The sequence below is a fragment of the Peromyscus leucopus genome, chromosome 16_21 (assembly GCF_004664715.2).
Source record: "Peromyscus leucopus breed LL Stock chromosome 16_21, UCI_PerLeu_2.1, whole genome shotgun sequence".
Taxonomy (NCBI): domain Eukaryota; kingdom Metazoa; phylum Chordata; class Mammalia; order Rodentia; family Cricetidae; genus Peromyscus; species Peromyscus leucopus.
The window spans coordinates 78,495,401-78,567,025 of record NC_051084.1 but is presented as its reverse complement, the minus strand read 5'-3'; the positions used below and the strand labels follow the sequence as shown (position 1 = coordinate 78,567,025).

Genomic DNA, 71,625 nt, shown 5'->3' with positions numbered 1-71,625 from the left:
ACACTGGAGCATTGTTTGGGGGTTCAGAGGCTGGAGAGGAGAGTGGATTAACAAAACCCCTTCTGGACCAGATGCCTTTTTAGGTTCCTTCCCACCCTCTTGGACTCGTCGTCTGCGAAAGCCATTTTCCAAATTCAGAGGAGAAAGAATCACCTTTACCCTCACCGTGTTTCCTTCCAGCAACCAAACAGGACACTGCAGAGAGGAGCCTGTCCCCAGAGCCAGCTTCTGCCCTTTCCACAAGCTGAGGGAAGCTGACTCCAGCACCTTGCATGAACATCTCAGCTGGGAAGTGTCCTGAGCCTCCATCCTCCGCAGCAGGACCACTGGCAGTCTCTTTTGCCCTTATGATCTTGCATTTGGGAGTGGTAACCCAATACCTTACAAAAGCTTAGCAATCGAATGCAATATAAACTATGAGCCAGCACATGTTCCCTGCCCGTGACACTTTGCAGAGAAAGCTGGCCCGAGTGCTTTAAGCACCTCACAACGTCCACATTGTATTGTGGAATTATTTTTAATGAAGCTGTTATTATGCTACAAGAATGCAATAAAACATCTGAAACCTGAAATTTCCTATTTTTATCGCCTCCTGAAAAAAAATTCCAAAAAATAAAAAGATTTGTTCCCAAATGTATACAGGAATAATTGAATAGAGAGTTTCCATGCCAACTTTCCATTTGCCATGAAATCTAGAGAGTGTTGCTTCATAAACCAAAAAATATGAGGAAAGGGTGAAATATCATGGAACATTAATATAATCAAGTATAATGTACCTTAGAAGGAACCACTGATTTACCATCTCCCAGTGCAGATCAGCACAGGGACCTCTTTTATATGACCAAGTGTGCACAAGTAGCCATGTTTTACCTGAGTCTCAAATAGTTCTAGATAGAAAATCTGTCTGTGTGAAATTCTGCACATGAACACTGAATGTGAAGGGCTGATTCTATACTGGTCAATCCAGAAGCACAATGCTATTCTGAGTGGTTCAGAGAGACAATCGACCAGCACCCTCAGATTTCTCTTCCCAACACTAATCTTAGCTGCCCCTTGCTGTAAACTGGCGAAACTGTTATGTAAAGACACACAACCACAAATGTTGAGCAAATGTGCTTAGGCACACACATGACTGTGCACAGTCTGTATGCCATGGTATGTGCTTAGGCACACACATAACAGTGCACAGTCTGTATGCCATGGTATGTACTTAGGCACACACATGACTGTGCACAGTCTGTATGCCATGGTATGTGCTTAGGCACACACATAACAGTACACAGTCTGTATGTGCTCTAAGAGCCTCTGTGAGATGACTGACCTTACAATAAGGTCATGCCTGTGCTATGATTTTAGGTTTCATTTTCACACTCACACATTTCTTCAAACCATCCTCAAACTCAGAGGCAGCTGCAATCCAAATCCACTTCTTCGTTCTGCAGATGTCTTTTCTAGAACATTTGTTTCAGCCAAAAGATCCAAGGAAAGCTTTCCCATGAGCAACCTCCAACATGAAGTACAGCATGCCTGCCTGCCATCTGGGTCTACAAGCAGAAGGTGTTTTCTGCATGAACTTACACCGTCCATAGACTAGACTTACAACCTTTCCAAGGATGCTCCCAGTCTCCTCTTTCCAAGTGGATGACATTGCAGATGGGCTAGCAACAAAAGGTGAAAGGTTTGGAGTCTTAGTGTGTGCTTAGGAGTTGGAATCACTCAAGAGTACCACTGCCCTTGGAAAATCAACCCAATATTTGGTTTTTGCTATGTGACAACTGAGTTCTTTTTCCAACACAGTCCAAGAAACTCCATCTACCAGAAGCAGCCTAGGTTTCAGCGAGTTATTGCAGATTGATTGTTGAAAAGCCCAACACTTACAGGTTGATCTAGAACTGGGTCATTTTCCACCCCTTGGTAACAAGTTCTAGCCACAGAAGTCTATGCTAGCATTCTAAATATAGCCACATTGTTGGGGGGGGGGCTGAACAAAAGACATCAGTGAGATGCTCTAATGCCTTGACTGTGTACATTCATAAAAATGAGAAATGGGTATAGGTTTCAGTCCTGGTGTTGACTTTCCTTTCCTTTTTATCATCTTTGGTCACCATCAGAACAATTCATGGTACGCTGACAGAAAGAATCAAGGCTGTGCAGCCTGAGATCTACTTGCTGTGACCACTGAGGAAATTTTCTGTTGATAGTTTTGAGACACTTAAGCTACATGCGAAAGGAGAGATACTTTTTTTTTTTTTTTTTTTTTTTTTTTGGTTTTTCGAGACAGGGTTTCTCTGTGTAGCTTTGCGCCTTTCCTGGGACTTACTTGGTAGTCCAGGCTGGCCTCGAACTCACAGAGATCGGCCTGGCTCGGCCTCCTGAGTGCCGGGATTAAAGGCGTGCGCCACCACCGCCCGGCGAAAGGAGAGATTCTTAAGGAAACCTGTCCTTGATCTTTGGTGTGTAGAATATGGTGAAATGGGTACCCATGAAGGAAGTAAATAATACTCTCATCTTTACCACACAACCCAGCAGAAGCTGAGGCCATCCTGATGCCACCTCACCAGCACAGAATTGACCTTCAAGTTCTGAGAGGTACGATGAAACTATCAGGATTGATAACTTGGCCAATAACTTGCAACCAACTCAGGATTCTTAACTTGGGATACAACTATCCTCTTACGGACCGCCCAGCAATGACAGCCCATCAGCGCTGCCTGTGTGTTCAGGGTGGGTGCAAAGTGTGAGTGATCTGGCCCTCTGTCCTGGGAGCTTGTGACTTCACCGTGGTGCACACTCTCTGGGCAAGAAGAGCACCTGGGGTGCACGTGTGCATGTACTCACGTGCCAGAGTGCACGTGTGCTGGCTGGCTGGCCACAGGGCAAGCCCGGCAAGCTCTTCCACTTGTCTCCGCCTTGGTGTTCCCGTAAAGCAAGCTCTTGTTCATGATGTTGTTAGGAGGACTTAATACATCACCATTTACTACAGAAAATATTTAGAAAGAAGGCATGCTTCAGCCCCTGGCCTGTACAACTGCCGCTCCCGGGAGAGAAAGCTCCCTATGGACTCAAAATATAATTCAAAAGGCTGTGTCTGAAACAGCTGGATGAGTTCACTGTTCGTGCGCATCCCCACCTCCCAAGATGCTTTCGACTCTGCCCCGCTGTCCGAGCTCTGCACAACACTGTCTGCACCCTTCCCCAAAGGCTTGGAGTTAAGAGAAAGAATGTATACTTAATTGACTAATGCTGTGCCTATCAGCCCAGGGCGGTGTGAAATTTTAGTTGTAGAAAGAACATCCAAGTCCTTTTTGCATCATAGCAGTTCACCCTGCTCCTTAAAGGGATTACTACAAGCCTCAGATATACCAGTTAGATATGTGGATTTCACTCAAAAGGACAATTCCTGTGGCCAATGTGTTTCATAGTTTCCAACGTCCTTTATTTTATATCACAATTCAAATACAATGAGAATCATTTTGTTTCTTTTTTGTCATTTATATTTTTGTTCATAATAATGGAAAAATACCTCATAGTTTCCAGATGGGCACTCTGTAGCAGTTAAAACAACAGTTTAGCCTCCTCACACTAATCAGTCTCTACCGTCTCTCCCTGAAGCTGTATCTTTTCCCTCAGGTTTGAGAAGCAGCTTTGGTGAGTGACCCTGGTGACCGTGCATGTTTCGCCCTTCTCGCCACTAGGGGGAGCGAAGGCTGATATCAATGACCCCGGCTGAGATAAGGGAGAGAGGTAAGGTGGAGGAGGATGAAGAGACAGCCCACGGGAATGACAGAGGCAGGAGAGCTTTGCTGGACCCTGGGGCTCTTTAAGGAGTTCAACCTGATGATGATGCAGTTGTCTGGTAAAGAAATCACAGCCTGGAGGACGCCTGCCCTAGGGAGGTGTGAGCTCCCTTTTCCTGAGATGAGCAAGGGGTATCTTCTGCTCTTCCCTCTCCTCTAAGAGCAGAATGCACTGAGGTCAAGGTGTGTATGGTGTGTATGGCGTGTCTGTAAGTGGTGTGTCTGTGTGTGGTGTGTCTAGTGTGGCATGTCTTTGTATGGTGTGGTGTGGGGGGCGTGGGGTGTGGGGCATCTGTGAAGTCTGTATGTCTGTATGTAGCTAGGTAGGGCACTACCCAAGGGTCTCATGCTATACTCCCTGCTACAGATTTCAGAGAAACAGTCACCTTCAACGCGTAACCCAATCATACCCACGCATGCCTTGTTTTCCTATTTAATAAAATTGCCTCTTGTAACATGCATTCCCTCATAAGTGTGGGGACAAGACGTGTGTGTGTGTGTGTGTGTGTGTGTGTGTGTGTGTGTGCATGTGTGTGCGTGCGTGTGTGTGTGTGTGTGTGTGTGTGTGCATATGTGTGCGCGTCCGTGTCCATAAGCCCCAGCGGCAGACCCGGGGAGAGGGCAGCACTGGATGTCCATGCTCATACTCCATCAGCTCAGAGTTCTTCACCCAGAAGTTGCATCCCTGTCCTATTCTTTAGATATTATGGCAAAAGCCACTGGTGACAGGGACTCAGACACCAACAGGAGTGAGTCCACTGAGGGCAGCAAGGTTCTTGTCACTTGGGCTTAGAGGCAGTGTTGTCCCAGCCCAGGAGGATGCCTCCCACCAGGAGGAAAGAAAGGAGGGAAGCCCAAAGGAAATAACAGAGGCATCTTACAGCACTCCAGGACATAGAACTCTGACATTGGTTACGTCCATTGTTAGGAGAGGGGCCATGGTCACTCCCCAGAACACCCATGTGAACTCGTACCTCAGACTCTTGTTTTCCAGAGTAACAGAGCTCATAGTGATGGTTCCAGGACAAAGGGGGGAAACAGATTGCAACATGGGTCGTGGGGCCACAAACAAATGCCAGGCCTGCAGCAGGTGAAGCCCTGGTCGCCCCAGTGGGCAGGACATGTGTCACCGTCACAGCTTTCCCTGGTGAGAAACTCAAAGGGGATGTGAGGGGGGAGATGCCCCAGAGATGTGACATCTCAAGCTTTCAGAGACCCAGAAAAGGCACCAATTATGAGGACAATGGAATTTGATGGCTCTGGGCTGAGTTATTGATATTTAGAGAGAGACAACGTGAGGCCCTGGGCTATGAGTCATCATCGAAAGCTAAGTGTGGAAGTTAGAGTCTCATCCTGAGGCACCTAAGAGACTCCTCGTCTCCAGGGGCAGGAAGGTAGAGATGCTGCGGGTAAGGTTCAGGACACGACTTTATAAGAACAGTGGCTTTCCCAACAAAGTTCTGTTCTTGACTCCAGCCAACCTTCTCCAACAATGTCAAGGGTCCCGGGGGAATGAGAGGGGCTTTGCACCTTGCAGGTGGACATTCATCATAATGAATGCTCTCACACTTTAAGCCTTGCTTGGGGGCTTCTGGGTCTGCAGCAGTGGCTCTGCCCACAGCTTAAACACCACGTTTGAGTGTCGACATTGCAGGGCAACACGAACCACCCACTGATCAACACTACCTCCCGCTCCTAACACAGAACTAGTTCACGTAAGAATAATACATGTCAGGGGGCTGTTTGGTGAAGAGAGGTAAGAAAGGGATGGTCATTCCTTTGGTATTGCAGGAGAAGGCCAACATGTGCCATCTAAACCAAGATTGCTTGTACGGTAGGACTGGATGGAACATAAAATTGGAGAAGGGTGGGCATGTTTACATGGGGCAGCCTGATGTGAGAGATGACTTGCCATTCTGTGGGGGCTCGGGGGAGGGGGGGATGCCTTTATTGTGGAGGTAGAATGACTCAGAATTCCAGAGAGAATTACAGCTCACTCTAAGGTGAAATGCCAGAACTGTTGTGATAGATGATAGAAGAGGAGATAAGATAAATCTTGTTGCCTGAGACAGTGTTCTGACCCAGAAACTCACTAATTAAAAGAGAGGTCAGGTCCTCAGCAAGGGAGTACCATAATGATGCTGGAATTCCTTTTCACAAGACCTGTGGTCATTTATCTAGGCAACTATAGACTGGAAATGCAGAATTTGCTAACATTTTTAGAAATGCTGAATGTGTGATCTGATTTGCCATTCATATCCAGAGAACTCCAGACTGGTAGAGTTCCCTTATGGAGTGGAGTTTATATAACCAGAGAACCAGTGGGTCCCTGGCCCTCATCTAGGTTACAGATGTCATCTGGTCCCACGGTCTCACCCAGAACTCATTGTCCTGTCTCCAAAACATACAATTGGAATAGATGCTGTGATGGTTAGTTTAACTGCCAATTCAACATCTAGGAGGTAATCCTCCAGGCACATCTGTGAAGAATTATCTAAAGTACCTGAGTATGTGTATGAGGGATTGTTACACACTTGGGGAGGGTCGGAGATCAGTACCATCTTTAAACCCCTAAAGGATATGAGGCTGGTGAGCCCCACCATTTCTCACTGAATGCACCGCTTTGGACTTGACGAAAGTCAGGCAGATATTAAAGGATGACATTGGACTACGTGAAACTCAGCCACACGGCAACTCTAGTCGGGGATGTGGTACCAGGCAAGATACCTTTACCAGCGCATATAAGGAGTCAAAATGGATCACATTTACATAGAACAAAGATGTCCCCTGCCTGTGAGGACCGGAGTTCACAATCCCGTTGGTCACAGTACAATAAAAATGGACAGCGCATCACTGGTCCACCCTATCAGTGATGTCATATTAGTCAAAGAGGAGCAAAAAAAGGGAAGGACACTGGAGGCCGCAGGAAGAATGTGCACCTCTGAGCATGTGCAATACACAGTAAGACCCAGAGACACACCACAGCAGAGAGGACTGCATGTGGGTATTCTGTGGTATTTCTCTTCCAATCATATTAATTATACAAACTAAAGAATCTCACTGTAACATTCCCACATGTTCATATACCTGTGCATCGTGCTCACACAAAAACTACCCAGAGGACTCTCGCCTGCATCTTAGAAAACTAATCAAATTCTGCATCTTAGGAAATCCTTTTTCTAGTCTCATCTTTTCTTAGAAAGTGAAGACTTTTGAGAATCAGTGACCCAGAGAAGATAGGTCATTCTTTTTCCAAAGTAAAGGGCAAATTATCATTTTCTATATCCCTACTAAGAAGAAAGAACAGGCTTGGGAGACAGCCCAGCAGGGAAAGATCTCGCAGCAAATGTGAGGACTGAAATTCATAAGCCCAGCACCCATGTGGATGTGGGGTGGGTGCTGTGGCCCACAAGTGACTCTATCACTAAAGGAACAGAAACTGGGGATTCCTGGATCGAGGTGGCTAGCTGGAATACCCTAAGCAAGTACTGGATCCAAGTGAGAGACCCTGCCTCAGAGTATAAGGTGGAGAGCCATCGAGGGAGATACCCAGTTTTGACCTCTGGCTCCCACATCACGCATGCACACATGGGCACACACACTCAAATATACACGTGCCTACACACATGCATACCAACACATATACATGAAAAAAAAAGGCCAATGACAGCCTCCCCAGATGCTGAAGATAGTATATTCTACACTGGAGACACATGTGCTAACCCACTAAGTGTATGACACCAAGGGCTGTCAGCTTGAGTAGCCATTAGATGAGGAAATAACCGTGACCCAGGTCTAGGGTGTATAGTAGATTTTATGTGTCAGGCCATTATGTCTTGCAGACTCTATGATGTCTGAAGTCTCTATTATGAGAAAGGATGCTTTGGGGAATTGGCAACACGCCTCAGTATTTATTTATCACTATAAACCCCTAGAATTATAGAGAAAAAGAATGATCACTTCCAGGAGAATTATGTTCTGTTTTGGAGAGCACCGCTTGGGGAGGTACTAATCTATGCAAGAGGTAGAGGGCTGGACTGTGGTGCCTCAGCTATCATGTATCCAGGCCTGCCCATTGTCTCAACCAAAATCCACAGGAAGATGGGAGTGGTCCATTTCCAATCATGATTAAGAGGCCTGAAAGTCACAGCAAGCAACAAAGTCAAGTGGCCCAGACTGATATGTTGTCCATCCTTGAACCAGTTTTTTTTTTAATTTAACTTTTATTTTATGTGCATTGGGGTGAAGGTGTCAGATACCCCCCTGGAACTGGGGTTACAGACAGTTGTGAGCTGCCATGTGGATGCTGGGAATTGAAGCCAGGTCCTTTGGAAGAGCAGTCAGTGCTCTTAACCACTGAGCCATCTCTCAAGCCTTGCTTGAGCTGCTTTTATGGCCTCATGCATGGGGAACCTTACAGCAATTTGACAGAAGAGAAAGAAGTTTTGCTCAGTGTGAGATAAAAGATAAAACTAACCACTATTGACTTCAGATCCACTAGGGTATGACCCTAAAAGAGCATTAAAGAAGAATTCTCTCAGTGGGCAGAGCTTAAATGGCTTACCTTTTTATCCATTTCAGCTCTTTGATGGGAAAGTGGAATACAGTAAGAAGGTGAATGGATTCATGGTCATTAGTGAACAGGTCAGTGGATTGTCCAGGCATCTAGGAAGAGAAAGATTGAAAGATCACCCACGGATGTTTGGGGCAGTGGGGAAGGATGTGGATTGAATGTAGGCATGTGTACAAAGTGTCAAGATTCCATATTACATGTAGATAACCATAGAAGACCTTCACTATGGAAAGGAACTGGCTCAGCTAATCAACATCAGCTATTCCCTGTGGTTGGCTGCTCCAATTTGGGTACAGGTGGGCATGACCAGAGTAGCTGTGGTAGCAGGGATGGAGACAAGACTACATGTGTTTAAAGCATGGGTTCCTGGTTTCTAGTGTTGACACAACTTCTGCTGTGTGTGACCAGGATGTGAGCAACAAAGACTGAGCCTGAGCCTTCAACACTGCCGTTCTCAAGGAGACCAGTCTGCTAGTGCCCAGAGGACTGAGCTTACCCCACCTATAACCATATCTTGTGAGACAGTGGCCATATACATAGCTTCGCATTTCTTTCAGGTGCTTTATCATTCCTAAAACCCAAAGGCCAGCATAATAACTGGCCCATGGACATTGAATTCCCCCACCACACAAAGTAGTGTACAACTCCTAAAGTAAGTATGGCAGTGAGCACAAGATCATGGGACTCACCAGGTTTGTCGCATTTCCAGAAACTGACAGCCTGTTAGAAAGAACTTTGATGGGTAAAACTCAGATTCCAGCAGGGAGGTAAATCCTCTATCAGGAGGCATTTTCAGGGCTGCAGTTTACACTCAAAATCAAGATCTACTAGGGTACAGAAACATGCCAAAGGAAGTGCTCCGGTAATTAGTGTGCACTGAACTCTGAAATAACTTGAAATTCTCATTGTGATAACACTGGACCATATGGATTCAGATACCCTGATAAATGAAGGAATATTTTTAGGAAGGAGTCTCTGTAAGAGACAGAAAATTTCAAGCTGTGCCATCTGCACGAGCACTTTGATCTTCTCATGCTAGGCACCCGCTGGGCTACAGAAGGAATTAGCATCCTGGTAGGGTTGTTGACTTTGAATGTTGAGAGAAGGTATATTGGGGCGAAGAGGAATATGTTTGGTACCCAGGTAATCCACGAGGATGTCTGTTATTTACACTGCCAAAACCGAACCAGCATAGATGAGTGCAGCAGCCATAGCATAAGAAGGGCAATGTGATCATGAGCTTATGCTTCTCAGAAATGATGACCTCAACAACTAAGGCCCTTGGGCCAGCAGAAGTGCCAGGTGACGGTGCAAGGGCTCTAGGACGACAGCGACTGTCAGCTGAAGTTTAAGATGACTTTACAGTCTGCGGCTCAACCCATCATGCTTCCTCTTAAACTGGGAAAGAGATCAAACAAAGCCCTCTGGAAGCTGCACCCAAATTTTCGTCTATAAAAACAATAGATAATAAAATCTTGCAATGTGGCACATTTCTGTAGTCCTATCACTTAAGAGACACAGGCGAGAGGGTCAGACACTACACAGGGAGTGTGAAACCCTGTCTGGGCTCGGGGGGGGGGGGGCGGATGGCGGCGAGGAAATGGATGGACTACAGGGCATGCTGTGGTGAGCTACAGATGAAGAGAGTTTGAGTTTATGGTCCCACCCTGGAGAGAAGCCCTAACTGAACAACTAACCCATGGGTAAATGAGGTAATGAAAGTGATGCTGTTTGTTTCCCATAACATCAGAAACTAAGGAGAAATGGCTAATAGTAGAAGTGATCATAAAGACAGAAGTCATATCCCAGAAACTAGAGATGAGAGGTCTAGACAAGTCTCCTCGGCCCAGGCATGGTGGCACACTCAGTTAATCCCAGCACTTGGAAGCCAGCCTTGTCTAGATAGTAAGTTCCTGGACAGCCAGTGAGTTCCTGGATAGTCAGGACAACATGGAGAGGCCCTGTTCCAAATAAAGGAAGGAAGGGAGGGAGGGAAGGAGGGAGGGAGGGAGGGAGGGAGGGAGGGAGGGAGGGAGGGGAGAGAAAGAGAGACAGAAGGAAGGAAGGAAGGAAGGAAGGAAGGTCTTCTGGGATTTACTTCAGTATAATCTGATTAGAAGGAGAAAGAGGAGTGGATGTGACTACAAACAAAAACAGATTATTTTAATCATTATAATTGTAAAGTTGGGTAATGGATACAGAGGAACTCATCCATATTTTCTCTATTTTAGACATACTTGAAATTTTACAAAACAGGGAGTGGGTATCCGTAAGTCCTGCCTAAGCACCGAATGGAAAGCAGCGCTACCCTTCTCGTCATCCCAGGGGTGCTGTCCGCGGCTCCCTCGGCAGCCCCGAACAGAACTGGAAGGCAGGCTTAGCCTTATGAAGATGTTCTCGTGAGATGCAGAAATAAACAAGGTAATTAGCACGAGGACAGCATCTTTGTGCTATCTTCGTGTTGAATTTGCTTTTTATCCCTCCTCTGAGGACGCAGATGGAGCCTTTGGGAGGTACAGCTGATTGCGATCAAAGAAGTACAATGAAAACCTCACAGGACTGCAGTGAGATCACAGGTTGTGTGCATAAGCTCTGCCTGCACGTGCTAACCAACCAGGGAGCAGAAACGCAGTCTCCAGTTTCTCCATCTATCAGGACTCACGGTGTGAAGGCACCACCGTTTCGGGATTCTTTGTGAAATAAGCACTCCTATACCATTGAGCACAGAAGGGAGATGTCACCAGTGGACCAAAGCCAGCCTAGCTCTTGAAAGACTTCCGTCCCGCATTGCTCATGAGAAACAAAATGGGTTTGTATTCTTGTTGCATACTCTAAAACCACAGGTGGGATGGACGAGCAAGAAAGACCTTTCAGAAGTATGTGTGACAGGCAGCAGGTTGCTAAGGGTAACAACCCATTGTTCAGCTCTTTCTCCAGCTCACTCTGTTTCAGGTAGCAAATGAAGTTATGCTTGGCAAATAGGCAGTACATGCGGTGTTCTAGGTAAATCATAAATCAATAAGTAAGTATTTGATAACTGAACTTTTCTACATTACTTCCCCACCTGTAAGGAATCTGAAGTCAATTATGTATTCACTGGGTTGGTTTTTGCTAGAGGACCCACAAGGTGCACATGATAATAGCTGATTCATGCAAGATGACTGGGAGGACCTTATGCAGAAGCTCCGTTGTGTGTGGCTGGTTCTGCCTAGGTCACATGTCATACTCTAAATCAACCATTTTCACCAGAAGAGACTGTCCTGGTGGCTTGGACCTTGGCTCCTTCCTTAGGCTGAGGATCCAGTCACCCTCAAGTGTGGGAGCCCACAGAGGTTTCCTAGTGAGATCTGAGCTTGCTTTACCAGCAGGACTGCACAAGAGGATGATTAGACCACAGGCCTGAGTACCAGGTGTTTGGAACGGTCTACACTTGGTTGTATCTAGCAAGGGGGAGGTCTTTTGCCTCCCCCCTTGGCATTGCTATAAAAAGCCCTTTTGAATAAGGTTCTGGGCCAGTGAACAAGGATCCGGGCTCTCCCGAGGCTAACTTGTGTTTCTGTCTTTTTCTCTCCCCTCTATCCTTCTATCTAAATCTCTTCTCCCTCACTCCTCAAGAGTACCTTGGGGAAAAAGGTGGGGGTGGGTCCCCTACACTCATGCACATGGACTAATCACACATCAGTGGCAAAATTTATTTTTATATTAGAATCGACAGTAGGTGAGAGCTTTAAGGAAACAAGAGGGGTTTCTAGTTTCCTTTCTGTTGCTGTGAAAAATACCATGACCAAAAACGTCTTGGGGAAGAAAAGTTTTTCTTTCGCCCTATAAGCCACCGCCCATCATCCAGGAAAGCCAAGGCAGGAACTCAAGGCAGGAGCCTGAAGGGGAAACTGAAGCAGAAGCCCCGGAGGAGCGTTTCTCGCTGGTTTCCTCTCTCCCTGGTGGGCTTGGCTGCCTGTCTTCTGCAACCCAATCCCTTGTCTTGGGATGGTGCCACCCACGGTGAGCTGGGCACTCCCAACAGCCATTAATCAAGGAAATGCCTCACAGATAGGCCTGCAGTCCAATCCACAGAAGGCTATTCTTTGACCGAAGCCTCCTCTTCCCAAGTGTGCCGAGGTGACAGCCAAGATTAGCCACCACAGAGAGATTTTCAGGAGAGGGGTCACCACTCATAAAGGAATTCTGGGACTCTGTGGGAATACTTCTGACTGACGAATGATTAAAGAACAAGTAGTAGAATGTAGAAGTCAGGAGCCATGGATGCCAAGTCCTGCTGTGTGCAGGAGCGTCTGCACAGGGAAGACAGCTGCCCATTGTCCTGTATAACCATGAACCTAGCCCAACATCAGGACAGTGTACCCCACAGTAGTGTGACACTGAATGGAGGATACTGGTGTCGAGTGACACTCCATCGCCATCCTGATCCATGCCATATACACACAAAGAAAGAAAACAATGCCTTTAGATCTTAAATAATATGCAAGTCTATATTCATTTATGAGATAAGCATAGTGTCCATCCCACCAAACTAGCATTTCTGGCCTAAATACCACAATGGCCTTACAGCTGGCCTGGTGGTATGATGCATGAGCTTCTTTCAAACATCTGCTTGGTCAGAATCTAGGACCCCATTTCACCAGACCAGCCTGAGAGCTCAGGGGTGGTGATACAGGCCTTTAACCCCAGCACTCGGAGGCAGAGGCAGAGGCAGAAGGAGCTCTGTGAGTTCAGGCTAGCCTGGTCTATGTATCTATCTCCAAGGACAGCTAGGACTACACATAGAGACCCTGTGTCTTAGTCAGGGTGACTATTTCTGTGATGATATACCATGACCAGAACAACCTGGGGAGGAAAGGATTTATTTGACTTACAAATCCACATCACTGTTCATCATCAAAGGAAGTCAGGACAGGAACTCAAACAGGGCAGGAACCTGGAGGCAGGAGCTGATGCAGAGGCTGGTGCTGCTTACTGGCTTGCTCCTCACAGCTTGCTCAGCCTGCTTTCTTCTTATAGAACCCAGGACCACCAGTACAGGGGTGGCACCACCCACAATGGGCTGGGCCCTCACCCATCAATCACTAATTAAGAAAATGCCCTACAGGCTTGCCTGCTGCCCAGTTTTCAAAATTGAGGTTCCCTCCTCTTGGATGACGTTAGCTTGTGTCAACTTGGCATAAAACTAGCCATTACACACCATCTCAAAAATAATAAAAATAAAAATAAAAAATACAAACCTGAATCTGCTGCCATTAAACTCTGCACCCGAGAAGGGTTTGGATTCCTACATCTGAAGACTCTGGCTAGTTCTGTCCCTGCCTCATCTCTCACCTTTTCTGCTCTCAGTGTGAGCAGCAGCCACATGGGTCTCCAGCCTTCTCCTTTCTCAGGTAGTCATGCACCCGTGACCTGAAGCACTCTTTCACCTTTTTATATGCTCCGTTAGTGCCTCTTCATACAGGGCTTCTTACAGAATGTGGGAGACAAGTAAAGAGACATGAAAAATATGTTAACAAAATTCATGTCTGTTTAATTACCACTTTAAAACTAATGCATAAAGAATGTAATGAGCAAGCAATATTGGTGTTAATAGCAAGAATTTTCCACAAAGATGTGAGTACATATATTAAGGTAAGCAATAAATACCAACCAGGATAAATAAGGAGAAATGCATGCCTGGGTATATCATAGCAACCTCAAGAACCCCAATAACAGAAAATAGACTTAACAAAAAGAACCAGATTAAAAAAAAAAACTTAATTTTGAGCTTTTGATTTACAACTTATGAATAAAATTATGTATATTTACAGTGTATATATAAATATATATATATATATATAGTGTTGCTTTAATAGATGTACAGACTGTGGGATCATTACAGCAATAAAATGATTAAATACCCATTGGCTTACAATTATATGAGCATGTGTGGTTGACAAGAACGTTCAACCTATTTTTTTTAACTCGATTTGTAGACCAGGCTGGCCTCGAATTCTGCCTGCCTCTGCCTCCCGAGTGCTGGTGCCACCACTGCCCAACCAATCTAGGTTTTTTTAGAAAACAATTTCATGTATACAGTGCAGTGTCAGCTATAGACTTCAGACATTAGATACTGAAATTTCAACTCATTTCCTCCAACATCCCAGCCTTGGAAACCACGGTCACACTCTACCTCTATAAGGCATCTCTCTTTTTCTTTTTTCTTCAAAGTTCACAGAATCCTAAGTCACCTGGGAGGAGGGACTCTCAATTGAAGACTCACCTTGATCAGAGTGGCCTGTGGACATGTCTGTGAGAGGCTGTCTGGATTAATGATTGATATGAATAGCCCAGTCCACTATGGGTAGCACCATACCTAGGAAGGAGGGCGTGGGCTCTATCAGAAAGCTAGCTGGGCAGCAGGCAGAGAGTGGGCCAACAAACTGCATTCCTTCGTGGTTTCTGCCTCAAGTTCCTGCCCTGCTTGAGTTCCTGCCTTGACATCCCTCAACAACGGACTGTGACCAGGAAGGCTAAGCTGGTAAAAACCCTTCCCTTCCTAAGGTGCTTTCCGAGTATTAATCACAGCAACAGAATAAAATAGGCTAACATACATCATATCGGGCAGTGTTTGTCCTTCTGTGCCTTGATCACCTCACTTAGAATTGTATCCTCCAAGGTTGTCTATATTGTCATAGATGAGATTATTTTCCAAGGCCGAGTAACATTCCGCTGTGTATGAATTATACTGTATACATACACACATTTCCTTCGTCCGCTAATCTGTGGGTGAACAAAGGTTGATTTCTCTATCTTAGCTATTATCAGAGTACAGCTATCTCCTCAACACACAAACTTCATTTCTTTAGGGTCTACACCCAGGAGTGCTGTGGCTGGTTCACAGAGCAGCTCCATTTTTAATGACTTGAAATACCTTACCATTCTCCATAATTGCTGTGCCAATTTGTATTCCCCCGATAACTGTACAGCAGTTCCCTTATTATTACATTCTCACCAACGGTTACCTTTAACATTTTTTAATAACAGGTGTGAGGCAATATCTCATAGTGGTTTTCATTCTAACTTCCATAATGATTAAAGATGTTTAAAATGTTTATATATGTGAGCCATTTATATTCTCCCCCTTCCTGGGTCTCCCCTTTCTCTTCTGCCTCTTTTATTGAGTGAACCCAGGGATTCACAATTGCAAACCCTCTACCACTTAGTTACATCCCTGGACCTCTGTGTTATCTTTTGGAAAACATCTCGTTTTTTAAGTTGTATTATTTTCTCACTGCTGTAATATTTAAATTTTACCTATATTGTAAATATTAATCCCATATAGGCTTTGCCCATTTTTTCTCTTTTGTCTGCATGTTATCTTCACTCTCTTCGTAGTGCGGGAGAATTTTAGTGTGATGCAATCTCATTTGTCTGTTTGTTCTGAGTTTGTTTGTGGGTTCATATCCCCCCAAAATAATGATTGCCTAGGGACTAGAGAGATAGCTCGGTGGTTAAGAGGACTGGCTGCTCTTCCAGAGGACCTGAGTTCAATCCCCAGTGCACACATGACAGCTTGTGTGTAGCTCCCTATTCCAGGGGATCTGGCGCCCTCACAGACATACATGCACTAAAATAAAAAGATTGCCCAGACCAATGTCAAAAACCATTTTTCATAAATTAGCTTTCAATAGGATTTCAGCTCAAACATTTTGACTTTATCCATTGTAATACTTGAAATTTTTACACAGTATGAGGAAAAACTCCAATTTTGTTCTTCTACATGTGTATATCAAATTTTTTCAGTAAACTTAATTGAAGAGAATATTTCTCCACTGACTCTGCTCAGTTACTTATTTAAAATTAGTTGACTCTAGTCCAAGTATTTAATTCCAACACTTGGGAGGCTGAGGCAGGCAGATCTCTATGAATTTGAGGCCATCCTGATCTACATAGTGAATTCCAAGCCATCCAGGGTTACACAGTAAGACTCTATTTCAAAAAGAAAGAAAAAGAAAATTTAATAATGACTGCTTTGGGGCCTGGATAATTGGCACAGTGGTTAAGAGCACTTGTTCTTGTAAAGGACCCAGGTTCAAATCCCAGCAGGCACATGGAAGCTCCCTGCTTCCTCAGGTACCAGGCTTTCACATGTATACAGACATACATGCAGGCAAAACACTCATACACACAACATAATAAAGTAAATTTTAAAAAATTATTGCTTTGAATCTATGGATCCTTTTGGGTAGTATAGACAATCCAATTCCAACCCAATTCATATGTCATTTGTTTGTGACTTACTTTCTGTCTTCAGGTTTTAGGTTACCTATCAAGCCTTTATCTGGACCAGGGATGTAGCACACTTATGTGATAGAGCCTCAAACACACAAGGCCTTAGACCGACCCCCAGCCCTGGGAAAGAAACTCTCTTGTCTTTTTTGGTTAAATTTATTTCTACAATTATTTTAATATATTACTGTGAATGGAATTTTTTTTCTTGATTTCTCTTTCTGATAATTCATTGTTGTTGTAGAGTTTACAATGATTTGAGTATGTTTGTTTACTACAACTTTAGAGAACTTAATCATTAGTTCTAACAGGTTTGGGAAAGACAGCCTGGATGTAAAGTGTTGTTGCAGGCAGTGGCTCTTAGAGTTTCAGATTTCTCAGTAGCAACAATGGAGTCCGGGTGGCAGAATCAAATATTTCAATGATAACTGCAATAACTATCAACCTAAAAATACCTTTCAAGAACAAAAGCAAAATAAGAATATTTCTAGGCAAAGCCTGACAGTTTACCACTGGCAGATCCTCTGTGGAGTCTAAAGACAGCAAAAGGTGACTCAGAATATGAAATTTGGTTAAAGCTGTGGTGGCACACACCTTTTATCTCAGCACTCAGGAAGCTTTCTGTGAGACCAGCCTGGTCTACATAGTGAGTTCCAGATACTCAGGGCTATGTAGAACTCAACCTTCTCACAAAAAAAAAAAAAAAAAAAAAAAAAAAAAAAAAAAAAGAAAGAAAGAAAGAAAAAGAAAAAGAAAAAAAAGAAACTGGAAATGTAAGAAAACACCACGCAATTAAAAGAACTGAAAGCAGTTATCTTTCTATGGCTAAGTCCTCCACTCCCTCCACTTTACTGCCAAACCAAGTCACAGATTGACTTGGGACTTTGGTAATCTAAGAACATGCAACCAAACTTCTAAAATTAATCTTTATCACTTTAACTGGTTTATCTTTCCCTGTTCATATTTACTTGCTAAATTAGTAAATTAAAGCTTTAATGTGAAAGGCAAGATTTCAAAACATTAAATATGGAAGTTGTTCATGACCTTGAGGTTAGGAAATTTTCTTTAAAATAAGACACAAAGACCGTGATGGACAAGTGTTGTCAACTGTCACTTGGGCATACCTGTGAGGGGTTGTCTAGACTAAGGTTAGCCTCTGAGACCCATCTTAACCGTGACTGGGGACAATTCCCAGGAGAGGGGAGCTTGTGCTGTGTAGGCAGAGCAGTTGGGCTGAGAACTAGCATGCATGTACTCATCGTTCTGTCTGAAGGCAGTAGTGTGACCAGCTCCCATCCCTCTTACCAGCTAGTCCCTCTTCTATTCTCATCCCTCCCTTCTTTCTCCCTCCTTTCCCCTCTTCCTTCATTTATAGTCCAGTGAGTGTTAAGACTGTTTCCATGAGCGTGGATGAGGTTATTTCCAACAGCATAGGTAATTCACCAGTGGCTATACCAGTGAAGAACATTTCTCTCTTTCCGCCCATCAGGAGCTAGCCTAAAGATCCTCAGAGAGAAGTGAGGCCTTGTGAGCCCCTCCCCCAGCAACTGTTAACTGCCTCATCCTCAGGGAAGGGTGAGGCCTCATGAGTCCCTTCTTCCCTCCACGATAGAAGGTAATAGACCCCATCTTGTGCAGGTCTAGTACAGATAATCAGCTACTGTGAGTTCATGTGGGCAACGGCCATGCCATACCAGGTAGAGAGCACTCCAGAAGTTGTTCTCTGACTTAGACACACACACACACACACACACACACACACACACACACACACACACACACACGTATATGCACACACATAATTTTTACTAACAGAAAAAACTTAAAAATCTAAAAATAATACAAATGTTCTTCAATGGTAAAATTATAATACCAATATATTCAAACAATGTTATCTTATACCCCGAACATAATACAGCTATATAAATCAACACAACAAAATCTCAGGATTCTCTATTCAGAAAAAAAAACTAGTCCTATAATACAAACAATAATAGTACGTTTTGTTAACCAAACTAAAAATGTGTAGTTTGTAGGATGACACACAAATGTGGGGAAACATCTATGAAAGCATGGAGACGGTTTTGTCACACTAAATTTAAAAACGTGTTTGTAACTGTAGATGCAGGCAAAGTGGCACATAAGGACTGCTAAGATGTTAACATCGTATTTTTGACATGACTTTGTTATGATTTAGACCTCGAAATGTTCATGTGTTGAAAGATTGGTACCCTGCTATTGGGAGATGGTGGAAACTTCAGGAAGACGGGGTCAACTAGGAGGAAACACAGTGGGGTGTGCATGTAAGGGGATATTGGAGCCCTGGCTCCTTCTTGTCTCTTAATCAATTTTTAATAAACTGTTACCTATTCTTGTAGTTGCTTGGAAGGGCTCAAGAGTTGTAGTGGTAGAGGAGCCCAAAGATGCTTAGCAGGAGGGCTGCCAAGAAGACAGAGTCAAAGGTGAACAGCGGGAGCCAAGGACAGATTCCCTGGGAGGTTGCCTGAAGCTCTGAGTCAGACATCTCTAGGAGTCCTACTGAGAGCAGCCGCTGAGTAAACACACAAGAATAGACAGCAGCAGCAAGATAGGGACGGATCAGGAGACACAGAGCTTTGGGCAGTGAAGGGGCCAGACACCTGTCTCTACAACACAGCCCTAGCTTTTCAGAGTAGGAGCAGATTCCCAGGAAGCCACAGAGTGCAACCTCAAGACCCCCACATGGAAGAGTCAGGTTCACCTAGAGCCTTGTGATACCACTCCAATCTGTGCAAAAGAAAAGTATGAGTGAGTTGTTTAGTGAAAGGTCAGGACATATATAGCAAGAAAAGAGAGCAGTCAGTCTACAAAATCCCTGAAGCCTTCAGGAATGGGCAATTGTACCTGGTAAGTAAAAATCCCAGTGTTGGGGCTGCAGAGATAGCTCAGCAGTTAAAAGAGAGCAGACTGGTCTTGCCAAGGACCTGGGTGAGTTCCCAGCATCCACATGATGGCTCCTAGCCATCTGTAACTCCAGTTCGACACAATCCAATGCCTCTTCTGACCTCCAAGAGCTTCTGAACAAATATGGTGCACATACACACACTCAGACACACATATATGCACATATGTATTTTTTGGTGTGCAGCTTTGGTGTGCAGCAATAGTCTGACATTTACGAGGTCCTTGGTTCAGTCTCCAGCACTACAGGAAAGAGCTCAGGACCCCTAAGAACCCCAGTACCTTAAATGAGTTCTTGTTAGGGGAAAGAATGAGCAAATACAGAAGATGCACGAAAAGAATTTATTCTCTACGAGATCACCTCCCTTTTCCAGCTGGTCTTGCATATTTATATCAAGCATGTTCATCATCTACACACTGTTTCACAACCTTTCTTTGCATGCAAAATACACCTTGCATAAGCATTAGAGGTGCCAAAACTTACAGTTTAACATAGTGCATTAAACAAACCCCTCACTTTAGGCTGTTTGGGGTTGATGATATTTATGGTCTTTTAGTGTTTATAAAAACCTAGTAAACCAAAATGGAAACACTTGTATTTCTCAACTTACTTTACTCGGGCAAATTTCTAAAAGATAGGTTACTTAGTTAAAAGAGATGCATTTTTAAGACTTGCTGGGGTCCTTTGCCAGTTGCCCAGCACAAGCTTTACTTTCCAGCCAGATGCCTACAAATGTGTTTACTTGCTCTGACTTTCAACCACGTCTTTGTCACGTTTCACACTGTTTTCTGTTGATTTACATGTCTTAGCACTAGGGAAACAAACTACATTTGTGAGTATTCTGAATTTTCAATATGAAAGAAGTAAAATGAATAAGCCTTGCTGAGTGGCAAGATGTGAGGTGGAAGAAAGCAGAGCATGGGATTTGCGCACTGGGGTGAGCTGGTCTCTGGTAATTGGCATCTGAAAGAGACAGTAATGGGCTGGATGTGATGGTTCATGCCTGTAATTCCAGCACGATGAGGTAATTGCAGACTGAAGTAGGATTACCCTCAGTTCCTGGTCAGCCTGGGCTACAGTTTAAGACCTTGTTTTAAAAATCAAAGAGGGGTGGAAAGAGAGGGAGGAAGGAAGAGAATAAACATCAGGAATGGGAAAATGTACAAGCAAGTTTAGGCAATGATGCTCTGGACAAGGGAGGCTTGAAGCATTAGAAGGAATATGGTGGGGATGTTCAGTGAACAATTTCATACCCAGGGGCTGGGAAGTCAGTCAGGCTCACGTGAACTCAGGGCTGGAGGCAGGTCTGTAACTCAGCACACAATCCGTTCAAGAGCCTGGTGAGCTGAATAGGGGTCATGAGTGGAAGAGCAGTGGGTCTCACAGACCAAGCCACAGAGCAGAAAGACTAGGAGGGAATCAGCCTTCAAACGCAAATGTCATCCATTACAGTTAGCAGGAGCTTTTTATTTTTAATTTAAATTTTTTTTTTTCATTTTACATACCAACCACAATGTCCTCTTGTTCAGCTCCTCCCCCATCTCACCCCCCATCCACTCCTCAGAGATGGTAAGGCTCCCATGGGAGTCAACAACATCTGGCACATCAAGTTGAGGCAGAACCAAGCCCCTCCCCGCTGCATCAAGGCTGAGCTAGGTGTCCCTCCATAGGGAATGGACTCCAAAAAGCCAGATCATGCACTAGGGATAAATGATGGTCCAACTGCCAGGGGCCCCACAAACTGCCCAAGCCACACAACTGTCACCCACATTCAGAGGGCCTAGTTCGGATCAATTCTCTACCCTGAAGTATAAATGGTAGTGAAAGTGGATTCTTTGACTTAATTATTTTTTACTATGGTAGATAAATTTAAGTATAAAAATAAAATAAGAGACTTTAATGCTTTAAATGTGACTCAATTTCCTAAATGTCACTTTCCTCATTTTACTGACCTCAGTGCTAAGGACCAACAGTGGGGTTATGTGGGTGAAGAAATTCAGCATCCCTCAACAACCTGGTCTAGTTTGTGAGTCCTTTCAATCTTACCCAATAACTTATTTTGGCACTGATCATGTAATACATCACCAAAGCAGCTAAGGAAAACGTACAAAGTACTATCAGGTAGGTAGCAATCTACCAGAGAATGTAAAGTAGATGCTGTGCTACATTCCAAAGGAAGTACTAATAAACAAAACCCAATACATGAAGAACTAGGTAAACCCAGGAAATCACTCTCTCACTGTACCGAGCTATAAAACACAGGGTCCTGGAACTCGTGTTTCGTTCTCCTCTGTGCCTCTGCCTCCTTAGGAAGTTTTCTTCCTTAAAAAAGAAAACAGTACACACCTTTAATCCCCATACTAGGAAGACAAAGGCAAAGGGATCTCTATGAGCTACAGGGCAAGCAGGTATGCACAGTGAGTTCCAGGCCACCCAAGGCTACATAGTAAGACCCTGACTCAAAACAAACAAAACCAAACATGAAACAAAGACAGACACTGGTAGACTTCATAAGCTTGCTGGGCTGCCTTAGCAATTTACTGCTATAGCCCAGGATGCTTTAACTCAGACATGTACTTCTTCACAGTTCTGGGGACTAGAAATCTGACAACACAATGCAGGGAAGCCCAGTCCCTTCCAAGGCCTTTGCCTTTGGCTTACAGGTGTTAGTCAGCCTCTCCCTTTCTTCTCTGGCCAAGCATCTGTGCAGATCTGTGTCCCAATCTCCTTCTCACAGGGATATCAGTCATATCAGATTAGAACTCATCCATGTGACCTCATCTGACCTGGGTCCTCTCAAGACTTTATGTCCAAATACAGCCACGTTCTTAAGCTCAGGGAATTTCAACATAAGAATTTGAGTGAGACACCATTCAGTCCCATAACATGTGTTAAGAATTCAATGAAAAATTCTAAAGAAATCAGTAGCTCTTAACTCCACAGTTCCCGTTAGAGGGCTCCTTGGAAGCCCTGGAAACTAAGGAGCTTGAAATGGGCCAGGCTTCTGTCAGGTCATAAAAGGGACACAGATGTGGCCATTAAATACTGAAGTCAGAGCTCACAGAAGCCCGCCTGAGGTGGAAAAGAGGCCGGAAAGAAGCCATTCGTAGCCTGGCTCTGTTTGGTGAAAGGAATGGGGCAGCAGGCGCCTGCTGGGCTGTACCTGGAGTTGAGGGCTGCCAATATAAAATAAAAGTGGTCTGTGGAATATGAGGCAGGACTACCAGCTCATCTCTTCTGTGAGGACCTCCCTGGAATAAGCTCTGCTGCTGCTACAAGACAGGAGAACCTACCTGATGTCTCCACACTAGGGAGCCTCCTCCAGTCAAGGTGGGGCCTGCCATAGAGAAATGATTATCATGGATTCTATGGGCCCTCGGTGCCCAGGCAGTGTAATCCAGGGCTGGGGCTCATCCTGTGCCTTCAGTTTGTCAGCAGCATTCGTAAAGGCCAAACGAGGAACACCCAGGAAGCGGGTCAGCTCAGCTTTAGTGTGCCTGCTCAGAAGAGTCTCATTCTCAGTAAGAAACACAGAAAGTAGAAAATCAGATGTTCCCAGAAGCCTGCAGGAAGCTTTTGTGGCTGCTGTATCCAAGCTGCACACACATGGCAGCAGTGATAACTTAATCTACACTGTCCTAAAGGCCTGAAGTTCATAGTTCAGGCACTGGTAAGGTCACTCACTGCCTTGAAAGGGCCTGGAGAATGGCTACAATTTAAAATGCATGAATTCCACTGTACCTCTTTTTCGGTCATCAAAACAATGGGAAACACAGTCTCACTACAGTTACCAATCTCAACAAACACCAGTCATGTCTCAATGAAGAATTTAACTGAGAAACTGAAACTGCACACACTGTACAAAAACACTGTTACCTTTTCCTCTGGTTTTAAAAAATAAACTTAAAGCATAAGCAGCTCAATGGGTTATTAACGTATCTCAATTAGACACTGACTTCATAGGTATTTTAAAATGAGACATTGACTCCATACGTATTATAAATAGTAAACAATTTAGGTTAAAGGAAACTTGGTCCTGTGTTTCATTTCTTTTCAGAACTTTCACCTATCTTTATAACTTAAAAAAAAAAAAAATTCCCTATGCAGAAAAAAAAAGTTACTACACTGAGACAACCTTACTGTTTCCACTTGAAAGGAAACTACTACTCCAATTTAAGTATAGGAACTAATCAATACTTCAATACTTCAACCAATGGCAACTTCAAAGTTATTATCAGGATAGAAATAGGGTCTAAGAGCTTTATAGAAGCAAAATTATTCTACTATTTTGAAATACGACAGAAATAATACCTAAGTGCAATGAATATTAGAAATACCAAGAGTATGAACAATCTTTAAAGCCTAAATGGCCATAAATAGGGAAAAAATTAAACACCTGGTACAAATTCTCACAGGACTTGTTGAAAGTAGTAAATATTCTAGTGTCTAAATAACCTTGATCAGATCAAATTTTATATAAAAAAAGGGGGGGAGGGAAAAGGGGAGAGAGGGTGAAGGCAGGAGGGCAGCGGTTTCCACCATCAAATTTATATCTCACAATATATAATAAGTTTTAAATTAGAAAATGCCCTACCAGGAGTAACCAAAAGCAAACTATAATCACCCCCAAAGGCTAAACTGGGCAAAGATAAGGTTGGTTGTTCTCACTTCTAGTTATGTTGGCCTCTTGCAAAATGACAGGCAAAATCGTACTTGTTTTTACAATTGTGTCCACATGTGTTACACTGAAACGGATTGTCACACACATGGCATCCCATGTGAATAGTGTAAAGGACATTGTCTGCAAAGTACGTGTCACAGTGCTGGCAATGGTAAAGAAGCTGAGAGTCCTCCATCGGCAAGGTTAGGGCCGGAGTGCTTGGCTGGCTGCTTCCAAAGATGGAGGCGCTGGTGCGGCCACTTGGCTGGCTGCTGGGCCCTGCAAATGGACTGCGGTCCCTCTGACTAAATGGTAGGAGAGGAGGCTCCAGGGCTATGGGGGAGCTCTGTGGGGCACTCCCGTGGGCAGAGGGCTCTTGAATCATGAAAAGATTTTCCTCTAGGCTGGAGTCTCCGTCAGGGGAGGCCAGGTTTTGGTTTTCAGGTGGCAACCTAGACAAGCGTCCTGCGAGAGCAGACATCTGATTCAAAGGACTGTCCATAAGCAAGAGTTCTTCGGGGTCCCTCGGCAGTCCGCAGACTGAGGCTTTATCCATACTGTCGTAGAGGTCGTTCCGAACATGCGGGGCCTTGCGCGTAAAATCACCAGGGTAGTCCGGTTTCTGAAGGACCACAGAAGGTGGACCGAAGGCGATGAGCAGCCCTCGTTTGCCATCCTCCGCGTTGCTTTTACCCTGCAGGCCCCCCCACGTTTTCATGCCGGTGAAGGGGGCGGCCCGGGGCCCGGTCAGCGGCAAGAGCTTGTGCCTGCGCCTTCGATGGTGGGACAGGTTGCTCCTGTAGCTGCAGCGATAGGCGCACAGCTCGCACTTGTACGGCTTCTCCCCGGTGTGCGAGCGCACGTGGGCCTCGAGGTAGCGCTCGTAGGCCGAGGCGAAGGGGCAGAGGCGGCAGCGGTGCGGCTTCTCGCCCGTGTGCACGCGGGTGTGCTCCACCAGCCGCTCCGCCCTCTCGCTGGCGTAGCTGCAGCACGGGCACTGCAGCTTCCCGTCCCGGGTCCTTTCCAGGTCGCCCAGCATCAGCACCGGGGTCGCGTCCGGGGTCTCCCCGGGGTCTCCGGGGCCTCGGGCCGGGCCCGCCAGGTCCCAGGCCACCGCGGGCACCCCAGCCCGCTCAGGGGCTCCCTCCACCTGCTGCCCGCGCCGCTTCCGCTCCTGCCGGTGGAGGGAAGTCACTTCCTCCCGGGCCTACTTCCGCTCCTCCCCGAGGCCGGCCTTCGCGGCGACGACGACAGACGACGTCCCCGGGCTCTCCCCGGGCTGCCCACCCCGGGTCGCTGCACCCTTCTCTCCGCCCCCACCCCACCTCCAGGACAGCTTCAGGAGCCCCGGGGGATCCTCCTGAGACACGCGGAGGAAGAGCACCAAAGGCCTGGCCCCTGCTCAGCCTGCGCCCACCATGTTGGCTTCTTCCCAGCTCGGGCAGACCCAAGTCTCGCGAGAGAGTCAGAGCAGCGCCGGGAACTGGGCAGGAGGAGGAGGAGCCGGGAGGAGGGGGCGGGGTCGGTTGATGACGATGCCACCGCCACTCCCCACCTATTTATTGCAGGAGGCCACGTGCAGTGCACGTGTGTGCGGGCGTGGGGGTGGCTGGCTCCCCGGGGAAATGTGACGGTCCGGCTCACTGTGTTGGTCAGCGCTGGACTTTATCCGCCTTTCCAGCCCAGATCACTTAGTTCCCTCGCCTTCCACGGCTCCCAGCAGCATCCCCGACTCTGGGTGCTGGGTGCAGAGCCCGGTCTTGCCCGCGGTGGACCTGCGTGGGGCTTGGCGGGGTGGTGGGGGTCACCGATGCAGAGAGAGGAAAGCCGGGATGGACCGTGCTGCGTACCAGCTTTGAACCAAAACCTCCTGTTCCTGACCTTGCCTGTCTGCTGCCTTCTCCCACCCCAACCCCCAACCCCCACCCACACACCCCTGGGCGCTCATGGTCTCTCTTCTTGATCCTCCATCCAGAAATGTTTATGGACTTCCGAGTCCTCTCTCCAACTCTCTAACTCAGCCCGCTCCCATTTTGCTTACGGCCTCTAAAAGTGCCGTGAATGCGCCCAATGCCCCTCTATTCTTTTTGTTTTTGTGTTCGTTGTTTACACCTTTTGTTAAAATTACTTTCCATCATCTCCTGGGGGCTTGGGGAGGGAATGGAAACTGTTAATTGTGTGTTTGTGCCTGTGTAAATGGAAGTCCCTATAATAAGCTTTAGTGGAGGGGCGGGGGATGGGGGAGAGATCTGAAAAACAGTAATGATTAAACTTTATTCCCTCTCATAAGAAAAAAAAAGCTTTGTTTTAAATCCAGTCATTAAGTTTTGCTAAATAAAAGAACTCAATCAAGAGCATTCATGACCACATTTGTATTTCATCCACCCACATACATGCAGGGACTCAGAAACTAACCAAAGGACCCCGGCATAAAGTAAAATGAGCTCTGACTCCTAGCATTTGAGTACACACCATGATGTGTAGGTTGCTCAGGCACAAATGTTAACTTTACATAGGGACATAAACTGACAAGATGAATGCATGACTTTCTGTCTCCAGTCCATCACTCTGGAGTGGGGCCGCCTCTCCTGAAGTAAACTTTAGCAATGGAGGCATCCCACACTTTTAAAATGCATCGACGTCTCTATTCATCTAAACAAAGAAAATCACAAGCTTGAACTTCGAGATCTCATGCTTTTTTCCAGGCCTCAGAAACATGCATCATCCACTAAAGTACTGGTTCTCAACTTTCCTAATGCTGCCACACTTCAATACAGCCCCTCAACAGTGACCCCAACCATAACATTATTTAGTTGCTACCTCATAAATGTAATTTTGCTACTGTTATGAATTGTAATATAAATATCTGATAGGTGGGATATCTGACATGCAACCCCTGTGAAAAGATCATTCAACCCCCAAAGGGGTCGTGACCCACAGGTTGAGAACCACTGTCTTAAAGGATTAGTCCTTAGCTCAGATTAGACATTCAGGGAATGAGAGGACCATCAGTTCTCAAAGACTGGTACACCTGTGGCTGGTGGGATGATCTGGGCTTTGTCCCTTACCTCTGGTCCTCACCATCCCATTTCCTGAAGCAGAAGAGTGTGTGTGTGAGTCCCTGCCTGCTTCTGCTCAGAATTGGCTTTGGTGTTTGTGGTGTTTTGAATGAAAATGGCCCCCATAGGCCCACAGGGAGTGGACCTATCAGGAGCCGTCACCTTGTTGGAGTGGGTGTGGCCTTGTCAGAGGAAGTGTGTCACTAGGGGTGGGCTGGGAGGTTTCAGATGCTCAAGCCAGGCCCAAGGTCGCTCTCCTTGCTACCTACAGATCCAGATGTAGAACTCGCAGCTCCCTCTCCAGCTCCACGTCTGCCAGCATGCCGTCATGCTTCCTGCCATGATGAAAACAGAATGTAACCTCTGAACTGTAAGCCAGCCCCAATTAAATGTTCTCCTTTATAAGAGCTTCTGTGGTCTTGGTGTCTCTTCATAGCAATGGAAACCCTAACAAAGACAGTGTTTTAAAGAAACTTGTTGTGTCATAAGATGATGAGGCAGAAACCATGTCATATTTATGTATAAGTAATTAGAACTTAACGTATATTAATGTTTTCCTTTACTCTGATTTTCTTTAGCATTTATTTTTTGGGGAGGGCATATATGGAGGTGTCATAGTTAAGGTTTCTATTGCTATGATGAAACATCATAACCAAAAAGCAAGTTGGGAAGAAAAGGGTTTATTTGGCTTACACTTCCACATTGCTGTTCACCACAGAAGGAAGTCAGGACAGAAACTCAAACAGGGCAGGATCCTGGAGGCAGGAGCTGATGCAGAGGCCATGGAGGGGTGCTGCTTACTGGCTTGCTCCCCACGACTTGCTCAGCCTGCTTTGTTATAGCACCCAGGACCACCAGTCCAGGGATGGCACCACTCACTATGGGCTGGAACTTCCCCCATCAATCACTAATTGAGAAAATGCCTTAAATCTGGATCTCATGGAGGCATTTCCTCAATGGAGGTTCCTTCCTCCCTGATGACTCTAGCTTATGTCAAGTTGGCACACAAAACCAGCCAGTACAGGAGGTCAGAGAGCAACTTGCAAGAGTTGGTTCTTGGGTCTGGAGAGATGGCTCAGCAGTTAAGAGCACTGACTGCTCTTCCAGAGGATCTGAGTTCAATTCCCAGCATCCACATGGCAGCTCACAACTGTCTGTAACTCCAGAATCCAACACCCTCACACAGACATACATGCAGGTAAAACACCAATCACATTAAAATAAAAAATAAATGAAATTATTTTTTAAAAAAAGAGTTGGTTCTTTCCTTCTGCTATGTAAGTTCCAGGGACAGAACTCAGGATGTCAGTCTTGGTGACAAGTACCTTTACCTACTTAGGCCATCTTGCCAGACCTGTTCTTCTTACTGAAATATCTGCTCACATTTTTTGGCTACTGGAATAGTCACACTTCTTATTGATTTATAAGCTGTCTTTATTTAAAATATGTAAGATGTGATGGTTTGAATAAGAATGGCCCCTATATGTCATGTATTTGAATCCTTGGTCCCCAGGTGGTGGAACTGTTTGGGAAGGATTAGGAGGTGTGGCTTTCTTGGAGGAGGTGTCCAACACTGAGGGTGGGCCTTGAGGTTTCAAAAGAGCATTCTCAGCTCTCCCTGCTTCACGCATGTGTCTCAGGATGTGAGCTCTCAGCTACACTACTCCAGTGCCGTGCCTCCCCGCCTGTGGCCATGCTCCACACCATGGTGGTCATGGACTCACCTCCTGGAACTGTAAGCTTCAAATAAACATTTTCTTCTATAAGTTACCTTGGTCATGGCACTTCATCACATCAATAGGAAAGTAACTAAGATGAAAGGAAAAGGCCTCTATGAAGAAAGGGAAAAACAAGAGAAACACAGACCCTCAGGTCCAAAATGGCAAGACAAACCCAAACATAACAAAAGAGGGGGGGGAGGAAATCATACAAAAATAAAGATAAGTCAGAAGATTAAACAAGGAATAAGGGAATACAGAAAGAGCAACAACAACAAAAAAGTGAGGAAATCAGATCACTGAAATAGAAATTAAAAGTTTTTAACAGTTGGCTATGGCGATGTACAACTTTAATTTCAGTACTCAAGAGGTAGAGGCAGGTGGATTTCTATCATTTTTAAGCCAAACTGATCCATATAAATTTTCAGGATAATATCAGATACATAGAGACACCCTGTGTCAAAATAAATATATACAATTTAAAAGATTAGGACAGAGGTGAAAGATATCCAAGAATTTGCAAGGTCATGTCCACATGGTTACACGTCCTCTCTGTCACACGCACAGTGACACTGACAGTGACACAGAACACGTATGCAGAGATATGAAAAGAAGTGTGTGTGTGTTGTTATTCTACAAGGGCCCATAAGACAAAGATATAGACCTTGACTCTATCAAATGCATAGAAGGCAACAAAACCCAATTACATAATGAGAGGAAATACACCAAGAGTGGAAATCCACATAAAGTGGTATGACAGAGTGAGTTTGTTAATTGTTAAGTGAAAATAGGGGCACGCTGTGGAAGAGGAGGTGGAAAGAGTATAAGAGCCAGTGGGGATGGAGGACACCAGGAAAAATAAGGCCCTCTGCATCAACTGAGCAGGGCCCATATGAGCTCACAGAGACTGAGGCATCGAGCACAGGACCTGCAAGGTCCCTATGAGTATCTGTTGTACTACCGGGTCCTTTGGGTATATATTATAAACTTCAGCTTAGTATTTTTATGAAACTCCTGAGTGTGTGAACGAGTGGTTCTCTGATTCTCATGCCTGTTGCTCATATCTTAGATGGTCTTTTAATGAAAAACCCAGGGCCAGATAGCAGGGTGAAAGCTGAAAGATCAGAGAAGCAGAACAGCCAGCCACTAGATCTTACCTCTATGAAACCCTCAGCCTAAAGAGAGTGAGTTCCTGTTTCCTCCCACCTTACATACTCTTCTCTGCCCTGCCATATAACTTCCTGGGATTAAAGGTATGATGCTTCCCAAGCAAAGGCATGAGATCTCAAGTACTGGGGTTAGTAGTGTGTGCTACCACTGCCTGACCTCTATGTCTAATCCAGTGGCTGGCTCTGTCCTCTGGTCCTCAGGCAATTTTATTAGGGTACACAATATATCACCACATGTGCCTTCTCTTGGGACTCGTTTCCTTCTTTTGGGTTGCCTTGCCCAGCCTGGATGTGATGGGTTTTGTTTTATTATATTTATCATAAACATGACAAAATGAACTATAATAAGATAAAGATGCTGTGATAAAGTACTATGACCAAGGTAACTCACAGAAAGAAGGGTTTATTTGAGTCTATGGTTCCAGAGGTTAGAGTTCATGGTGGTGGATGTAGATGAGGCAATAGGAGCAGGAGGCTGAGGGCTTATGTCTTGAACCACAAGTGCAAAGCAAAGAGAATGAACTGGAAATGGTGTGAGTCTTTTCCACCTCTAGTGACATACCAGTAAGGCCACACCTCCTCATCCTTCCTAAAATAGTTCCACCAACTGGGAACCTAGTGTTATAGTCTCAACTGCCTGAGACTATAAGGAACTTCTCACACCCAAACCATCCCATTCCACGCTCTGGCCCTCATCGGCCTGGTGACTATATCACAGTGCAGAACACATAGTCCAACTTCAAAGTCATCGTCAGCCTTTTACAGTCACAACACTGGTTTTAAATCCAAACTCCTTTCTGAGACTCAAAGCAATCTCTCAATTATCACCCCCTGTGAAATCAAGAGGCAAATTACATACTTCCTACAGGAAGTGGCACAGAATCTACATTATTGTTCCAAAAGGGAGGAATGGGGGCATAAGGAGGGAATACTGGACCAAAGCAAGGCAGAAACCCAGCAGACAAATCCCAAATCCCGTAGCTCCATGTCTGATGTCAAAAGGCTTAGAGCGCTCTCCCTCAGGCTAGTTCCTTAACAGACATCCCACAGCTCTCCAGGGCATGACAGGTTTCACTTTCACAGCCTCCTGCAATGGCCTCTCAGGACCTCTTGCTCTCAGGTTTTCACACAAGGACACCACTGCCTGATACGTCTTGTCATCGGCAGCCCTCTGAAGCCATGGGAGAGATCCCATGACCCCTTCTCTTTTATGACTCTAAAACTAGCACCACGTGGACAAAAAACAGCTGGGTTCAGCTACCAACTTGGGATGGACCCAGGCTCCTTTAAATCACATTAGCATCAAAATGTCTTCTGCTGTCTTTCAGGAGCTCAGCTAGGTGGGATCTTCCCCTGAGGGTGCCTTCCCTTCTGTTCTTATGTAGATCAGTACTTTGTTTATGGGTGACAATATTCTCACAGTCACAGTCTCTCCTCCAGTGCAAGCTTCCCTGTAACATCAAGCTTGCTGGTGTGGTGTTCTTTTCTTTCAAAACTGTCTCTAGTTTTTCATTTCTTTCTGCCCTAACTGTTCTTTTTCATTGTAGACCTGCATAAGAGCGATCACTAATAAACACATGAAAGAGTCCCTATTACGGCATCTTAGACTCTCTTCTGCCAAAGATATTAATTAGTCCATTACTTTTAATTTTTTAAGAAAGGGTTTATTTTATTCTAGGAGTATGGGTGTTTTGCATGTATGTGTGTATATGTGTGCGCCTGTTGCCAGCTGGAGGTCAGAGGAAGGTGTTGAGTTGTGGTGGTATCGTGTTCCCCAAAATATTGTGTACCCTAATAAACTTATCTGGGGTCAGAGAACAGAAAAGCCACTAAATACTTAAGATAGGCAGTGGTAGCACATGCCTTTAATCCTAGCATTCCAGAGGCAGAAACCCATGTGTTCAAGGATACAGCCAAGCATGGTGACTCACGCCTTTAATCCCAGAAAGCAAGTCTTTAATCCCAGGGAGTGGTGGTAGAAAGCAGAAAGGTATATAAGGCGTGAGGACCAGAAACTAGCAGCATTTGGCTGGTTAAGCTTTTGGCTGGTTAAACTTTTAGGCTTTCGAGCAGCACAATTCAGGTGCGATTCATTCTGGATGAGGACTCAGAGGTATCCAGTCGGAGGAAACAGGATCAGCTGAGAAGCTGGCCAGGTTTCTTAGCTGTGGTTTCTTCTGTGTCTCTGATCTTCCGGTTCACCCCAATACTTGGCTCGAGATTTGTTTTTATTAATAAGAACTTTTAAGATTCCTGCTACATTGAGTCCCCTAGAACTGGAATTACGGTTCCCATGTAGGTGCTGGGAACTGAATCCAGTTTTGAATCTCTGCAGAGACAAGTGCTTTTCAGTGCGGAGCCATCTCCCCAGCCCCAAGTTCATTGTCATTACATTCAGCCTCAGGTAAGTTCTTAGGACATGAGTGGAAAACAGCCACAATCTTTGTCAAAAATACCACAGAACAGGTCCCTAACTCAGTTGCTAGCCAATATTGCTTCTCTCTGAACCCTCTTGAGCGGAGTCTCCACAGTCGGAATTGTCCTAGGCACTGACTCCCAGGCTTCCATTAGGATGTCCCATTAAGTCCTGCTTTCCCCGAGTCCAAAGACCCAAAGTCTTCCCCATCCCCAGGTCAAAAGCAGCGCAGCCAGGGCTGTCACCACGGTAGTTCCAGTCCTGCTACCAATTTCTGTCTTAGTTACTCTTTGTTGATCCACGACCAAGGCGACTTAGAGAAGGAAAGGCTTATTTGGGATGCAGCTGCAGAGGATCAGAGTCTGCAAATGGTGGAACAAGACACGGCAGCGGGAACGGGCTAAGCTGAGGGAGGAGAGCGAACTGGGAATGGTGCTTGTCTCTAAACTCTCAAGGTCCAGTGACACACTTCCTTCAGCAAGGCCACACCTCTTAAGACTTCCCATGCAAGAGCACCAACTATGTTTACATGTCCAAGACTATGAGCATGTAACTACCCACAAGCCATCACACAGATTTTGAAAATAATGCTCAAATTTACCCTCAGCGAGAAAATATACAACTAGGCTGAGCCATCCGATGTCTCACTCCTCTACTCAGGGGAAAAAAAAATCCACGTTGGACAACCTGCTGCTCAGACCAGCTGTGGGAAGGGCGATATGGTCTTAGACGGGCTGGAGTGTCTAACTGTATTCCAAAGTGAAGTTGCCAGCTTGCACATCTACCAGATCGGCTACATCTACATCACCTGTCAGTGGGTCCCAGCTGTCCACAAGCACAAGGACCGCTTTGACAGAAGAAAGCAAGGTAGATACGCAGTTAGCGTTGGGAGATTGAGCAAACAAAGCCGCAGGATTCCTAGTTAGAGTTTCAGATAAATAACACAATGTTTTGGTATAAATATGTCTCATATATTGTGTAGACTCGATACAGTATTTGCAACATGATTATGCTAGAAATAAATTATTGTTAATCTGGAGTCGAAATTGAGTGTTCTATAGTTTACCTGCGAAGTCTGTAAGTGCCTAGAGCTGCCAAGAAGCATGGAGTCATGGAGCGGAGCATTATCATCCTGACAGCTTGATTTCAGGAACCCCATTACTTAGCAACCACACACTTTTTTTTCTTTATGTGATTCTGTGCATACTACCTGGAAAATCCAGCTCTTTGTGAAGAATAAATGGAAGAATTAAATGTCAGATTATCCTTGCTGGACTTTGTTTACACAAGTGGGTGTGTCTGCACTCACAGATTCTCACATGGCTTGTCGCCTTCTGTGAATGCAGTGGTCTGGGTACCTTCCCTATAACCAAGCCCCAGGTCAGCAGAAGCCCAGAGGAATAATAACAGGCCTTGTTTGTCCTGGCTGGTGAGATCCTTGATTACGGTCACCAGAATATAGAAAGAGCGAGCTTTGGTGGGGTCAAGAGCCCCCCAAGCTTTCCCTGAGCCCAACCAAGGAGATTGCCTTACTTAGGTTTTAAATCCTATATTGAAAAATCTGCTTTGTGGTGGACATGGTGGCTTCCAGCCGAAAGCAGGCTCTGTCTTTGTGGTTTTTGTGGTTTTCTTCTCCTTTATTTGTCTATTTGGGCACATGTGAGTCAGACTAGACTCAGCCCTGGTTCAAACGCTGGTGAACTGTGAGCAAAACCTGTCTGTTCTATGTTGAGCTTTAATACACTATGCATGCTTCTATTGGATGGAAAAAATACCATTCACTTACTTGAGCAGAGTAAGGCAGGCATGATGGCAGTATTGTGATGGGTATAGTGACCCCAGGCAGTAGGGTCTGCAGCAGAGAGAGAGGGAGGGCTTAGCTTCAGAGGCAGCAAGGAAAGTGGGGGGACTGTAAGTCAAGAAGATAGGCGTAGAAAGAAAGTAGAAAACGCTGGAGCAAAACCTCCTAAAGTGGAGGGCAATATGAGCAAGGTGCAAAATGTGCACATGAAAATGTAACAGTCAAACCTCTCTTTTGTGTAATTTCTATAAAAACAAACAAACAAACCTCAAGGGAGCTCAGGCTCTTCTTTGCCACATTCGGAGGCCACAGCCTGAAATCACCATCTTTGATGCAGGTTCTCAACAGACACTGCATCTGTGGGTCCCTTGATCTTGGACTCCTCAGCCCCCACAACGGTGAGCAAAACACTTTTAATCCTGATAATTCCTGTTTGAGGCAGGGCGCACTGTGTAGCCCTGACTAGCCTGGAACTCAGTGTGGAGACCACACATGCCTCAAACCCAGAGATCTGTCTGCCTCTACCTCCCAAGCACTGGAGTAAAGGTGTGAACCACCACACTTGGCAGATAAGTGTTTCAAAGGACAGAGATCTGTCCCTAAGGAGCAGAGTAAAGGTTAATGGGGGGAAAACGACAAAGATAAGGCTTGAGAGGCAGGTGGATGCAGCTCGATCTGTATGACAGGATTCATGCTAAAGGCAGGCTACCTGGGCTATAGTCCAAGGGGAGAAGTGTATCTCTTCAAATGCTCTCTTAGTTAGGGTTTCTATTGTTGTGAAGAGACACCATGACCACAATAACTCTTACAAAGGAAAACATTTAACTGGAGCTGGCTTACAGTTCAGAGGTTTAGTCCATTATTGTCATGTCAGGAAGCGTGGTGGCATGAAGCATTTATCCAAATTTTTTATTATTAATAAAAACATGGGAGTCAAATATCGGGGCAAAAGTCTGATTGACCAGAGAAGTGGCAGAGCAGTGACCACTGACCTCTTCTCACCTTCCTTGATCCAAAAGGGCCCAAAAATCTTTCTAAACTACTCCAAACTACTTCCTGTGTCTCTCTACACACATCCTGGGTCCTCCAAAATCTCTATGGCTAGTTCTGACCTACTAATTGCCAGTGCTACCCCCGGATTGTGGTGGCTTGAAAGGAAACGGCCTCCCAAGGGAGGGGCACTACTAGGAGGTGTGGCCTTGTTGGAGGAAGTGCGTCACCGTAGGGCCGGCTGTGAGGTTTCTTTTTCTCAAGCTTTCCTCAGGGTGATTGTCAGTCGACTTCCTAATGCCTCTGAGTCAAGATGTAAGGACTCTCAGCTCCAGCACCACATCTGCTTGCATGCTGCCATGTTCCCCACCATGATGATAACTGACTGAACCTCTGAAACTGTAAGCCAGCCACGTAGATGAAATTCTAAATGGTCTTATTAAATAAGAAACGCAGAGCCAAATGCAGAGTTAAAAGCCCAAGAGATCAGAGCACTAGGGAAGCCTTTAGCTTACCACTCACTACCGTCCTTCCCCTCAGAGAGAGACCTTCTCCTGTGTGTCTGTCTTTTTATTGCCTTTCTGTTCTACCTTCTCATTGGCTCTAAACCCAACTACATGATTTCCTTGTCACTGCCTGTCTATACAGACCTCCAGGTCTCTATGGTTTGTACTGAGATTAAAGGTTCGAGTCACCGCTTGGCTGTGTCCTTGACCACACAGAGACTCTGCCAGCCATGTGATCGGATTAAGGGCGTGTGCCACCACCAACCCAGACTTCTGCTATGGCTTGCTTTTAGCTATGACCCCCAGGCAACTTTATTTATTAACATACAAATAAAATCACATTTCAGCACAAATAAATTATCACCATATTTCCCCTTCTATTCTAATAAAAAGAAAAAAGGAAAAAGGTTATAAGAAAAACTATATACAAAAGTACAATAACTATATACAATATATACAAGCAATAAATACTTAAACAATGTCTAGTCCATTTGCATTTGACAAACTCAGAGAAAATAATTCCATTATCTATCCTATTTTGGTGAGTCCACGTGAGAATGTACCTGATTCACTTTCTATCCTAACTTATATTACTAACAGAAAACTATCTTATAATGTCTTTCAAATTTATACACGTATACTTCTTTTTTTTGTTTGTTTGTTTTTGTTTGTTTGTTTTTTTTTTGAGACAGGGTTTCTCTGTGTAGCTTTGCACCTTTCCTGGAGCTCACTTGGTAGCCCAGGCTGGCCTCGAACTCGCAGAGATCCGCCTGGCTCTGCCTCCCGAGTGCTGGGATTAAAGGTGTGCGCCACCACCGCCCGGCACTTATACTTCTTTAGTGAATTTCTTTTCTGAAATTCTTAACAAGGAAAACTTTAACTATCTAATCTTTAACTATAACTATCTAATCTTCAACTCCCTCAGAGACCCAAGAAGAAAATAATATTACCTAAAAAACCAGGAAGTGCATGCAAGCAGCTTCCAAAAAAAATGTGAGTTGACAGAAATAGCCAGGTGCCTGGACAGTCACCAGCGGTTTCTCCACAACATTGGGGCATTGTTGCTGGAGGGCTTCTCTCCAGGTTCCCCAAGCCCTGCAGTCCCACAATCCACGTATAAAATAATCACTCAGACGCTTATATTACTTATAAACTGTATGGCCGTGGCAGGCTTCTTGCTAACTATTCTTTTATCTTAAATTAACCCATTTTTATAAATCTATACCTTGCCACGTGGCTGGTGGCTTAGGCGTCTTTACATGCTGCTTGTCCTAGCCGTAACTGCGGGGCTTGGTGGAACCTGGAGAGAAGCCCTCCAGCAACAAATGGCGCCCAATGACTCGAGTTTCCACCTTAAACCTGAAAATATTTAATAACCAATTCTAAACAGAGCCAAAAACAGGTTCCTGCTTCATGTCTCATACAGGCAACTACACAACGCAAAACGCGAGTTTGAATACTGGTGGGTTCCTGGCGTTTGCGCTTGACCTGCAGTATGGCGGGAATGAGGCGCCTGCCAGCGGCACATTACGCTGTATGGTAGATTTAGTCTTTACTAGTATAAAGAGAGAGAGAAAGAGAGAGAGAGAGGTTTCTGGGCTACACGTTACTTTGATAAAAATGTAGACCCACTACTTCTGAGACTTGATGACTCACAGAACTGGCGGAAAACGCCATGTTAGTAAGCTAAAGTGGGCGGAGCCAGCAGCCACAGCGCCGCCGTTTCAGGCTTAGAAGGCTGAAGTTTAAAGCAATAGGTTCGCAATAAAACTGATTCAGATGAAGTAGTTTATAATGCATGTAAAAACGTATGTAGGCTTAAAAGAGAAAATATATATATATACTGTTATATAAACAAATAATTTCTAAAAATAAAGTCTTTAAAAAACAGTAAAAGTAATAAGCCACGTAAAGATGGCTATCACACAGAGAATCTGGATTATGTTGTCTTTGATATTCGTAACTGAAGAAAAACATTTGATTGTAAAAGCTGTTCAGTTATGCCAAAATGTAAATTTTAAAGGTACCTTGACATCAAAATTTGCATATAAGGATATGTTACTTTGGAAAGGAGGTTCTGCTTTTGTTTCTACAGAAAGCCAGAGGCTATGAATTTGTTCCAGATTAAGATCCATCAGGTTTCACCAGCCAAGACCCCCTGAAAAGTCTCCGATGACACCATGGCCCAGATAATCTAACATCCAGAGCAGTTTCAAGGCAACTGGTTCACACAATACAGCCTCACGGACTACCCCATTGGCCTAAAATTTTCTTTGCGTCTACATAAGATACCCGCTGTTCATGATCAGCCAGGATAACAACGGCCAGATGCCCAAATACCATCACCACTGTACAAGGTTAGCCCTGCGAGCATGGACAGCAGAGGAGACTCAGAAATGGCATCAGTGTTGTTAATGAATGACAGCTAGGTAGCGTTTTAATAACAATGAGACAGAACAGAATCGAAGGACTGAGACTGCATGTGTTTTTACTTCACTCTGTCCTAGATGGCTGTGTGTGTGCCACAAAAACTTCCTCTCAGATACCTGTTGGTTGTAAATCTAGTCTAGAACCCCTAAGGTTTTGATTGGCACATTTGCAAGAAGAAACAAAAAGCATAGTTCTGTAAAGGCCTTGGGGAGCCCGCTGAGGACAGCCCCTCATCCTGCAGTTGAGGAAATGAAGGGCTCCAGAGGTGTGACACCTCAGTCAGCACCCCAGGCTGGGTGCTGCCAGGCCTGTCTGTCCTCTCCGTGTTCAGGAGACACATGCAGGATGGTTCCGCTTTTGAGGCCAGCCTGCATAACAAGTTTGAGGTCAGTCTAGGTGCCATCCAGGGCTCCACAGTGACACCCTGTCTCAAAAAAGAAAAAACAACAACAACAACAAAAAAACACAAAACAAAAACAGGGCTGGAGAGGCAGCTTAGCAGTTAAGAGCACTGGCTACTTTCCCGAAGACCTGAGTTTGATTCCAGAAACCACCCTCTCTAAGTCCTGGCCTCTCAGCGTATGTGGGGCACAGACTTATCTGCAAGCAGACTCTTACACATAAAATAAGAATAAATGAATGCTTTAGTCAGGGTTCTGTTTCTGTGAAGAGACACCATGACCATGGCAACTCTTATAAAGGAAAACATTTCACTGGGACTGGCTTACAGTTCAGAAGGTTTCGTTGTTTTTATTAGCTAATTATTTTTCCCCCCGCCCAATCACAGTTTCTCCTTTCTCCCTCCTCTCTTCTCAGTACCTCTCCCTAGCAGTCCCTCTCCCACCCTACCCTATCCACTCCTCCTTTCTCTTCAGAAAAAAAGCAGCCCTCCCATGGATATCAGACCACCATGGCATGTCAAGCTGAGGTAAGACCAGGCACCTCCTCTCCTATTAAGGCTGGAAGAGGCAGCCCAGCAGGAGAAAGGGTCCCCAAAGCAGGTAACAGTCTGAGACAGCCCCTGCTCCCTCTGTTAAGTCCCACAAGAGGACGGAGCTTCACAACTAGAACATATGTGCAGAGGGCCGACCTAGGTCAGTCTCATGCAAGGTCTCTGACAGAGTCTGTGAGCCCAGGTCGGTTGATTCTGTGGGTTTTCTTGTGGTGTCCTTGGTCCCTCTGTCTCTACAATCCTTCCCCCTGTCTTGGTTAGGGTTTCTAATGCTGTGAAGAGACACCATGACCCCGGCAACTCTTACAAAGGAAAACATTTAATTGAAGTGGCAGATTACAGTTCAGAGTTTCGGTCCATTATCATCATGACAGGGAGCATGGTGGTTTGCAGACAGACATGCTTCTGGCTACATCTTGATCAGAAGGCAACAGGAAGCAGACTGTCTCAATGGGAGTAGCTTCAGCACAGGAGACCTCAAAGCCCATGCCCACAGTGACACACTTCCTCCAACAAAGCCACACCTCCTAATAGTGCCACTCCCCTTGGGGGCCATTTTCTTTCAAACTCCCCCTGTTCCACAGGATTCCCTGGGGTCCACCTATTGTTTGGCTGTGGGTCTCTGCATCTGTTTCCATCAGTTGCTAGGTGAAGCCTCTCTGATGACCACTGGGCTAGGCAACCATCTGTGAGTATAGCAGAATATTGTTAGTAATCGTTTAATTAACTTTTTTCTTTTTTATCAGTCATGTTTGGTTCTATCCTAGGTGTCTGGGCTGTCCAGCCTCTGGGTCCTGGCCCTCCAGGCAGTGTCGGGGACGGGCTCCTTCTCATGGTCTGGGTCTCCAGCTGGACCCGTCATTGGTTGGCCACTCCCATAATTTCTCTGCCACCTTTGTTCCAGCGTTTCTTGTAGGCAGGGAAAACTGTACGTCTGAAGTTTTGTGGCTAGGTTGGAGTCCCAATCCCTCTTTTAGAAGTCTTGCCAAGTTACAAGAGATGGCCGGTTCAGGCTCCATATCCCTCATTGCTAGGAGTGTTACTAAGGTCACCCTCATTGATTCCTGGGAGTTTCCATTGCATTAGAGCTCATCCCAGAGATTCCCCCATTCCAGTTGTCTTTCCCAGGACCCTCCCTCCACCCTCCTGCTACCTGATCCCTCCTGTTCCCATGCCCACCCCTCAATCCAGAACTCTCCTCTCATCCGCCTGTAATGTCCATTCTATTTTCCCTTCACGGTGAGATCCATGTGTCCCCCCTTGAGCCCTCCTGTTACTTAGCTTCCCTGGGTCTGTGGATTGTAGCCTGGTTATCCTTTACTATACGGCTAATATCCACCTATACGTGAGTACATACCATTTTATCTTTCTGGGTCTGGGTGACTTTGCTCAGGATGATCTTTTCTAGTTCCATCCATTTGCTGGCAAGTTTCATGATGTCATTGTTTTTAACAGATGAGTAATACTCCATTGTGTATACAGTTCAGAGTTTTAGTCCATTATTGTCATGAAGCATACCGGCATGCAGGCAGACGTGGTGGTGGAGAGTAGCTGAGAGTTCTACATCTTGGTCCTCTGGCAGCAGGAAGTGAACTGTGAGGCACTAGGCATGGCTTGAGGATTTTAGACCTCAAAGCCTAGTGACACACTTCCTCCAACAAAACCACACCTACTCCAACAAGGCCTCACCTAATTGTCACTCCCTACGGACCAAGTATTCAAACACATGAGTCTATGGGGGACGTTCCTTTTCACACCACCACAATAAACAAAGTTAAAGGCCACATGCAGGTACAGCTGGTAGACACAGCTGGGATTTTAGACGGTGTAGACTGCCAGACATATGGCTGAAAACACCAGCAACTGGTCAAGGCACCCTGCCCCTTCTGCCTCCTGCCATGTGGTTTCCCCAGCTGAGCCCCAGACACTGTAGGGCAGAGGCCAGCCCCTCAAACTGTGATCCGCCTGAGTACCTGCCCCACATCCTGCATAATGAAATGACTGTTCTCTGCCAATCAGTTTTGTGATGACTTTCAATTCCAAGTAGGAAGAGGAAGTGGTTTGTATTTCTTCCTATTACAGATTTTTGGATGGTGAGCTAGGAAGAAAAATCCATTCCCAGTCTTATTTTATCCTCACTCAAGGCTGAGGAGTGCCCAAATTCTGTGTTTGATTTGGAAAAAAAAAAAAAAAAAAGAAACGAAACGAAATAAAACCCGGTTCTGAATTTTAAACGGCTGCAGCACAGACTCTTTGAGCAGAAATATTTGGCAATCTCAGGAGGATTTGTTAAATGTCATAAAATTTCAGAGGACGATAAACACTTGCTTAGTAATACAGTTCCTCAGTGAAAATCTTGGTAATTAATCACACTCCTCTCTTCTTTCTGCCTCATATACAACATTTTCCCCCTTAGAGGACAATTTTTTTATTGTTGTTAAAAATTCAAATATGGGGGGGCAGGAGGGGGGAGAACAAGGGAATCTGTGGCTGATATGTAAAATTAAATTAAATTATAAAATAAAAACAAAAAAATTCAAATATGACCAAAAAATGTTATGCTATAAAAATGCTAATATTTTTAAGTTCTTTTAAAAATAAAAGTAAGTCATGTGTTTCTCCAAAGACCGATATGGTTAGTTCACTTTCAGGGTGTCTTAGCTCTGCACTACACCCCAGCCTTACAGTTTAGATGTAGAATGTCCCCCAAGGGCCCTTGTGTGGAAGGCTTCCTCCCAAGATTGATGTACCTAAGAGATGGTGGAAACTTTCGGAGGTGGGGTCTAGCAGAAGGCGTTAGGATCATTAGGGAGTGCACCCTGGGGGGTGGGGATGAGACCCCTGCACCTCCTCCTCCTCACTGTATGGTCCTAAGTTGAGCAGTTTCTCTGTCGTGGACCCTGCACTGACATTTGCGAGTCCCATCTTACCCAAGCAACAGGACTGATGACCGCAGGCTACAACCTCTAACGCACATCTTCTCTGCAAACTGACTCTCTCGGGTACTTGCTATGACCGTGGAAAGCTCGCTGTCATAGCTAAGGTGACTGCTGCTGCGATGAAACACCATGACCAAAATCACAGTTCCATACAAGAGTTCATCATCAAAAAGCAGCAAGTTCATAAACTCACACAGGGCAGAACCTGGAGGCAGGAGCTGATGCAGAGGCCATGGAGGGGTGCTGCTTACTGGCTTGCTCCTCATGGCTTGCTCAGCCTGCTTTCTTATAGAACCCAGGACCACCAACCCAGCAGAGGTGCCACCCACATGGGCTGGGCCCTCCCCTGGCAATCACTAATTAAGAAAATGCCCTGCAGGCTTGCCTACAGCCCAGTTTTATGGAGACTTTTTCTTTTCTTTCTTTCTCTTTCTTTTTACTGGAACTCACTTTGTAGACCAGGCTTGTGGTGATCCTGTGTTCCCCAAAATATTGTGCACCCTAATAAACTTATCTGGGGTCAGAGAACAGAACAGCTACTAGATACAGAAGCCAGAAAATGGTGGCGCACACGCCTTTCATTCTAGGATTCCAGAGGCAGAATCTGTCTGGATCTCTGTGAGTTCAAGGCCACACTGGAAACAGCCAGGCATGGTGATTTACACCTTTAATCCCAGGAAGTAAGCCTTTAATCCCAGGAAGTGATGGCAGGAAGCAGAAAGGAATTTAAGGCCTGAGGACGAGGAACTAGAGGCTGGTTAAGCTTTTAGACTTTTGAGCAACAGTTCAGCTGAGATTCATTCTGGATGAGGACTCAGAGGCTTCCAGTCTGAGGAAACAGGATCAGCTGAGGAACTGACTGTGGCTTGTTCTGCTCCTCTGATCTTCCAGAGTTGACCCCAGTACCTGGCTCTGCGTTTGTTTTCATTAATAAGAACTTCTAAGATATGTGCTACACAGGCTGGCCTTGAACTCACAGAGCTCTGCTTTCCTACTGGGATTACCAGTGTGAACCACAAACCGCCAGGCTTGGAGACATATTTTCTTAATTGAGGTTCACTCTTCTCAGGTGACTTTAGCTAGTGTCAAGTTGACATAAACTAACATAGTAAACATTATTGCTACTTTTGAAAACTTGTTTTGTGTATGGGTGTTTTACCTGCATGTATGTCTGTCTGTACAGCATATGCATGCTTGGTGCCCAAAGAAGCCAGAAGGTACTGGATCTCCTGGAACTGGAGTTATGGACAGTTGTGAGCTGCCATGTAGGTGCTGGGAATTGAACTCGGGTCCTCTGGAAGAGCAGCCAGTGCTCTTATCCACGGAGCCATCTATCTCTCCAGGCCTGCTGTTATTATTATCATCATTATTATTTTATCTGATGGCTCATAAGCCAAACAGCAAGGTGGGATGAAGGCTGGCTTTAACCTGAAGTGATCTGGTCTATTAATAAGTGGGCAGACCTCACAAATAGAAACAGACAAAACCTCTCCCTGGGGTTCCGTGTTAAATGGCTTTATTCATTTCCTGGCGTTTCTATGACATGTTTCCTCAAATTCAAAACAAATGTAATTTATTACATGTATCATCTCAGCCATGGATGGTAGAAATCCTAACCCCAGGTGCCTGTGGAGTCAGGCTTTCTCCCGTGGTTCCTGGCTCCTTCATTGTCCTGGCCAGCAGTCTCGGGGGGCTTTATCTGGCTTGCAGTTGATTCACCCCAGTCCACCTCAGTCCTCACGTGGTACTCCCCTCCACATGTGTCCATGTCTCTTTCGTATATGGATGCCTGCCATGTTGGAGAAGAATCTCTATTCAGTTATGACTCCAGTTTAACTTGACAGGATCTCTATCTCGAAAGATTTTGTTTCCATATAAGAATGCTTTCATGAATACCAAAGGTTAGCACATCTTTCTGGGAGGCAAAAGTCACAAGATGATAAACAGAGGTCTAAATTAAAGTTTATGGTTTGGGAGAGGAGACAGTGAGCATCCCCAGAGCATGCTCTCTGCTTCCTCCTGTGTAATCTCCAAAGTGTGGATTTCACTAGTGACTAATTGGGACTCGGGGTCAGCCTCTTCTGTAGATGAAATTCTAAACGGTCTTATTAAATAAGAAACACAGAGCCAAATGCAGAGTTAAAAGCCCAAGAGATCAGAGCACTAGTGAATAGCCTTTAGCTTACCACTCGCTGCCACCCTTCCCCTCAGAGAGAGACCTTTGTAGCAGGAATCTTAGAAGGTCTTATTAATAAAATCAAACCTGAGAGCCAGGTATTGGGGTGAACCCTGGAAGATCAGAGACACAGAACAAGCCACAGCTACCTCACCTTGCCAGTTCCTCAGTTGGTCTTGTTTCCTCAGACTGGAAGCCTCTGAGTCCTCATCCAGAATGACTCTCAGCTGAACTGTGCTGCTCAAAGCCTAAAAGCTTATGTTAGTTATTTAGCGGTGCTCTTACCCTGTGAGGAAATGTCACTACAGAATCCACTAACAAGAGTTTTATTAAGATGAAAGAGACAGACGAGTGCTCAGGCCAGCGGAGAGACACGTGTGTGGGGAAGAAGAGAAGAAGGAAGCCGGGAATATGGTGCCGGCTTATAAAGGCTGGGTGGCGCATGCGTACACAGGTCGATGTGGCTGCTCCACGCATGCGCAGATCACATGGTTGCATTGTGTGCTCTTACACAACCATGCAAAGCCATGGGGTCCTGGTCACACGAGACACCTTGACCCGGAAATGGCTATTTTGACCTAGCACTGGCTAAGCGGAAGTGTCTAGGTTCACCGGGCATGCACAAACATGCCTAACCGTGGGGGCGTGTTGTGAATCAGCTTAACCAGCCAAATGCTTCTAGTTTCTGGTCCTCACACCTTACATATCTTTCTGTTTTTTGTCATCACTCCTTGGGATTAAAGGATCACTTCTAGGGATTAAAGGCACAAGTCACCATGCCTGGCTATTTCCAATGTGGCCTTGAACTCACAGAGATCGAGGAATTTCTGTCTCTGGAATGCTAGGATTAAAGGCGTGAGTGCCACCATTTTCTAGCCTCTGTATCTAGTGGCTGTTCTGTTCTCTGACCCCAGATAAGTTTATTAGGGTGCACAATATTTTGGGGAACACAATACCACCACAGACCTTCTCCTGTGTGACTTGTCTTTTTATTGCCTTTCTATTCTACCTTCTCATTGGCTCTAAACCCAACCACATGATTTCCTCGTCACTGCCTGTCTATACAGACCTTCAGGTCTCTATGGTTTGCACTGGGATTAAAGGTTCGGGTCACCCTTGCCTGTGTCTTTGACCACACAGAGACTCTGCCTGCCATGTGATTGGATTAAGGGTGTGTGCCACCACTGACGCCAGACTTCTGCTAAATGGCTTGCTTTTAGCTCTGACCCCTAGGCAACTTTATTTATTAACATACAAATAAAATCACATTTCAGCACAAATAAAACATCACCATAGGACACGGTTAATAAGACAAAACAACAGCCTACAGAATGGGAAAAGATCTTCACCAACCCCACATCTGACAGAGGGCTGATCTCCAAAGTATATAAAGAACTCAAGAAACTAGACATCAAAATACTGAACAATCCAATTAAAAAATGGGCTAGAGAGCTAAACAGAGAATTCTCAACAGAAGAATCTCAAATGGCTGAAAGACATTTAAAGAAATACTCAACATCCTTAGTCATCAGAGAAATGCAAATCAAAATGACACTTAGATACCATCTTACACCTGTCAGAACGGCTAAGATCAAAAACACTAATGACAGTCAATGTTGGAGAGGATATGGAGCAAGGTGAACACTCCTTCACTGTTGGTGGGAGTGCAAACTTGTACAATCACTGTAGAAATCAGAAAATTGGGAATCGATCAACCTCAAGACCCAGCCATACCCCTCTTGGGCATATATCCAAGGAATGCTCAATCATACCACAAAGATACATGCTCAACTATGTTTATAGCAGCATTATTTGTAATAGTCAGAACCTGGAAACAACCTAGATGCCCATCAACTAAAGAATGGATTAAGAAAGACAATGTGGTACATATACACAATGGCGTACTACTCAGCAGAGAAAAATAATAACGTCATGAAATTTGCAGGCAAATGGATGGAACTAGAAAATATCACCCTGAGTGAGGTAACCCAGACTCAGAAGGACAAACATGGAATGTACTGATTCATAAGTGGATATTAGGTATAAAGCAAAGGACAATCAGACTGCAAACCACAGAACCAGGGAGGCTATATAGCAGGGGGGACCCTAGGATGACTGTGGCTTATAATAAGTTTTGGTTTTATCCAGTCACTGGGCAAGCTTTAGTGAAACATTTTACTACTAGGATAAGAATTTGTACCGTATGAAGCTGATGAAAGAAAATGCTGGCTGTATTTACAAGAGGGGAGGCTAAAATCTTTAGATTATGGATTAGCCTATAGAAAAATGTCTGCCCTAAATCAAACAGTGAAGGGGAAGATTGAATCTCACTTACGTAACTTAAGTAAAATATAGCTCTCGGAACAGATGAAGATAGGTTTCTTCTGTAACTCAGAATCTAGCCAATATTTATATGTATAATTCAGCTATCATTTCGCTTAAAAGGGCTTATTGGGAAGTGTCATTTTTACTATTTTCTACAGAGAAAATATTTTCCAGTTTCAAATAACTCCGGACTTTGGAATTATAACCTGTTCTTATGTTTAAAAAAATTAAGTGGAAAATGCTGAAGGATCACTGAACTTGATACTGTATTCACATATCTGTATCTGTATAAAATAATGATTGTAAATGTTTGTTTAAAAAGGGGAAGTGCAAATGTGAATTTAACAAGAAGTTGTAACGTTTCTACACTGTACACAAACTCCTTTGTTACAATATTTATGCTTCATTAAAAAAAAAGAGAGAAGAAAAAGGTGGTCCTTTGGAGACGGCTCAGTGGGTTAAAAAAAAAGTGGGACCTTAGCCCACTCCAATCCCAGCACTCAGGAGGCAGAGGCAGGCAGATCTCTGAGTTGGAGGTCAGCCTGGAGTTCAGAACAGCCAGGACTGTTTCGGAGAGAAACTGTGTCTCAAAAATCCAAAAGGAGGGGGGCCAGGGTGGCTTTTCAGAAGAGATTAAGCCCCAGGGGCTCTGACTTCAAGAATGGGATTCGTTCTTAAGGTGTTGCTGGGGAATCCTTGTCTTTAAAGTCCTTTCTCTCCTCCTAAGGCTACAGCACTGTGGTCTCCAGTTGGAAGCCCAAGCAGACCCACCACTATTCAACAGAGTACTTCTCAGCCTCCAAAAGTGTGGGAAACAACTTTCTTTTGGGTATAAACTAACGAGTTATTGATATCTTGTTGAAGAGCTAAAAGGCTAAAAGACCCTCATGAGACAAGTCTTTACTTCCCCTTGTCTTTCCCTCAACCCCTGGGGCTAGGCCTGGAGTTCACTAAGGTGCCCTGGCTGGCCTTGAGGTTTTTGAAAATCCACAGTGAGGTAACCTTTTAAATAAAACTTTAAAGTATTTAATTAGCTCTAACACATACATCCCGAGGATAATTTGGGACCTCCTCCGGGAATTGCTCTAATTTTGTGGTTGGCATATATATGCTATGCATATATGCATAGTCTTTATGCGTGTGTATAAATACATGTATTAAGTATGTATCCCCAGCTGGCCTCCAATTTACTACATAGATAAGGCTGACCTTGAACTGCTGATCCTCAGGCCTCCACCTTCCGAGGGGAACGATTATGTGCTTGTGCCACCCACCACATTGGGTAGCAAAGGGTACGTTCTCAATGTTGACTAAGGAAACAACATGCGTGTTCCACTTACACTGGCCTTATCCTTATTCTGCCTTTCAGGCAAGGCTCGTCGTAAATATTTTTCTTTCTTTCCTTCTTTCTTTCCTTCTTTCTTTCCTTCTTTCTTTCTCTCTCTCTCTCTCTCTCTCTCTTTCTTTCCTCCCTCCCTCCCTCCCTCCCTCCCTCCCTCCCTCCCTCCCTCCCTCCTTTCTTTCTTTCTACCTTCGTGCCTGTCCTGGATCTCACTCTGTAGACCAGGCTGGCCTTGAACTCACAGAGATCCACCTGCCTCTGCCTCCCGAGTGCCGGGATATAAGGCGTGCACCACCACTGCCGCCTGGGATTAAAGGCGTGCACACCACTGTCCGGGATATAAGGCGCGCACACCACCATCGGGGATATAAGGCGTGCATCACCACCGTCCGGGATAAAAGGCGTGCACACCACCATCGGGGATAAAAGGCGTGCACACCACCGTCCGGGGATAAAAGGCGTGCACACCACCGTCCGGGGATAAAAGGCGTGCGCCGCCACCGCCCACTCTTCATTTTTGTTGCGAGTCTTGCTGAGGTGGTGGTCGTCGAGGAAAAAAAAAAACCTGAGGGTGTCCCCGGAACTCCAGGCTCCTCTTGCTGACCGCGCAGTGGCGGAAGGAGCCGAGCGGGCTCGGCAGCCCTCGCAGGCCCGCCTCGGCGACGTCGCCGCGGGGGGCGGGGCTCACGCAGGCACGCTCGGCGCAGGGCATTGTGGGGAGGGCGGCCGGTGCTTGCCGCAGCTGCCATCTTAGGGACTCCGGGGCCGGGCCTGCTAGGCCTTTCCGGCGGCGGGCGGCCGTGTGCGCGGCGGGTGCGCTCAGGGGCGAGGCGGCGGGGGGATCCGTGGGCGGGGAGGCCCGAGCTTCCCGGCGGCGGCGGGCGGCCTGCGGCGGGCGGCGGGTGACCGGCGGCGGGCGCCGCGCGGCGCGAGGATGGGCCGGTCGCGGAGCCGGAGCTCGTCCCGCTCCAAGCACGCCAAGAGCTCCAAGCACAACAAGAAGCGCAGCCGCTCGCGCTCGCGCTCGCGCGACAAGGAGCGGGTGCGGAAGCGCTCCAAGTCCCGGGAGAGCAAACGGAACCGGCGGCGGGAGTCGCGCTCGCGCTCGCGCTCCACCAACGCGGCGGCGTCCCGGCGCGAGCGGGAGCGCGCCTCGTCCCCGCCCGACCGCATCGACATCTTCGGGCGCACGGTGAGCAAGCGCAGCAGCCTGGACGAGAAGCAGAAGCGGGAGGAGGAGGAGAAGAAGGCGGAGTTCGAGCGGCAGCGAAAAATGTGAGCGCGCGGGGAGAGGGGGCAGGGGGGGAGGAGGGAACCGGGGCGGGGGGGAGCTCGGCTCGGCGCGCGCGCGCGCGGTCGGCCGGCGGCGCGGGGACGCGCGCGCGTGGGGGGGGCGGGAGAAGCGGTGTCGCGGGGAAGCGGGGCGGGAAGAGAAGCCCGCGGGGCGGGAGCGCCGGCCCGGAAGTCGGAGCGGAGGGCGCGAGGCGGGAGGGTTGGCGGGGCCGCGCATCGCCGGGGCCCCGAGGCGTTGGAGCGGAGGGCACCTGAGTGTGTGTGTGTGTGTGTGTGTGAGTGTGTGGGTTCGGTCCTCCGCCTCCGTGACCGAGTCGTAGGAAGACGGACGGACGCACCGACCTTCCCGCCAACACCCCGGTCGCCGCGGTCCCCTCTCCTCTCCTCTTTTTGTTTTGTCCTGGCCCCAGCCCCTCTGAGTTCAGCGTGCTTGAGCCTGCTCTTCTTCCCCCGCCTCGATGTTGGGCTCTTCCAGGCTCAGCGTTCTCCGGGCCGAATCTTCACGCAGCGTGGAGTCGGTTACCGTCGGGGGACCCTGACTTGAAATCGGGCCGGGGTCATGTGGTTTTGGAGGCAGGCGTCTTTCGATGTAAAAAAAAGGCAGGTGTGGGTCATCCAGCCAGGGTGAACGTTCTGCCCGTCGTGTGTACTTTTTAAAAGGTGTGCCCACCCCCCAACCACGTGGAACAATAGTGCTGAGCATACGCGCGTGTGCTCCGAGTTTAGCCAGCCGTCTTTTCAGAGTTCTTCGTGAAGACTGGAGGCATGTGTTAGGAAGCAGGAGCTTCAGGTAGTTTTTGTATGCGGGCTTCTGTCGGGGTTTCTGTTTTCTGCGTTTGAGTTCGTGTTAGTTAGGCAGAGTTTTCCAGAAGCGGTCCTCGGGAGGTAATGCTGTAGGTGGAACTGCCTTGGGCTCTCAGCTTGTTTCTCAGTAGGCCTTGGCCACGTGGAATCCTGTTAGGGTGTGGAACCAGCAGGTAGCCTTGAAGATGTAGGTAGGACATAGGAAAGTTGCCCGGGACAATTGAGGTAACTCTCCATGTGAAAGCAAAGGAAGCTTGATATGCTAATTAAAATCATTAGTGCTCTCCACGTGGGCAACACAGGGTGAAATGATGGGTTGAGAGCAGGCAAAATGCCATTGGCATTTGAAAAGGGACAGGGCTGGCAGCCACCTTATATTAAATTCTGTGTATATTAGACAGTCCTCTAGTGTGTTCTAACGTCTTGCAGAGAGTACACCGAACATAGGTGCTGAGCCTTGGAGTGAGGGAAGTAGTTGGTCTGTTTACATGTGCCTGTTAGCTTGTTTATTGAGCCTTTAATACGTGCCAGGAGCTGTGGTAGGTGCTGCTGATAGAAAGATGATGGATTGGCTCCTTCTGAGATCTCAGACACATGATAGGTAATCATATAGTAGTGTATCACCAGGAGTGGTGGAGGGTAGGAGATGGTAAGGCAGTCAGGCTCCATATAGGGTGTATGTGGACCAAAGGAGTAAGCTGTCTTCCTGAATCCCTGAGAGAACAGAATGGAAAGGAGTCTTAAAGTAAATTCACGGTGGTGTTGGCTCTAGGAGTGACTAGAGAGGTGACAGGCTGGGGATTGTAGATGGGCTCCTGTATGCATATGATTTAGTTCATTTAGGATCAGGAAGTTCTGAGAAGGGAAGTGCAATGGCACCCTTTGAAAGACCACTTATTGTTGAAAAGGATGCTTTGTAGGATGGACACTAAGCAGTAGATAGGTCAGGAGAGGGCGTGGGAGAGGAACTGATAGCAGCCGTGTCCGGGTGCACACAACTGAGTAGGCCATAGGAAAGGCGGCGTTGGCTGTTGTGTCTGTAGTACCATCACTACAACGTGGCACTCCTAGGTCTGGCTGTGTATAACTCAGCTCAGCTCACTAAGGTTGGTGGTAGGGCTTCACTGTGCCTCTAAAACCTGGGGAATGGAAAGAATGCCCTGGGGACTGTGTAAAGAGAAAAGAGCAGTTGGTTCCAGGGCTTGAACAAAACCCCAGGGAATGTGTATTTGCAGTAAAAGCCCAGGGTGGGAACAAGATGCTACTAAAGTACATGGGTGTGTAGTGTGTTTTCACAGTCTAGGGTTAGGTGAGTGCAGACATGGTGAAGCAGGAATCTCTGTTGGGTTTAGCCAGTTAAGTCTCTGATAATTGAGACCCATTGCTTTACTCTTTAAAAATCTGAGGCCTTAAGTCATCTATGCATGTGAAATGGAGGTCCATTTTATTGTGAAGATTGGAGATGCTATCAAGTACATAGTGTTTGGCCATAGAGTGTGTCAGTAAATGTTACTGAGTATAACTTAACATGCTTCCAGGCACAGCCTGCTGAATAACTTAGAAAGGAATCTGGTAATTATTTTAATTCATTATAGTAATTCAAAAATGATGATAAGGTAGGCCTTTACATTTATTCACATTTTTAAAGAGCTAATTTACATGACTCCAAATTGAGTCAGATCTCCTTGTGCTTGGGTCCCAGCCATGTCATGTGATTCCTCATCCCTGAATTGTACCAATATTAACACTCCTTAGGTATTCTTTTAAGTTGTATTAACTGCTGAAAAAAAAAAAAACAGGTAGCTGGAACAACCTGTAGCAAGTCCTATCATTGGCCTAGTAACTTCCTCCAGGCAGTGGCATCTGAGAGTTTATATCTCATTGTTACCTGCATTACAAATCAGGAGCCTAAGAGTATCCAATATGAATTGGAATTCATATAAGTGATTCGTAGAAAAATAAATAGAGCTCATATTGAGGGTAAAGAGCTTCATGACTGAATTTGCTCTGCAGAGCTGTGTATCCCTGGAGCTTTAAGACAGTGGTGGAGCGAGTGCAGACCTGCAGTTGCTGAGAGTGTGCTCTCTGCCTCACTGTGGCACTGGTTCTGTCCCCCCCTAGCCTCACCTTTGTCCTGGAGAAACTGCAGAGTAGCAGGAGGTTTAAGGCCTTTAGCCTCAGGGTCTGTCAAAGGGTCATTCCTTCACTGTAGCCTTCATTGTGGCCCAGTGTTTAGCACTTGATTAGGTATAGAGTAATTAGTGTTGACTAGTAATTACTAAGCAATTCCTAGAAGTTACAAGAAGTGAGTCCCTTGTTTTAAGGATGGATGTTTTAAAATATGGCATCAGCTTTGTATAGCAAGCTGTGTCCTCACTGCCCAGTACTGTGCCCTCCCTGGTTTGTTTAACCAGTTACGTGGGCTCAGCAGAGAAAATGAGACAAGCGAGATACTGTTTTTAATGGAAGGGTTGGCCATGGTGTTGTTACTGGTTTCCTGTTAACTTTGTCCATCAGGGAAGATGTACTGGTTCTTAAATCAGTTGTCTATGTGCCTGTTGGTTTTCTGAATTGTATGTGGAAAGGGGACAAGATGATATGGTTAGGCCTTAAGGTTTTTGTCACAGATTGTAGAAACAGATTAAAAAATTGTCCCTGGATCCTGAAGATACCTTTTTAATGGTATTGAGAATAACAACCAAAATGATGTTCCTGTAAGGCTTGTAATAGTACAGCCATGTGCCCAGACCCTCCTGCCCCTCACTTAGGACGCATAAATAAGGCTGTTGGAGGCCTCTGGGCTGCCCTGCTGCTTCTCCAGGAACAGAGGAGATGGCACGGGGCAGGCGGGGTCTCTGCCTCCGCTGTGCCTGGGACTTTGGACTGTAAACCCTGAGCTGCAGTTAGACAGACTTGGTCCTTAATTCAGCAGCTTACTCCCGTCATCTTCCACTGGGGTGCAGACTGCCAGAGCGGACAGTGGAGGCTGGTTTCTCTTTGCCTGTATAAGTAGAAAGCTGCATTGGTTTGGCTCATTTCCCCTCACTTGTCTGAGTCTGTGGGTGACACTGCTGTTGCCATATTTTTTGGCTCGACTGCCTGACCCAAAAGTCCATTCTGAATACTGAGTCTCTTTCACTTTACCAGATACCTCAGGTGAGAGCTCTGCTGCTGACTGATGAGCTTTCCTAGGGTCTTTACTTATTTCCCTCCCTTTCTACTCACAGGAAGTCTCATTATCTCTTTTGTACTTAATACTCTGTTCCGCCTGACACTGATAATTAAGAGTTAAGTTTTTGAAGATGTAAATGCTGAGTTTCTTGGGTGTTGTTGTATCTGATTTTTTCTAAAAAAAAAAAAAAAAAAAAAAAAAAAGCTGAAAATTTCCCTTTGGGTGGATAGAAAACCATTCTGTATATAATTGCCATTGACTGGAGCTATCTGTTCAGTGTTGTCATGTTCATGGTAGGTAGTTCATCACTTTGGAGGTATCTGCTGTGTCTTACTAAGTGGCTGTTGACAAAGGCCTACTCTTTATTTGATGGGAATTTGGAAAGAAAGGGATGTGTTGAGTCTTAAGCTCTCATATACTGTTGGAACATTGTAGTTGGGAAGGAAGTATTAAAGATGCAGACAAGTCCTCACAGCATTGGAAATAGCTAGAACCTTGAGAAAAACCAAATTCACTGTCCTGTCTTTTGCCGTTTTGGTAGAAAGAGGTCAAGGATAGGTGTAGAAACAGAAGCAAAGGATTGAGCTGAAAGCCCTTGGGTGGGAATTGAGTTGAAATGTCTTAGAGTGCTTAAAGGTCACACCAAACTAGAAGGTCTTGACTAAGCAAATCAGTTGATTGACCATCTCATACATGTGCATGTCAAATAGATTCTAAAGATAAAAGTTGCAAGTTTTGTTAATTTGATAGTTTGGGAGGAAGTATTAATAAATTGGCCTCTTTGGATTTAAATACATCATTAAGAACCTTTGAATTTATTCATTCTGCAGAAAATAATGCTTGTCCTGCTGCTAGGTAGAAACGTAATATGAGTGAAATGTACATCGATAGTTTCTAGTACCAATATTTAAAGACCAGTGTAGTCTATCCAAAATACTGTCATTTAACATTTAACCAAATAACATTTTAGGTTTTCCCTCCTGCCAACTTGAAAATAGATGTATGAGACCAGTGACTGTCATTGCTGTAAAATGTGCAAGGTTTTTGTGGTAGTAGCACTTTTTTTAAAAAAAGATTTATTTATTATGTATAAAGAAGAGGGCACCAGATCTCATTACAGATGGTTGTGAGCCACCATGCAGGTACTGGGAATTGAACTCAGGACCTCTGGAAGAGTAGTCAATGCTCTTAACTTCTGAGCCATCTCCAGCCCTCTGTGGTAGCACTTTGATAAATGTTCTTAGACAAAATTTTGTTTCCAGTCAACAAGCTAATTGTGTCAATGAGATTAAAATGAGAACAGTAATGTGCTTCGTTCAGCCTTGATAATACAATATAGTTTTAACGGAGGGAAAGGGGGAGCTGGAGAGATGGCTCAGCAGTTAAGGGCACTGGCTGTCCTCCAGTGGACCCAGGTTCAATTCCCAGTACCCACATGACTGCTCACAACTGTCTGTAACTCCAAGATCTGGCACACCTTTGCACAGACATACATGCAGACAAAACACCAATGCACATAAAATAGAAATAAATTATTAAAAAAATAAAAGAAGGAAAAGGCACAACAGGATAAGTTCAGAACCCAGAGTAAAGCCACCAGTGCCGTTGTCTGTTCTTTACTTGAGGGGGAGGAGGTGAATGCACTTGTGCACCTCGGCCTTGGGCCGCGTGACTAAGTGCTCACCAACTGGATGACAGAGGTAGACTCCTGTTCATATTGACAGTTCCTAAAGAAACCTAGTGAGTTAGGTTCTTGTTACACACCAGCTGTGTGTGTTGAGAGTGCATGTGCCCCCCTTAAGATTTATTTCATATTCATTTGAATTTCTGTATTATTATCCTGACTGCTGTTCTTTGCTGAATGTGAAGTGAGAATACGCTATAAAATTATTAACGGATATAAGGAATCATACTCACTAAGTAGGCTTAAAATTAATTTTAGTTCTTAGGTTAAAATGTTGTCTTTTCTGCTTTTATTTGCTAGTCGGCAGCAGGAAATAGAAGAAAAACTCATTGAGGAAGAAACAGCACGAAGAGTGGAAGAGTTGGTAGCAAAGAGGGTCGAAGAAGAATTGGAGAAAAGGAAGGATGAGATTGAGCGAGAAGTCCTCCGCAGGGTGGAAGAGGCCAAGCGCATCATGGAAAAGCAGTTGCTCGAAGAACTCGAGCGACAGAGACAAGCTGAGCTTGCAGCACAAAAAGCCAGAGAGGTAACGCTCGGTCGTTTGGAAAGTAGAGACAGTCCATGGCAAAACTTTCAGTGTGGGTGTGCCTCCTGCTCAGTCCAGAACGGGATGGAATGCGACTGCCTAGTCCTTTCTCATCCAAACATACGTGGCTGCGAAAGATAATTGTTTTAGCCAGAAGTGCTGACTGGTACTTAAAAGTTACTTTCTTAAAACTTATTCAAGGATATTTTTTTTTTTGATCTAACGGAACTGGCTTACGTATTTGAGAAGTGTTTGAAACTTTTGCCATGGCTGCAGGACTACATTCTTTTTTGGGAGGGTAGGGGGAAGCCAGGGAGTGGAAGAGGGAAAGGCTAAAATCCACCCGCGGTTGCATCTTCTCTCCTGTTACCTCTCTCTGTTACCTAGACTGTGAGAGGCTTTGCCTTCAGTCAGATAAAAGAGCAGGGCCTGACTTGAGTGGCAGCACCTGCTTTTGATACATAGGTTTTCTCGCTCTTCTTCTTTTCCTTCTGTTCTCCCTCATCCCCTCCCTAAATCCTTTCAACACAGTGGACTAATTCTAGCATTTTGATTATAAGGCCCTCCATTTTCGTAATGTGTTTCAAGGAATCTTTTAAGGAGAAAAATGTCCAGATTGTTCATCCTTATTTTTCTTTATCTTTTTTTTTTAAAGTACCTACTAACAACTCCTTTTTTTCTCTAGAGAGTTATGAAGGAACAGGTTGTCCTTGTCTGGAGTCAAGCTAAACACATGATTTGTTTTATCAGCAGCTGGAGCAGAAGTTGAAAATGTCTTTCTGTGAGACAGTAATTTGCTACTGAAGCTTTATGGCTTGTTTGCACTGATTACTCCAGGATCGTAAAGTGTGGCCAAAGTCACAGAAACACTCAAGGCAAACTGCTGCACAGCACTGAGTGTCCATCCACAGTTTGATAATGAACAAATGAATCCCATTGTGTGACACAGGAAATCTGTAGTTACATTTTCTTGAACATAAATTTCTAACTATTCGGCTTCAATCATGACTTGCTGTCATTCCTCATCCTGGCGTTACTGTGGACAAGTTGACGTTGTGTTAAGTCTGCTTTCTAGTGAGCTTTGCTTGTACAGTGCACTCCCCTTGTCCTGTCCTAACGACATAGGCCATCTGTTGGTAGTTGGTTCACAGACTAAAATTCAGTGTATGGTATTTTTATTTATATCAGTGCCTTTAATAATGGAGATATTTTGGAGTAATTGTGCTATCTTGTAGCGAGTTATTAATCATAGCAAGATTTTTTTCTCTTCATTTGCTTTTTGTTTCATATTAACATTTTTTTTTTAACACGGACACAATCCTCTGACAGTCTTTCCAAATACTAAAATCATTTGAGTATGTGTGCTGTGATCTGAACACTGCCCAAACCCATCAAGCAATCTTCATATAGTTTGCATTATAAACTTCATTAAATTCTCCAAGAAAAAAATGACAGAACTTTATTTCCTGACTGTGCATCCCCCGGATTCCTGAATTTCAGTGCAGATTGTAGATGACAATATAAGCTGCCTTTAGTGATTGTCAACATCTGATGTTAAGTCCATGCCCCATGGAAGCAGTCCTTAGTATGGATTACCATTTGTATTTTTCACTAACAGTAAATGTATTTTTCTTATTAATTGTTTGCCTTAGGAATGATGAATTACATTTTTTGTTCCTTCTTACCATAAACATCTGCATTCCTCAGCTCAGCCTTCCTTGTATGTTGTTTCTTTATAAATGGTTGAGCTGCTGATGCAGGTATTGCCAAGCTAACAGTACAAATCATTTTAAAGAGGAAGCTGGCGCGTATGGCAGCCGAGGAGCACACTCTGCAGGACACTGGACAAGACAGTAAATACTCAACTTTTAATGCTGATTAAAGGAGTATAGGTAAAGAATACGTAGGTATCCGTAATTGGTGAGACAAATATTCACTTTATTTATATTTTATATATATATTTAATTTGGTAAATACTATCCAGTTTTGTAGTTGTCCTTGTTGATTTGTGTGATATTAAAGTATTAGTAATAATTGCCAGGAGACTATTAGGGAGGGTTTAGTCGGTTGCTGTTTTGGACTGGGAGGGATGATTTAAATCTAGTGTTAGAAACCAATTTTTTAGTGGCTGCACAGTTTATCATTTGTCAGACAGAAAGGTAGCTGTACAGCTGCCCTGTAAGTCAGATCCAACAGAGTTGAGAGGAAGATTAGTAAATATTTGCTGGTAGAGCTAAACACTTTATTTTCCTAACGTCGTAACATGTCCTCCCCTTTAGGAGGAAGAGCGAGCAAAGCGTGAGGAGCTGGAGCGGATATTAGAAGAAAATAACCGGAAAATCGCAGAAGCACAGGCCAAACTGGTGAGTGCTGTGTATTTGGGAGGCATCATGCAGGGTCTTCCAGATTGTGTGGATTTGTGCTGAGTAATTGGACTTTGAGGAGATTCTCAAGGCTCCTTCAAGGACCTTGAGGTTGAGGTAAAAGTGGTAGAATTATAAAATTTTCAGTGGTTTAAAACATTTCCTAGGGGAGGTATACTTTGTCCTGTGTGCTGTGTCTTTAGTCTTGACCGTACTCACATTTCTTAGGCCTGGAAACAACACCAGGGAAAAGGCAGCACACCCAACTTTTTCAGATAGTTGACACAGCAGCACCCCGTTCCTAGACAGAAGGAAGACTCTACATTTGAGCAGTCTCCCGATCCCTCCCCCACTAGCACCATAGATCTATAACCTAGGCTGGCCTTGAATTCCTGATCCTCCTGCCTCTACTTTCTCTATGCTGGAATTGCAGGTGTACTCCATGGCAACTCACACATTTTATCTCTTATTTCTAACTCATAATCTAAATAGAAGTACGGAGACTAAACTAATTATATCATAGAGCTGAAAAGGTATCGGTCAATTAAAAATATAACCAGCCAATATAAGGAGAGACTATGACTATGAGTAGTTCAAAACCCCAAGACAGTAACCCATGCGTGTAGACATAACCGGGAGAGATTCTAAGACAGTCTGATGTGATTGCAGTAGCAGTATCAAGACCAAGAAAAGTATTTGCTGCTAAGACTTGCTGTTTAGGGCGAAGAGCAAGTTGTGTCACTTAGTTCCTCCTTAAAAACTGACTACTCAGAAGAACGCAAAGGTAGTTGGTCTTAGAGCATGGGTGGGTTAAGTGTGTGTCCCACTGCAGGGAGAAGAAAGACAATCTAATTCAGGTTCGGAGGACTGAACTTGGAAAGGTAAATACAGTTTGTGATAGACAAACATTTCAGAAGAGAGTATGATTGTGAACTAGGTCTATGAGGACACGGTAAAAGGATCGGATGGATGGGTGACTGCGTCAGGTTTGACTTGTGGGTGCCTAGATACTCCTCACGTAGGTGTGGCTCCACCCATATCAGTTACTAGTTTACCCATAGGAAGAATACAGTTTTCTCTTTTTGTGGGGGTGGGAGGCGGAAAGATGGTGATCACAATATAGAGGAACATTTCTCAAGCAGTGGTTAATGGCCAGCTTTTGTTTTTTATCCTGTTTCCTCACACCTCTACTTTGTAAAATGCTATTACACGAATTATAAGAAAATGAAGTCAGTTTTTTGTAAGCCCTCTAGTGCTTTGTTTTTTTTTTTAAAAAAGCCTGGATATGTGTTTCCCATTTGTGGTCACTGCAGTAAAGTTGGGATTTTAAGAAATGGCTGGTGTTGAAGAAAATGTTGTTGGTGGAAAGTGGAATGTCCTTTATGAGGGAGCCAGAAGATTAATTGTATATGCAGACGATGGCTCTTTTGATGATGTTGTTCCTGTCCCTTGCTCTTTGGTTTATTGCTGCTCTTCAGTCAAATTAAGGACTAGTACAAGGGAAAGAGAAGCGATAGTAGATTGTAGACACCACAGTTTGCCCAGGTGCTGTGGTGCTTGCCTGGCTGGACCAGCAGTTGTATGTGCTGGATATTGTAATGAATATGTTTGTTTATAAGCTGTAGAAAACAAGAAATAGGAAACATTCTACTTGAGGAATGGCCAAAGGTAACCATGCACCAAAATCTGTGTTGACAAAAGTCATGTGTAAAGTAGATAAAGAATTATATTCTTGTAAATAATTTAAAGTATTTATTGTAGGGATGTGGATGATTCCAAAAAACGTTAATAATACAGGAATGTTGAAGTGGTGTGGATGTTAGGGGTATAATTGACCTAATTGTGAATGAGTGGGAACAAAGGCCTTCTAAGAGATGGCTCTTTGAATTAGGCCTCAGATAGAAGGCACATGAGAGTATGAAGAAATGAAATGGCCAAGGCCTTGAGGTGAGTTAGGGAACGGAGTGCATGTGGAATGAAGCCTCTGGGGCCCTGGGGAAATAATAGTGGTGAGCCAACCTGGTGTATGGCAAGAAGGATGTGTTCGAGAGCAAAGACAGGCCAGGAGAGGAGATGCCCTGAGGACATGGTGTGCCTGCTCCTTACAGTTCTCAAAGAATAACAACAGAAAGTTGATAAATACCAACTTCTGGATAAGAGCCCCGAGCCATACGGAATTATCGACATATGGCATGATAAATAGCTACTGTAATATAATGGAGAATGGGTCCTAACATCTGTAGAAATTATTTTTCCCTCCCTTTGAGGTCCAGTTCCAGTTAGTTTTCCATTCTTCAGGAAGTCCCTGTGTTGAGAAAGACAGTGTGATGAAAGCACTCCCGTGGGGTCCTGCGGAGTCAGACGGGAGCAGCGAGTTCAGAAACTGCTTAACTGTCTGCATGGACCCCGTGCCTTACATTCTGCTTTTGCAGATGTATTTTATGCAGTCGACTCACGTGAAGCTCCATCTGCATGGAGTACTTTCTCTACAGTCACTTAAGAGTGACAGCTGTCCAGCCAGGGGAGTTTTTTGCAAACCAAGAACTTCTGAACAGGAGACATGATGAACAAAATAGCCAGATAAAGACTGTTGTCCATTAGAGATGGACATTTACTCACCTTATAGTCAGTATGTTAAAAATAGTGATCTTCAGTTAGTATTTCCAAGTATAACTTTACACCTTTCTTCAGTTTATACGTGGTTTGTAAGGGATGATGCGTTCCGTTTTTGTGGCCATGTAAAGAAAGCTAGCAGAGAAAGTGCACTGAAGTTGTCCTTTGGTTAACTCACTTGCGAGGATAACAGCTGATAAAGAGCTGCATGGGGACTGAAAGGAATACGCTAGATTTGGTCAGAGTGTGTGAAGGTCACTGTCGACTCTGTGCATGGCTCTTGCTCATATCTGATCCAAATGATGTGTCAAGATAAGTTTCTCTGTATGATCAAACAGCTAACACATACATATTTGATTGTAAAATCACATAAGCCACATGTGGCCTGGCTTCATTGAGAAGATACACTCCTAGTTTTTAAACTTGAATTGACAACCAAGTGCCTTAAAATAGTTGAAGAATTACTAATGCAGAATTTTAGTTTCTCTTTGTTGTGTTTGTGATGTGTATGCACATGTGCTGGCCTATGTGTGCACACACATGGGGGAGCCCCAAGTTGCTGTCAGTGTTTTCCCTCAGTCACTTTAACTCTTTTTTTCTTTTTCTTTTTCTTTCTTTTTTTTTTTTTTTTTTTGAGATGTGGTTTCACTGAACCCGGAGCTTAGCATTTCAGCAGACTGACTGGCCAAAACTCTTGGGATCCACCTGTCTCCACCCTCACTCTGAGTTCACAAGTTGCAGGTGCATGCATTCCAACAGGACCCACTTTTACATGGATGCTAGAGATCTGGACTGCATTCCTAATGCTGCCAGCCAGTACCTTACTTACCACACTGAGCCCAGCCCATTTACTTTTTTTAAAGAAGCACTTAATTTTTGAGGGTGTTTTCTCCAGGTTTTGTATGCTGTGCCTTTGAAAATGTTAGGTATTGTGCAGAAGTATATGAATCATGACAAGGAAGCAGAATTTTGTGTTTCAATTTTGGTCATTTTGAGTTGGGTCTGGGCTTTGTAGTCCAGGCTTCCTTAGTACTCCTGGTAACCCTTCTACTCTACCTCCCAGATGTAGTGTTACAGGCATGTTGCCACCAGTAGAGTTTAGATACTGCTGCGGAGGGATGTGTTCTGACTAGTTACCAGTAAAAAGCACAGCCTCCATCTATGTCCTGCCTAGTGTCCATGCAGTGTAGAGATTCACCTGAACCATCTCTAGATCACTGGAACCAGGAGTCATTACTAGGAGGAGGATGGGTTTTGAGTAGGTGGGTGTTGAAGGTGTGAAGTCGGTGCAAAGTGCAAGTTAACAGACACGTCTAATACTGAAATAGGTCGCCACTTACGTGTGAGTTTTATCGCTGACAGCTTAAAAATGCCCTGTGTGAAAGTTAAAAGATGCATACTTAAGTACAAATTAGTGGACAGTTTGCAGTGAAGAGATAGTTCTGAAGAGAGTGCTGAGGAAGCTGTGGGGTCTTGTTGTTTTTAGTACACTTGTGTAGTAGACTGGGCAGTTCACTCCCCTTGCCCCCAGTTCCTAGAATTTTTGGATGTTGCTTATATGGTGAAAAAAGTGAGGAGTGCTCTTTTGCAGGTATGATTGAGTTGTCTTGAGAAGGAGACTTTAATCTCATTTATCTCTTGTGTGTCATCACATGTGTCCTTTTAAGAGTAAGATAGGGGGAGATTTTTCTTAACTTCATAACATAAATCAGAGAAGCTCAAGTAAGAACAGAGCAGAATGAGATTTCAAAATGTTTGTTTCCCCAGGCATGGGGGTGTACATCTTTAATCCTAGCACGGGTGGAGGCTGGCCTGGTGTACATAGCACATTCCAGGACAGCCAGAACTGGGTATTAGAGAGACCTTGTCTCAAAGGAAAGATTGATTGTGGTCAGAAGATGCACTCCACAGAGGCACCTGAAGCCAGCAGTATTCAAGGGAGCCGAGCCCTGCTGCTGCGCTGAGTTCAGACTTAGGCTCCAGAATAAAGTTTTGCTTTGAGCTTCCTTTGTGATCATGGGTTTGGAATTGGGCAGAAAGTGGAAGATGTTGAGGCACGTGATAGAAAATACATTGTTAAATACATAATTAAAACTGCAGGAATGTGGATTATTTTCAGGTGCTTCTTTAGCATTCAGAAGCACATTAAAACATGCCATTTGAATGTGTAGGGAAGATGATTCATAGCTAACCAAGTTCTGCCCTGCATCTGTGTGAAAGGTAGGACTCAGGGATTCTAAATCAAGTGTAGGACTTCTCAGTCTCTGTAATGAAACAGCAAAGAGGCTGAAGAATAAAATCAATTTAAAAGGAGCTAGCATACTTGGTTATTTAGATTGCAGAAGATAATCACAGAAGGGCCTGGAAGAGTTGGCTTGGTGGTTAAGAGCCCTTGCATTTGCAGAGATCTAGGTTCAGTTCCGGGCAGCTTCCAGTTCCCCGTCACTGCAATCCTAGGAGATCCCTCTCTGAGCTCTGGGTACCAAATACTTACAGCGCACATAAATTCGTGCTAACCAAACATTCATAGACATAAAACTATTGCATTTTGCAAAGACACAGGAGAACTTGATCTAAAATGAAGGTGTGGCATCTAGACAGCTTTTTGCATGTAACACACAGGTCCCTGGCTGTCTCAGCATTGCTCAGGAATGAAGATTGTCTAGAAAAGGTGATGGTGGCGAGGGTCCCAGTATGGTGATTTACGTTGGAGACTATTGTTTGAATGCCTCTTTTCAGTGAAGCACTGTTCAGATTGGCTCTGGTCTTGACAGGTAGAAACTCTTAAGAAGTACTTAACGCCTTGAGGGCTCCCGCTTTGTACCACTTGTGAAAGGCTTGAGGTTGAGTCCATCTTATTCTCTCATAGTAAATGCTACCATGCTGTGCAGTGTATCCTTTGCTATTATGTAGTTGGGGCCACTCACTAGATGACCAGCATCTTGAATTGAGAAGTAAAATCCTTTTCTACGTGTACCCAGTCTTCATTGTCCTGCAGGAAGGGACTAAGACATTCATAGTCTGAGGGAGGCCTGGACTGAAAAGGAAGATGAGCAGAGATTTGATGATACTGGCCTTAAAGTCAGTGTTGTGTCCACAAGCCAGCCCTGGCAGCTCTGGAGTGGAACAGTCTCTCTCTTGCCAAAGGCTCTAGACTTTCCAGCAGTCTTGATTTTGCCCAGGTGGTGCTGACTGAAGACCTGCCTTCACAGTATACTTCTTTAAACATACAGTCTGCGATAGGTTTTTTTTTCCCCTTTCAAAAATTTTCTTTATAGTAGGCACATGAAATTACAGTTGGAAAGAACCCAGGGCACCTTTTAAGGAGTGAGTATATATAGGTTAAAATGTTCCAGTACTTAGAATAGGTAATAGTGCTGTAATACACATCTCAGGAGGTGACACCAGATGTGTAAGTAATTGAATGTGAAGTGACTAGGAAATCAGCACGAGGGATGGGATTCCTGTGAGGGAGGGGTTGGTTGTTCCTTGTATGTTAGGGAAGAAAACACGGATTTGTGACCTTAGGTTACTGTATTTGGGGAAACGGTGTAAAAAGCAGATGTTTGTCTATTGCTCGATGCTGACATTGCAGAGAGTGGCTTGAGCAGAAACAAAGCATGAGAAGATGGGCTTATGTCCAAAAGTAGCAGTTAGACGCTTGGGAGGGTTGATGAGCTTGCTGAGGGGGCACAGAGGGAGCAAGAAGTAGGATTGCACCAGGGAACCAGTGCCTGGGGGCTCTAGGCACTGAAGGAAACTGCAGCCATTCAGAGGGAAATGAATGAACAATACTCACAAAAATGTCCCTCCAAGAGAAAGAATTTGGGGCATAGAAGATAAAAAGGCTCATTCATGTGAGTGTGTGTGTGTGTGTGTGTGTGTGTAGTAGAGTTTTTTTCTTTTTAAATGTGAAATTGTATCTTTTAATCTTTATTTAGATTTGTTCATCTTTTGTATGCATGTGTCTGTGTGTACATGTGTGCTTGGTGTCTGGAGTCAGAAGAGGGTTTTTAGATTCCCTCCCCAGAACTGACTTACATTTATAAAGGGTTGAGAACCACCATGTGGGTGCTGGGAATCAAACCTGGTCCTCTACAAGAGTAACAAGCAAGTGCTCTTAACTGCTGAGCCATTTCTCCAGCCCTTAATTTGAAATTTTAGAACATAAAATCAAAAGGAAACCCTGAAGCTGTGAGACAGTGTTCCTTAAATCCCACACCTAACCCTCAAAATATCCTCAAGTACCTAAAATTGAAGTTTGAAAATGATTTAGGAGTTTATAAATAATTAAAATTGAGAAGAAAAGGTAGTAAAAGCAATGGACATAAAATTCTCTTTAGGTGATAATAAGTGTTACTCTGATAGATTTGGTACATGTTTTCCTCAGGAAGATAAAGTTAGCATAACTGGGATGCTTGTGTCTTCTTACCCTGTATGCAGGCTGGCTTTGAGCTTGCAATTCTGTAGTTTTACCTCAGCTTCCTAAATACTGGGATTACAAGTATCTGTCACCCAATACTCACCTGTGCTTTTTGCTTTGTCTTTTTTTTCCTTTAAGTTTTGTACATGAACACAAGAGAAAAGTATAATAAAGTTTGACCAACACATTGAATTTAAAACATCTTTAGTTTGTATGTTTTTGAGGCAGGGTCTAGTAGCTGAGGATGACCTTGCATTCATGATTCTCTTGTCTACCTCATAAGTGCTAGGTGTGCCCTACTGTGCATGGCACTAATTACTTTTAAGACATTTCCTCCTTGTCAAAAATAAGGTCTGCATTAGTATATACCTTCCAGGAAGGAAAATAAATTAAGTCATTAGAATTACAGGTGGTGGCAGAGCCAGTCAAAGCTTTGTGCCTTAGAGGGCTTAAAGTGGAGTCCACATCTGAGCAGTGGCGTGGCATCTGTCGTTGCTGTTCTCCATTTCCCCTGTCCTTTCAGTTGCTGCCGTAAAGTGTTTTCTTCCTCTCGATTGTTAGCTTTCAGACAAGAAGGAGAATGCTAATTATGTTGCAGTGGGCTCTGGTAAACTAGATGGAGCAGCCAGGCCCTACACTGAGAAAGACCTTGTGGTTTTCTGATTCCTTTTCACCAGCCACTCTAGGCATGAGATGCTGAGTTCTAGACATAATAATGGCCAGAAGCAGTGGTCTTAATGACCTCACTGCAGTAGACACTAATCTTGTTGGCCTCTCAGGTGTCCACACAATAACCCTTATGGATAAGGTGACCGTGGTGCTTTTCTCTTCCCCGTGCAGATACTCCAGTTCTCATTACATGGGGCACAAGAAAAGGAGGGGACAAGTGGCCTCAACTGGGGAGGGACGTCAGGGCTTAGGAAAGTACCTAGTAAGTAAGGGATTGGCATGGCACCAGGTTCAGATACACTAGATGACAAACGACTTCATCACTGGGGAGCCTGGGTATTAAAAGTGAGAGGTCACTGAAGTTTGTGTTTGAGGATTCCACTTGTGAAGAAGTGTGAAGCGAGCTGCACTAGCATAAAGAACAGATATGGATGCATGGGTAGGGCCTTTGCCTGTTTGGCTTATGTGCTGATTCACTGAAAAGTGAAAGCTTGTCACTGTCTGCTTCTGGCACTAGAGGTTAATCCCGTTACTAGGTTAGAGCAGAGACAGGGCAGCCCTTGTAGTGCAGCAGGTCCTAAGTGCGGCTTATATATATATATACTGTGGGTGAGCTGCAGCTGAGACTTGAGCTCAGTACAGCATTTGACGCAGACTTTTGCTCCTGGATTTAAAGTCTTGTTTTGTTTGGTTATTAAGCAGAGCTAATTTCCTGTCTTACCTCATTTGTCTGCTTCCCATCCTCCACCTTCAAAGGAGACAATTTGGTTATGGTTTTGTTTTTCCAGAGTTCTTGAGTTGCATGTTCAAGCATATATAAATATGTTGTATTTCTGTTCTCCCCTGATCACACAGAAGTAAGACCCTCTGCTTACTATTTGCTAGTTTGCCTTTCCACTCAATATATATTGAAGAGTTCTGCTTCAGAATGTACTGGCCCTTTTTTTTCTTTCTCTGGATATTGTTTTTTTTTTTGGGGGGGGGGGAGTGGAGCACACATGGAAGCCAGAGGTGTAGACACTGGGTGTAGGTAATTCTTTCCTATCATTTTGAGACAAGGTCACTTGGTAAATCTGGTGCTAACTATTTCAGATAGTCTGTGACTGCCCAGTGAGCTTCAGAGATCTTTTGGCTCCTCTTCACGGCGCCCGCCAGATGTGGGCCAGTCACTGAAGCCAGCTTTTTAGAGGCATGTTGGTGATCTGAGCTCCGACCCTGTGTTTGCCCAGCAAGCACATTGTCCCAGAGCCTCCTCCTCAGCTGCTTGTTGTTGTTGTGTGAGAGTATTTAATGCACGTCTGCACCACATAGGTTGAGTGCTCAAGGAGAACAGAAGACTTATAGGTGGTTGTGAGTCACCATGCAGGTGCTGGGAATTGAACCTGGGTCCTCTGAAAAGTAGCCACTGCTCTAAACTAAGCCACCTCTCCAGCCACCTGTATTGTTTTACAGATCTTTATAGACTCTTTAGCCTTCATCACTTCCTTTTCCAAACTGTTACAGTAAATAGCCCTGTAGAACTATGACTCTGGGAGTCCAGGAAGATGGCTTAGTCAAACAAGAGCTTGCTATGTAAGTGTGAAGACCTGAATGTCATCTGAAGCACGTGTGTTCTGTAGCACAAGCTTGTAATCCCAGCCAGGGTAGGTGGGGTAAGGAGTGTCCTTGGGTCTGTTGGCTAGCCCAGGCACAGTGAGAGGCAGTTCCAAAAGCAAGGTGAAGAAGCAGTTGAGGAGAGGATCATGGCTTACCTGGCTTGTACATACAGTAATTATACATTTTGCATGTTTACAGTTGTATTTATAAAGGAAATTCCAGAAACTGAAATTGTTGAGTAAATTTATTATAAAGGTAGTTTTGATGAATTAAGCTGCTCTTCAGTAAGTATCTGAGTCAGACATTAATGGTATTGAAAAATTATATCTGACTTTAATGACTTTTCATGTATGGGAGGCTGTCCTTTTGACTCTCACTCAGAAGATCCCAGTGGTTTACTGGGGTCAAGTTAGGGGTAGGATAAGGTTTCCCAAGTGTGCGTGCACTTTGGTTCAGTATCTAGTGCTGGCACCCCAGCTCCGTGATTTGATGTAGGTAGTTGGCATAAAGTGTTTTTTGTCTGTTTGGTTTTTTTGTTTGTTTTTGAGATAGGGTTTCTCTTTGTAGCCCTGGCTGCCCTGAGAGACTCATTTTGGTAGACCAGGCTGGCCTCAAACTTAAGGATCCACCTGCCTCTGCCTCACTAATGCTGGGATTAAAGGCGTGTGCTACTGCCACATGGCTGGCTTATGGTTTTAAAGGTGATGTGTGTGTGTGTGTGTGTGTGTGTGTGTGTGTGTGTGTGTGTGTGTGTGTGTGTGTATGTGTGTGTGTATGCACGAGTGTACACAGGCTTGTACACATGTAAAGGTCAAGTTAACATGGGATGTCCTCTCAATCTCTTGACTTCACTCAGTGAACCAGGAGCTCACCAATTTTCACCTATTCAAGCTAGGCAGCTTGCAGCAGCGATTGCCTCCACACCTGCTTGGCATTTATGTGTGGCTTCAGATGATCTGAATTGCAGTCCTTATCAAGGGGTTTTAATCCGTGGAGCCTCTCACCAGCCCCGGGCACATCATTCTTTCTGTGTGGTGATCATTAGTAAAGCTAGAGGAGATGGCAGTTTGAATGAATTTCTTGTGTAGGTAGGATTTTAGTGACAGTCTCACTGCTTGCAGGGCACAGTCATTTTGGAAGTTCAGCTGGAATTTTCTTTTTCCGTAGAAATAATGGAAATTTGAAGGCAAAGGTGTCTTAGTACAGTGTACAGTGGGAAACAGTCGACCAGTTTAGGTGCACATGAAGTGTGTAACCTTTACCAGGTGTGGTGACAGCAGACTTGAAAATATTCCAAAAGCTGAAGAGAGAATAAAAGACCAGACAGCGTGGTTGTGAGCAGCTGATGGACTGTTTCAGGGGGAGAATAGGGCGGGACAGAGCTTAGGAGTGCTCCCAGCAGATTACCTGAATTTGAGGTCAGGCTTTGCTATGGTATGAGACTCTCGAGTAAATAGAAGGAAAAAAAAAATGGCCAGAAGATGGCTCAGTGGGTAAAGGTGCTTGCCTCAAGACTGCTGACCTGAGTTTTTCCATCTCCAGAACCGACATGATGGAAAGAAAAAACTGACTCCTTTAAGTTGTCTTCCGGCTTCTACAATCATGCTGTGGTGTTCCTCCATTCACTAAATAAATAATACATGATTTTTAAGATTAGAAAACGGAACAAAAGAACTTGGCCCTTAGAAAGGATGTACTTATTTTCAGAAAGGGGAGAATAATTTACATCTAAAACCTGTAGATTTGGGGTGCTGTTGGATCTCATTAGTGCATTTTTACCAGGCTGCTGCAGAGGTTGCTTAGAAAGAAGACAGAGAATGGGTGGCCATCAGTGCTCTGGAGTTTACCTGGCCCACTGCCAGGGTGCTACTCAGTTCCTTCCACTTTCCTCTTGGAGCCGGGCTTGCAGGGCTCTGTCTGTGCCACCACCTATCTGCCTTCCTGTCCCGAGAGTTTCTGTCCATTTGACACCCACATGACATAATTTCACATTTTGTGTCCTGTAACATTAATAATAGTCCATTACCTTTCTCTTCTTTGCCAAAGGCCTCCAGCCTAGCCACATTGCATTTTATTTTAAAAAACAATGAAAGGAGACCAGAGACAGGATGATGGGTAGAGTGTTAACTGTTTGTGAATATGTGGAAGAGGATGTTAGAGACAGGAGGAAACAAAGTTGTATTCAAAAAACTGGGGTATCACTGGATTTATTGTTGATTACCATCTTAAAAAGGTTTAACTAAAATAAGGCAGAAACAGTGACTTCAAATGTAACGTTGAATGGAGGGCAACTCTTAGGACAAAGTCGGAGCACACATGGGAGACATGGAAGGGTTAAAGCAGCCTCTCTTACTCCTGACACTGGAGGTTGAGGGCGGATGGTTCTCTGCTGTCATGCATTGTCCTGTCTTCTACCCTCTGGGTGCTATTCCCATTCTCATGTCCAGAGTCATCAGCTAATTGATGACTGATGTCCTTTAGGAGAAGGGCAAAGATGACCCGTGAGAATTGAGGTGGTGAAAGTGGCCTTTGGGGAGTTAGGAGGAAAGTCCTGGTGAAGGAGTTGTGAGAATAGCTTTACTTTTCGTGGTACCAAGGGCTGTCTCTTCTGGAGAGGAAGTTAGTTGCTTAAGATTGAAGGTGTTAAAGGCACCTCAGGCCTTCACACTGTAGCTGATGTGAATTTAGATAGCATTTTATAATCAGTTAGGTCAAAACATTTGCTACTTTTTTTCTCTCCAAGAAATTGGGTCTTAGAAAAATTCATTTTTAATTATCTGAGACAGGGTTTCTCTGTATCCCTGGTTATCCTGGTACTCACTCTGTAGACCAGGCTCACCTTGAACTCAGAGGTCCACCTGCCTTTGCCTCCTGAGTACTGGGATCACAGACGTGCGCCACTACACCCGGGTAAATTCTGGGTTACTTATTGAGTATACAGTATAGAGGCACAGTGGGAATGTTTAACTGCAAGGCTTGTGTATGTCTAGTTATAAATATAGTAATTGGGTAGAGGAGATACTCTGGGACTAAGTCTGTGTCTTTGCTGTAGATAACTGAAGTCCATAAAATTCATTTTTTTCATAAACTTGAAATAGAGAAAATATGTAGGGATAATTATAAATAGAGTCCTTTTCCCAATTATTTTTTCCTCTCCTGATATCTGTATGTTTTGTAGATTATTACTTGGTAGCCAAAGATCCTGAGAGCAGTGGATAATGACGGATCTCATTCTTACTTGACTTTCAGGCTGAAGAACAGTTGAGAATTGTTGAAGAACAAAGAAAGATTCATGAGGAAAGGATGAAACTAGAACAAGAGCGACAGCGTCAACAAAAAGAAGAACAAAAAATTATCCTGGGCAAGGGGAAGTCCAGGCCAAAGCTGTCCTTCTCATTAAAGACCCAGGATTGAATGGCAAACTGAACTTTTTACAAAGAAAAATGAAAAACTTTGTATTGTAGCTTCATGTTGAAGTGGTTTTTTGTTTTTGTTTGTTTTTTTCTTTTTTTTTTTTTAATTTGGAAAATCTGGAAAGTTAGCTTGTTCTAATAGGGGCTATGCTCTGCAATCCCTTTATTTTCCCCCTTCCTTTTCCTCCATGACATCGAATCCTTATCAGATCATTGCTGTCTTCTAGAAGTGGTGTATTTTTCACCTTTGGGATTCTGTACTGTTTGGTGGTCTGCTAAGAGCAGGTCACTTGGTGACTAGCTGGTCTGGTAAGGTGTTCACTGACCACTGTTTACTACGTCATAATGCTGGTTCTGCTGACTTTTTGTTTTTTTATACATTTATAAAAAAAGAAAAAGTTGGTGATTGCATTACAAAATTCCCAGGGTTTGCTGGCCTGTGTGTGGTGTGTTGTCACAGCAGTGTCCTTGTGGCACTGCGGCCCTTGGTGTTCCCGAGAACAGGTAAGGATAACAGGTGGTCGCCTGCTACAGAAGCACCTGCAGTGCAGTATTGTCTCTGTTGGACTTTTGTTTCTTTATTGACGAAATCAAACCAGCATTCCCCACTGTAAATAAATGATTTTGCTGAATAAAGTAAAGTCTTAAATTCATATGTTTAAGCAATTTTTTTTTTAAAGTTCTGTTAAATCTGAAGTGTGGTTTACTTTTAGAAACCTTAGAACTGTACTAGATTTCCTCCGGTTTATATTTTCACAGGGTTTCTATGTACATTAACTCTACTTGTGAATTAGTACTACTAGCTATTTTTACAGACACTACTTTATGCTGATAAGAGTTAAAACATCAAGTATTATCTTTGAAAAAATTCTAAACCTGTGCCTCTGTTATAGAAAATAAGGATTATTGCCACAAATTATACTTACTAAACACTAGAAAGTATGTTTTTAAAATTTATGGAATATTAAGTCACTTTCAGAGAGGGTGGACCATCAGATAGA

General features: G+C 44.7%; 2 protein-coding genes across 2 annotated transcripts; one reads left to right on the top strand and one right to left on the bottom strand.

Annotated features, from left to right (window-relative positions):
* Positions 1-21,307: 21,307 nt before the first annotated feature.
* On the bottom strand, positions 21,308-25,359 carry LOC114695125 (zinc finger protein Pegasus-like). The gene has a single exon (XM_037200006.1). It carries the CDS (start codon positions 25,282-25,284, stop codon positions 24,256-24,258), a length of 1,029 nt encoding a protein of 342 aa, XP_037055901.1. The 5' UTR covers positions 25,285-25,359; the 3' UTR covers positions 21,308-24,255.
* A 23,420-nt stretch (positions 25,360-48,779) lies between these two features.
* Arglu1 (arginine and glutamate rich 1) lies at positions 48,780-71,277 on the top strand. The gene is made up of 4 exons (XM_028872314.1): positions 48,780-49,343; positions 55,322-55,547; positions 57,827-57,910; positions 70,461-71,277. Exons 1-4 carry the CDS (start codon positions 49,003-49,005, stop codon positions 70,623-70,625), a joined length of 816 nt encoding a protein of 271 aa, XP_028728147.1. The 5' UTR covers positions 48,780-49,002; the 3' UTR covers positions 70,626-71,277.
* The last annotated feature ends 348 nt before the right edge of the window (positions 71,278-71,625 follow it).

Excerpts from the sequence above, each read along its gene's own strand:
- LOC114695125 (XM_037200006.1), bottom strand. The coding sequence starts at position 25,284 with ATGCTGGGCGACCTGGAAAGGACCCGGGACGGGAAGCTGCAGTGCCCG.
- Arglu1 (XM_028872314.1), top strand. The coding sequence starts at position 49,003 with ATGGGCCGGTCGCGGAGCCGGAGCTCGTCCCGCTCCAAGCACGCCAAG. Across the intron at positions 55,548-57,826 it reads CAGCACAAAAAGCCAGAGAG|GAGGAAGAGCGAGCAAAGCG; the intron begins GTAACGCTCGGT and ends CCTCCCCTTTAG. Across the intron at positions 57,911-70,460 it reads CAGAAGCACAGGCCAAACTG|GCTGAAGAACAGTTGAGAAT; the intron begins GTGAGTGCTGTG and ends CTTGACTTTCAG.